The sequence below is a fragment of the Trichomycterus rosablanca genome, chromosome 4, assembly GCF_030014385.1.
Source record: "Trichomycterus rosablanca isolate fTriRos1 chromosome 4, fTriRos1.hap1, whole genome shotgun sequence".
Lineage (NCBI taxonomy): Eukaryota > Metazoa > Chordata > Actinopteri > Siluriformes > Trichomycteridae > Trichomycterus > Trichomycterus rosablanca.
In genome coordinates, this window is record NC_085991.1 from 45,792,785 (window position 1) to 45,864,873 (window position 72,089).

General features: G+C 39.9%; 2 protein-coding genes across 2 annotated transcripts; both read left to right on the forward strand.

Moving 5' to 3' along the window:
* The first annotated feature begins 9,292 nt into the window (after positions 1 to 9,292).
* Positions 9,293 to 34,347, forward strand: dusp22b (dual specificity phosphatase 22b). Its single transcript, XM_062993391.1, has 7 exons — positions 9,293 to 9,408; positions 12,852 to 12,885; positions 12,967 to 13,049; positions 21,441 to 21,490; positions 29,182 to 29,256; positions 31,348 to 31,519; positions 33,960 to 34,347. Exons 1-7 carry the CDS (start codon positions 9,388 to 9,390, stop codon positions 34,083 to 34,085), a joined length of 561 nt encoding a protein of 186 aa, XP_062849461.1. The 5' UTR covers positions 9,293 to 9,387; the 3' UTR covers positions 34,086 to 34,347.
* Positions 34,348 to 45,426: 11,079 nt separating this feature from the next.
* On the forward strand, positions 45,427 to 63,611 carry irf4a (interferon regulatory factor 4a). The gene is made up of 8 exons (XM_062993392.1): positions 45,427 to 45,630; positions 48,367 to 48,553; positions 52,643 to 52,731; positions 53,183 to 53,330; positions 55,311 to 55,412; positions 56,461 to 56,856; positions 60,243 to 60,355; positions 63,231 to 63,611. Exons 1-8 carry the CDS (start codon positions 45,433 to 45,435, stop codon positions 63,369 to 63,371), a joined length of 1,374 nt encoding a protein of 457 aa, XP_062849462.1. The 5' UTR covers positions 45,427 to 45,432; the 3' UTR covers positions 63,372 to 63,611.
* Positions 63,612 to 72,089: the final 8,478 nt, after the last annotated feature.

A 72,089-nucleotide genomic window follows, 5' to 3' on the forward strand; every position in this document is an offset into this window, starting at 1 on the left:
TAATGATCTTAGAGAAGTGCAGCTGTCTAGCCCTGCATAACTCCGAGTTAAAACTACAAAGGCTTTGCTTATAGAGATCATAGTGGATTTGAAGTTTATTATTCCTCCACTTACGTTCAGCTCTCCTGCATTCTCTTTTCAGAGCTATTACCATCATTGTGTTACGCCATGGTGCTTTCTGTTTGCTCAACGTTTTCATGACTTTTACAGGGGCGACCACATCCATGACAGTCAATATTTTCATGTTAAAGTTATCCAGGAGTTCATCAACTGACTCTGCAATTAAAGTTGGTGATATAGCTATGGCCTCCATAAACTGAGAACTAGTGCTTTCATTTATGCACCTTTTCTTAACAGAAACAGAGCTAGTTTGAGCATCTGGAGTGATCAGCATTTCAAAGAAGACACAAAAATGATCAGAGAGGGCCAAGTCCTTGACCATAACAGAAGAAATTTTAAGACCATTAGAAATAACTAGATCCAGAGTGTGCCCTCGAGTATGTGTAGGCCCTTTTACATGTTGCAATAGACCAAATGTGTCAAAAAGTCCAAAAAGTTATTTGGTGTTATTGTCCTTGTTATTATCTAAGTGGATGTTAACATCCCCAGTTATGATGAAGAAGCTGTACTCAGTGGAGATAACTGACAGTAGTTCAGTAAATTCATCTATAAAATGTGCAGAGTATCTTGGAGGTTTATAAATGGTTAAAAATAAAATTTTGGGAGTACCCTTTAAAATAAAACAGAGGTATTCAAAAGACATAAAATTGCCAAGTACAGTCTCTTTGCACTGGAATACATCTTTAAATGAGGCAGCTACTCCTCCACCTTTCCTACCACTTCGACACACTTTCATAAAACTGAAGTTTGCTGGTGCTGTTTCATTAATAACAGTGGCACTGCTGCCTTCTGCTAACCATGTTTCAGTTAGAAACAGAAAATCTAAACTGTAGGATAGAATTATGTCATTCACTAAAAATGATTTATTGGCTAGAGATCTAATATTAAGCAGAGCTAGCTTTAAAGGAACCACAGGAGCCCCTGGGACAGCCCGAGGTTGTCGTGGTACAGGTACGAGGTTAGACTGGTTGACTTGATATGCTGAATGCGTTCTATTCTTTCTATTTCTAATCAACACAGGAATAGAAAACATTTCAGACATACTGGGTCCAAGCTTACTCTCCAAACTGTTGTCAGTATCATATCTGCTACAGCAAGGACCCTGAACACATCACAACGTGTTATCATTGTTTTGTATTCTGAAGCCGCTATCAGTAGCACTCGCTGAACATTCTGAACTCTGTACAGCCAGAGGAGATGAAGTACAAGGCTGCTGCTGACGGTGTTGAAGTGGCCTCAGAGTACGGGGAGGGGGCTGTGGACAGGGGGGAAGGGGTGCCCTGCGCTTTTTGGGTGAAACCTGTGGACTGGCTGAGATGGAGTGTGAGAATTTAGTCCCAGCACACACCAGCTTCTCCATTTTCTCTGTGAAATCCATATGTGGAGGTGATGTTGTTGAGAGAGAGAAGTTGGAGGATGACTGTGATGTCTCTGCTGTTGACTGCTGTGTCACTGCCTGATGATGAAGGTCGTAATAGCTTTCGTCAAGAGTCAGAAACTCAGCCTGAGCTGTGTTCTCCAGTGATGGGGATTTTATGTTTGATGGTCCTTCATGGTTGAAAGCAGGTGAGGGAGGTTGAGGATGCACGTATTGTGTCGAGTCAGTCCAAGAAGCAGATGGGTGGCGAAGAGCAAAATGGAGGTTGTCCTTTAGTGCCTTCACTCCAGTCTTGCTTAGGTGGGTGCCATCTGGGTAAAAAAATTCTCTGCGCCCCCAGAATAGATTAAAATTGTCAATATAACCCATACCTTTCAAACTGCAGGTTCTGCTTAGCCACGTGTTGAGGTTGAGTAGCCGTGAAAACATATTAGATCCTCGGGCTGGGAGAGGTCCACTGATGAACTTCTGAGCAGTCAGCTTCTCAAGTGTATTAAACAGTTCAGTGAAGTTGTTCTTTAAGATTTCTGACTCCTCTCTGCGAATGTCACTTCTGCCCACATGCAGAATAATTCGGTCGATCACTCCATGCTGGGAGAGAATGTTGGGAAGTTCCTCATTTAATTCCGAGACAGTCATGTTCGGGAGACAGCATGTTAGCATTGATCTGCTGCCTATATTCTTGATGGCAGAGTCACCGGCGATCAGAGTTTTCTGAGCGTTCTCTGTGTCAGGCGAGGGCCTCTGCTTGATCAGCCTCGTGTTTTTGCTAGCCCGCTTTGAGTCCCCTTTTATAGTCAGCTTCTCTGGTTTTGATTCGTTACCATTACCACTGGGGGTAACCTCGATCAGATTTCTGAGCGGTTCGAAACGATTCAGCAAAGGGATCGGTTTTTGTTGCGACCCTGCTATATTCCCACGGGGTGCAATTGTGCTAGCTTTTGGAATAGTTTTAGCTTTCCGAGCCCATGATGAACAGTCTGGCGTGGAAGACATTAAGACAGCCACCTGCTGCTTTTGTGGTTTTGGTTTGGCTCCAAGTTTGTGCCACCGACTTATTCTCTCACATGGTTCGTTTCTGTTCCCCTGTTTTGACTGACTTCTGTCAAGCTTCGGGAAGTCTGTTAAGCTGTCTAGCCTTAGCTTAGCTGGTTGTTCTGTGTTAGATTTTGACTCACCCTCGAGTGATCTGGAACCATTTCTCCTCTCCGTTCCAGGTAGGATCGTGAGCATTTTTGTCTCCAGCACAGCGATTTTCCGTAGAAGTCCGTAGCAGTTGGAGCAGCACGAAGAACCCGCTGTAGTGATAGGAGCCATGGTAGTCCTGATAACTGTGCCTGAGTTTAGTCTGACGGCTAGTGGAAAACTCCGTTAACTAAATGTCTAGTTTAATGTAGTTCTGTAATTCTGTGCCTTTCCAGCCGATCTATTGTCGGTGTCTACTGATTGAGCTCTATATTTTAGAAATAAAAGATAAAAAATAACTAAAATAACTAAAAACTAAAAGCAAGCGGAGAGCAGACAGAAAGCGTGCAGCCAGAGCGAGCGTCAAGGACATTTGTATCCATTTAAATGGATACAAAAAATGTGGGTTACACTTGATAAAATACAACTTGTTTTGGAGCAATTTGATGAATATTTTAAGAGCTATTGAAGTTATTAATATGCTGAATATTTTAAATGCTATTGAAGTTTTAATAAAAATCTGTTGTCATTGTATTTAAAAACCAGCTGCTGACTCACAATCAGAGCCATAACAGGTACGTTTATAGTGCCTCACATTAGAGTGTTTAAGCAATATGGCACAAGTGAGAGTGGTGATACATTCTTAATAATATGGGTGAGCAAGAACAACATCTGGTTATATGGACTGTACTCTGCTAGATGTGAACATGTAAATGGAACAGTACTTGGGCTGCGAATGATGACGTTTGTCAAGTCCATAAGAATGCAAGTACAGAGAAGAGAACAGATTGAGAAAGCAACCAATAGCTGATCTGTTGCTGCACAGTTTGTGTTAGTCATCCTCTAGTCCTTAATCAGTGTAAAAACAGATTTTTATTTATAACTTCAATAACATTTAAAGTATTCAGCATATTAATAACTTCAATAGCTTTTAAAATATTCATCAAATTGCTCCAAAACAAGTTGTATTTTATCAAGTGTAGCCCACATTACATACTACAACTCTTTTTTCATTTTTTGTTCATTAAATTAAATTTGATTGATGATGATAAAACATTTTTTTAAATAAATATGTTTGCATTGATTTTGCCTCCGTTTATGTCGTATTATCACATGAATTGTTTGAATTAGACCATCATAGCAAATGTTATCAGAGTGATTCAGATATTTTTTTTAATGAATGGTAATGTCTGAGGGGGTTGGGGGGTTCAAGACTGTAGTGTATTAGAATTGTACTTGGTGATATAGAACTGTAAGTTAGTTAATGGTTAGAAGGTGGCAGTAAATACTTAATGACTATATAAGATAATGACGGTAGAATTACTAAGTGAATGCACATGTAACGGGTTGGAAGCATGAATGTGTGTGTGTGTGTGTGTTGAGAATAAATGTGCAGAGTTAAACGGATTCTCTCTCTGCCTGCAATCTCCTTCATCCAATATATCACAGAGACAAAGGGATTAACATTGTCTTGGATTAACATTATCTGTACTTATGTTAAAAGTACGTTAAAGTAATATTTAAAACATTTAAAAATGTTTTTGGGTATGTTCTTTAACTTGTATTAAATGTCTTGAGAATATTAAGAAAACTGACAAAAAAACGTTGAAGGAACGTTCTAATAAAACATTCATACAACCAAAATGGAACGTTAAGGGAACGTTCAGAGGACCTTATTTAAAATGTTCTTAGAACATTCCAAGACAACGTTCCCAGAACGCTAAATTATGTTGTACAACAGTTACAGTGGGGCCAAAAAGTATTTAGTCAGTGATTGTGCAAGTTCTCCTACTTAGAAAGATGAGAGAGGTCTGTAATTTTCATCATAGGTACACTTCAACTACGAGAGACAAAATGAGAAAAAAAAATCCAGGAAATCACATTGTAGGATTTTTAAAGAATTTATTTGTAAATTATGGTGGAAAATAAGTATTTGGTCACCCACAAACAAGCAAGATTTCTGGCTCCCACAGACCTGTAACTTCTTCTTTAAGAAGCTCTTCTGTCCTCCACTCGTTACCTGTATTAATGGCACCTGTTTGACCTCGTTATCTGTATAAAAGACACCTGTCCACAGCCTCAAACAGTCAGACTCCAAACTCAACAATGGCCAAGACCAAAGAGCTGTCAAAGGACACCAGGAAGAAAATTGTAGACCTGCACCAGGCTGGGAAGAGTAAATCTACAATAGGCAAGCAGGTTGGTGTGAATAAATCAACAATTGTAAGAAAATGGAAGACATACAAGACCATTGATAATCTCCCTCGATCTGAGACCCAACGCAAGATCTCATCCCGTGGGGTCAAAATGATCATGAGAACGGTGAGCAAAAATCCCAGAACTACACGGAGGGACCTGATGAATGACCTGCAGAGAGCTGGGACCAAAGTAACAAAGGCTACCATCAGTAACACACTACGCCGAGAGGGACTCAAATCCTGCAGTGCCAGGCGTGTCCCCCTGCTTAAGCCAGTAAATGTCCAGGCCCGTCTGAAGTTTGCCAGAGAGCATATGGATGATCCAGAAGAGGATTGGGAGAATATCATGTGGTCAGATGAAACCAAAATGGAACTTTTTGGTAAAAACTCAACTCGTCGTGTTTGGAGGAAGAAGAATGCTGAGTTGCATCCCAAGAACACCATACCTACTGTGAAGCATGGGGGTGGAAACATCATGCTTTGGGGCTGTTTTTCTGCAAAGGGGACAGGACGACTGATCCGTGTTAAGGGAAGAATGAACGGGGCCATGTATCGTGAGATTTTAAGCCAAAACCTCCTTCCATCAGTGAGAGCATTGAAGATGGAACGTGGCTGGGTCTTCCAGCATGACAATGATCCCAAACACACCGCTCGAGCAACGAAGGAGTGGCTCCGTAAAAAGCATTTTAAGGTCCTGGAGTGGCCTAGCCAGTCTCCAGACCTCAATCCCATAGAAAATTTGTGGAGGGAGTTGAAAGTCCGTGTTGCCCAGCGACAACCCCAAAACATCACTGCTCTAGAGGAGATCTGCATGGAGGAATGGGCCAAAATACCAGCTACAGTGTGTGCAAACCTGGTGAAGACTTACAGGAAACGTTTCACCTCTGTCATTGCCAACAAAGGTTATGTTACAAAGTATTGAGTTGAACTTTTGTTATTGACCAAATACTTATTTTCCACCATAATTTACAAATAAATTCTTTAAAAATCCTACAATGTGATTTCCTGGATTTTTTTTTCTCATTTTGTCTCTCGTAGTTGAAGTGTACCTATGATGAAAATTACAGACCTCTCTCATCTTTCTAAGTAGGAGAACTTCCACAATCAGTGGCTGACTAAATACTTTTTGGCCCCACTGTAGTTCCGACCTTACAATCTGATTGGTTGAGAAGCGTTCTAAACGTGCTGATATTCGTGATAACAGCACGGCCTTTTCACACCACAACTGTATTACTCCGCTGACGCGTTGCCAGTAATGACAAGCACATGCACACAAACGCGCACGCAGGCGACACAGACTTTTTTCCCGATCGCGTTTTAAATCCGTTATCTGATATACAATCTAGCGCACTGTGTAGGGAACATAAATCAATTGTCTAATATATTGTCTAGTGCACTATGTAGTGAACATGAATGAGTTATCTCATATACAATCTAGCGCACTGTGTAGGGAACATAAATCAGTTGTCTAATATACTGTCTAGTGCACTGTGTAGGGAACATAAATCAATTGTCTAATATACTGTCTAGTGCACTGTGTAGGGAACATAAATCAATTGTTTAATATACTGTCTAGTGCACTATGTAGTGAACATGAATGCGTTATCTCATATACAATCTAGTGCACTGTGTAGGGAACATAACCAATTGTCTAATTCACTATCTAGTGCACTATGTAGGGAACATAAATCCGTGATCTGATACACAATCTAGTGCACTATGTAGGGAACATTAATGTGTTTTTAACGTGAACAGTTAGCTTAATAGACCAGTTAGCAGCTCCTAAAAGTTAAGGCAGGTTAGGGAATTTTTACCATTGCATAGCAGCAACTCATTCGTTATGGAACTACTTTTTGGCGGAAGGTATTGTCAATATTAAAGCATATTTAATATGAAATTCAGGGCTTCTTTGATTTATTTTCTTTCTTTATTTTGTAAAAACTGTTGTATGAAAGCAATAGAACACTTGAGGTCGTGTGTTATTGCTTACACACTCCCTCTCATGTTCTATTGCTTAAGTTGCACATGAGGTTTAGGTAACGTTCTATGAACGTTTTCATAACTTTAAAAAAACGTTCTGAGAGCATCAAGAAAACTAGACAAAATAACATTGAGGGAACGTTGCAACGTTCCCACAACCAAAATGGAACGTTTGGGGAACGTTCTCAGAACGTAATTTTGTTAGCTGGGCAGTCAGTAATTGTGGAACTACAGAGTGCTTCTATATGGTAAGGGGAGCTGATAAAATGGACAGTGAGTGTAGAAACAAGGAGGTGGTTTTAATGTTATGAGTGATCGGTAAACAATCACACATTCACTTACACTTAGTGGCGCTTGCCAATCATTCACACACACACACACACACACAAACACACACACACACACACAGGCACGTGCACAGACATTTTTGGGGGCAGGTGCTCAGGCCAAAAAAAGGGCACCCATCGCCAAAATTTTTAATAAAATAATAATAAAAAAAAACACGGTAGGATATTTAACTTATATATTTATTTTTGTTAACACAATCAATACACATCAAATCAAATAACTCAAATTGCATAAATAAATGAAAAACGGGCAAAAACAAGGCCATATTGTGCACACTTTTTAATAACCAAACAACTAATACTGATACATCTCCCTCATTTGCTTTACTGGTACATTGCCTAATCCAGGATAAAAGAGAGCTGCTACCCTGAGCTGCCTGCTGTAGTTCCTTTTCTTTCTGCTTTTCTTTTCTTGGCATTATGCTGCAAAATTTGTACATGAAAAATCAATGTTGTGCATAATAATGAAGAGTGACTTATTGAATCTCCATACACATACACAGTCTACATCATTTTACTATTTTACTACTGACAGAGTTGAAGCATTACACTAATAATATACCATTACTAGTATCAATTTACCTCATCAGACTGTCATGTAGCGCAACTTAAGACCTACTTTTGAGTTCAAATCAGAAACCCACTTTGGGTAGTTAATGTTAACAATGGGCCTATTATTATGCCAATAAAATAAAATAGACAGCTAAATAACATTTTCCTATTTATTCATAATTTTCTGTATGCTGTTCTATATCATAGAGCTTTATATTTAGCCTTCTACATATATTAGTTTGTAATGTTAATTACCTAGCAAAATTATTCCTCATTTGTAAACCTTGTAAAGCAGCGGTTTGGCCTGGCGCTCAGCACTGCATGAGTGCTAACCGGAGGAGGAGGATGGAGGGGCAAGACGGGAGCTTGTGCGCACCGTGGATCAGATCGAGACAGAATTCTCACAAGAACTCAAGTAAATGCCCATCAGATATCAAAACACTTTTGGGGGGAATTAAAGACAGAAAGGGTAATTTTTATTTGTAAATATTGATGAATGTAGAAAAAAAATTGGGCTCCAGCAGAAAGGGCACTTTTCTTATCTAGGGCAAAAGGGCAGGTGCTTGAGCACCACTAGGGGTCTATCTGTGCACGTGCCTGCGCACACACACACACACACACACACACACACACACACCTAGAGGAAATTTAAAGCAGCACCAACTTTGCATGTGTTTTTGTCCAATATGAACATTCCTAAATTTCATGCAGGGCACGTCTTGTAACCAGAGGTGGAAAGAGTACTAAAATATTGTACTCAAGTAAAAGTACTATTACTTTAATGAATTTTTACTTAAGTACGAGTAAAGTTAGTAGTCTAAAAATCTACTCAAGTAAAAAGTAACTCATTTAAAATGTACTCAGAGTAAACGTTACTTAGTTACTTTTTTAACAGGAGAGGGTGACAAGTGGATAGAAATCTCACAATAGTTGTTTTTTATTCAAATATAATAGAAAAAACATGTTGATACAACATTTAAAAGATTTAGTGATGTGTAATGTGTCATTAAAGTACAGACCATCCCATAAAACTTTTTCAAACTGTATAACCACTGGTGATGGCTCGTTCGTGAACGATCCGATTCTATTGAACGGCTCTTTAAAATGAACGAAAGGAACCGAGTCGCGCCTTTGGGAGTCGTTGCCTGAACAAAAGAATGAAGAGCCATTTTTTTGAACGGCTCTTTAAAAGGAACCGACCCAAAAGATCCGACTCCCCATCGCGGAATTCACTGCAGCAGTTTCCCAGACGCGATTTTTTTTAGCGTTTATTTTACTCAGTAACGGATCTTATTTAAAATGTAGCGAATTACAATTTCTAACACAAAACATACTTAAGTAAAAGTAAAATTACTGGTTGTAAAATCTACTTTAAAAAGTACAAGTACACAAAAAACTACTCAATTACAGTAACGCGAGTAAATGCAATTCGTTACTTTCCACCTCTGCTTGTAACAGACATTATGAGAACTACATTTCCCATCAGCCCGTGCGCGCGTAAGTATTTCCTACACAGTAGAGGAGCAGCGCGGCTCACTGCAGGCAGTTGTAGTTTAATCAGCTGCAGTACGGACTGTTCAAATGAGTTTTTATCCTCTGTCAGCACGCACAGTGAGAGTATTAGGACATGGGGAACGGAATTAATAAGGTAAACTTCATGCTTTTCATGCTATTTTACTGTTTAGTATATACAGATATCCAGTTAAAGAAAGTGAGATCAGAACTGGTCATGTTCGCACATTTCTCACACACCAGTCAATGTTCTTTCTAAGTAAATGTCAGCCTGGTTCATTAGTTTATAAGAATTTGTTTTGGTTGAATAGTGACATTTAATTTACTGTAAAGAATTAGTCATAAATATTTTGCCTGATAAAATACCCTGATTGTGGTTGATGGTGTTGTGTAGGAGAGTCTACTCCCACATACACTAGTGTGAGAAAGCAAAAGTTATTATAACGTTACATAACTTACTACAAGCACTCCACATTCATCCAGACATTGCTTACATGTGTAAAACTACACAAAAAACATTAAAATATACTTTTAAACGTTAGAAATGTTAAATATTTGATTCCTACTTTGGCTGTTTTATGGACTACACCTACCTTACATATGAAGTTTGTGGATATACAATTACTGACTGTATTATGTGTGTTGATTTGTTCATAATTATCATTATCATCCCATCCTAACCCCATTTACAGTTACATCTATTGCATTAAGCAGACGCTTTTATCCGGGTGGCACCGTCGCCTCACAGCAAGAAGGTCCTGGGTTTGATGTTCTCCCCGTGTCTGCGTGGGTTTACTCCGGGTGCTCCGTTTTCCTCCCACAGTCCAAAGACATGCAATTGGAGATACATTGTCCATGACTGTGTTTGATATAACCTTGTGTAAACTGATGAATCTTGTGTAAGGAGTAACTACCGTTCCTGTCATGAATGTAACCAAAGTGTAAAACATGACGGTAAAATCAAACTAATAAACAAACAAACAACAAATGATTTCATCCAAAGTGACTCACAATTATGACTGAATCAATTGAGTGTGAACCTCAAGCCTTGTTTAGGGCTCAACAGTGGCAACTTGGTGATGATGGCGCTCAAACCTATAACCTTCTGATTACTAGTCCTGTACCCTACTCGCTGAGCTACCACTGCCCATTTATAATTTGATGGCAGCATCAAATGACCCCCAACTGACAAGATATTGTTGAAGTGGTGGACAGTTATTAAAGCAGCCTTGATAATAACATGGTAATGACATGGCAGTGTGTGTTGAACTGGTATGAGTCTAGCAGATACAGCAGTGTTGTTGGCATTTTTAACACCTCAGTGTCAATGCCAATTCAAAACATGAAGCCAAATACATCCTATATCAGACACTTTTCAATAATAATTAATGCACCTTGTGTACTGAAAAAAGAAGTTCTAGTCTCTAACTGTACACCTACTAAGAGTGCATGATTTGGGTTCCTAATAAAGACACCAGTACGTGTAAACAGTAATAAAAATATCCAGCTCTGCTGTTGCTCCTTATTAACTAACACCAGTACAACATACTACCATGTTTTGACCATGTTAGTTCTTGCAGTATTGAGAGTTGTCCACTAGTCAAATGACATCTGGTCAGTGGGAGTCCTGTAGAATCGGCTTTCTTTTAATGGATTGGTTAAAGTGGGTGAGTTTACAATAGCCAGCAGACAAACTTGTTCCAGAAAATCCCATAGGTGCTCGATTGGACTGAGATCTGGAAATTTGAAGGCCAAGCCAAGTCATGTCCTTCAAACCATTTCTAAACAGTTTTTCAGGGTGGCAGGCCTTAGCCATGAAGGGGTGTACTGTTCACAACAATGTATATGTAGGTGGTATGTGGTCAGTAAAATCTGTGTGAATGTGAGGACCCAAGGTTTGCCATCAGAACACTCTCTAGAGCATCACATGTTCTCCACCGGCTTGCCTTCTTGCCACAGTGCATCCAGATGCCGTCTCTTTCCCAAAATAAAACCACGTCACTTCATTTCATTGCTTCATCAGCCAATTCTGATGCTCACATGCCCATTGTGGGTAATTTTGGCGATGGACAAGGGTCAGCAAAGGCACTCTGACCGGTCTGCAGCTGTTCAGCCCCATATGTAACAAGTTGCAATGCACTGTGTGTTCAGAGACCTTTCCGTCACAGCCAGCGTGAACTTTTCCAGCAATTTGTTTAGCCTTGGCTGCTCACGACCCTGTTGCTGGTTCACTAGTTGTCTTTTCTTGGACCACATTGGTTGGTACTAACACCCAAAATGACCTGACGTTTTGGAGATGCTCTGACCCGGTCATCCAGTATTTTAAGCGCTGAGCTACATTCGGGAAATAAATGAATAAAGTGAAATAAATTACAAAGCAAAACTAAGTGAAAAAATATAAAAACATCCAGCAACACCAAAGTAATTTTACTTTAAAAATAAAATTAAATTGACTTTACACGTAAAAGGTCCCCGGTTCAAAACCGGGCAGAAACAACGGTTGTTTTTTAGCCTAGTGGTTAAGGTGCTGGACTAGTAATCAAAACCTCTCTGGTTCAATCCCCACCACTGCCAAATTGCTGTTGTTGGGCCCTTGAGCAAGACTCTTAACCCTCAATTGTGTACAGTCAAAGTATACTGTGAGTCACTTTTGGTAAAGTCGTCTGCTAAATGCCGAAAATGTAAATGTAAATACAATGACAACAAAGGCATTCATTCATTCAAAGCCAAAATGTACCAAAATAAGTATGTCTTTTGTTCATAACATACATATTTATACATTTAACATACATGGAAAAATGCTGATGTCATATTATATTACACTATATTAAAATATAACACTGTGATTTGTACCTTGACTTACAAACCCCACTTCCGAAAAATGTGGGATATTTTGTAAAATGCAGTAAAAACAAGAATTTATGATTTGTTAATTCTCTTAAATTCTCATTTTACAAAAAAAAAGGCATTTTTTAACGTAATCATTAGTATTACAACCAACTTTGAATTTTGTCAATTTAAACAAATTTACAGCCTTGCCTTATTGCCTGATTTCTGGAATTTTCTTACAATATTGTGTGTAGTACATGTCAAAAGACCTAAATTATTTGCAATCTTGTGGTGAATTATGTTCTTTTCTGACACTTCTCTCATGAAGTTTGGAACAAAGTGGTAAGCCATGACCCATCTTTTCCTTATACTCAGTCAAAATACCCTCAATTATTACTAACTCACCTGCTTATTGTGGAACGTTTGAAGCTGTGTACTTTTTTAAGTTTGGCAGGCATCAGATTCATCATTTGTTTACATTTACAATACAGTTGAGCTGATCAGTGAAGCCATTAGAAATCTTTTAGTGCTTTCATCAACTACATAAAGATTTAAGTAAATTAACAAATCACATATTCTTGTATTCACTGTGTTTTACAAAATGTCCCGACTCTTTTGAAAAGGGTGCTCTGTAGAAGTTGACAAAAATGAAACAGGAACTGGTTTTTATATCGGTTATAAGAATATGTAAATGAAGCAGATAACAAACTTTGTTGGTGCAGTTAAAATACCCCTATATTTTTGCCCTAGGTGCTGCCTGATCTGTATTTGGGCAACTTTAAAGGTAAGAACGAACACAATTTTGGCTGAAACGTGTTGTTAGGGGTCGGTAACTGAAACTGGCATTTTTTCTTGTTTTATTTAGATGCCAGAGACAGAGAGCAGCTGGCAAGAAACAACATCACACACATTCTGTCTATTCATGATACGGCTGCCCCTATTTTACAGGTAACAGCACTTCATTCATTCACTGTTCTTTATTTCCCACCTCGAGTCACATTCACACTTTTAAAATTGATTTTTTTTAATGTGTCTGCTTAGCTGTTATTTATCAAATAATTTTCATTAACCACTTCATACACTCCACTTCATACACAGTTAGTCCAGCCGAAAGGGCACCAGTCCATCACAGAGCAACACACACTCTCACACATCAACTAACGAACTTAAGTCTAAGGGCAGTTTAAAGCAGCCAACATACCTCTTGCATGATTTTGGAAGGTGGAAGGAAACTGTAGAACCTGATGAAAACCTACACAGACACTGGAGCATGCCATACTCCTGACAGGTGCTAACAGTGTGTTAGTGCTTGATAGCTCTACCAGCTGAGCTGGCATGAATTTGTTTTCATTTTATTTTAATCCTGTTCAGGGTTGTCGTGTTCAGAGATCTCCATGCCAAAACCTTGTTATTTCTCTCAATGACTGTCAGATCAAACCATCCTATTATGTAAGCTGTCCTTCTTGGATCATGTTGGTTCTTCCTCTACAGCAGGGATGTCCAAACTACAGCCTGTGGGCCATTTGCAGCCTGTTACCATTTTTGAAATGCCTCACAAGGTATTTGAGAAATAAAAGCTAAAAACAGACTGGCCTGATCTACCTTAGAAAATGTATCAACCCCATTCTGTATCACATACAATTCGAGCCACGAGCCACCAATACACACTGCAGCTATGTGACAATCACTGATATAGCAAACAGTTTCGGAGGGGTCAGGTGGCAGCCACTGGTCATGCTGCAGCCAGAGCAGTTAGTGCAGAAAATTGGAAATGACTAGATTAGGGAGATAAAGAGTGGACAACAAGCATAACTCCAGAACCAGGCCACATGTTAGCTCTTATGTATGTGCTTACAGGACTTTTCATTTTTAGGTTTACCTATAACTTATTTATCCAGTGTTGGTCAAATATATATATATTATCCTGGGGCAGTTATCTCCGATAGCAGAACCACAAATGGATACTCAAAAAAGAAAAAAACTACTAAAAATAAGTTATATCTACAATGCATACTGATGGCATTAAAATATGCAGAAATCTAAAGTCATAATATGCATCACCTCAAAGCACTAGAGTCAAACACACCAGACCAACCCATTATCAGTAATGTAGATCAACTAGCCAGCCAGAGAAAAAACAAGACAAAATACAACAAACATCAAAATTCCCCCAACAGATAAAAAACCCCTAATAAATACCTACATCAAGGAAAAATGGCAAACTGAATGGAACAATCAGACCACCCACAAACTTTATGAAATACACTCAAACATGAACATTAAACCAAGGACACACCAAGGACGACGCGTAGACCAAGTCATACATACAAGATGCAGAATCACAGTAGGTCACAGTAGAATAACCCACCAACACCTGATAATAGGAGAAAAACCCCCAACCTGTGAAATCTGCCAAATTCCTGTTACAATAAATCACATCCTGATAGAACGTCCCAAATACACAAGAAAAGACGACAAGTACACATGCCTAGAACTATAAAATAAATTCCTACACAGGACAATACAAGAGCGGGTTTAACCTACCTCACAGCCATAAAAATAAAAAATGGACCCAAAATATAAAGACAACATGCAATAAGCAGACTTATACATAATACCGATTATGCCATAAAACAGGGGTGTTAAACTCAAGGCCCGCGGACCAAATCCGGCCCGCCACGTCATTTTATGTGGCCCGTGAGAGCTTAAAAGACGTACGATAGTTGTGATGGTTTGAGTAGTTGTTTGTGTAGCTTGGGTCAGGTAGGGTTGCTTGAACAAAAGTTGGAAAAACCTTGATTTCATACACATCACCACAGCACTTTTAAAGGTGAAGGGGGTTCAAATAACACCGATCAGGCATAACATTAAAACCACCTCCTTGTTTCTACACTCACTGTCCATTTTATCAGCTCCACTTACCATATAGAAGCACTTTGTAGTTCTACAATTACTGACTGTACTCCATCTGTTTCTCTACATGCTTTGTTAGCCCCCTTTTATGCTGTTCTTTAATGGTCAGGACCCCCACAGGACCACTACAGAGCAGGTATTATTTAGGTGGTGGATCATTCTCAGCCCTTCAGTGACACTGACATGGTGGTGGTGTGTTAGTGTGTGTTGTGCTGGTATGAGTGGATATGACACAGCAGCGCTGCTGGAGTTTTTAAACACCTCACTGTCACTGCTGGACTGAGAATAGTTCACCAACCAAAAATATCCAGCCAACAGTGCCCCGTGGGCAGCGACCTGTGACCACTGATGAAGATCGCAAAGATGACCAACTCAAACAGCAGCAAAAGATGAGCGATCTTCTCTGACTTTACATCTACAAGGTGGACCAACTAGGTAGGAGTGTCTAATAGAGTGGACAGTGAGTGGACACGGTATTTAAAAATTCCAGCAGCGCTGCTGTGTCTGATCCACTCATACCAGCACAACACACACTAACACACCACCACCATGTCAGTGTCACTGCAGTGCTGAGAATGATCCACCACCTAAATAATACCTGCTCTGTGGTGGTCCTGTGGGGGTCCTGACCATTGAAGAACAGCATGAAAGGGGGCTAAGGACTACAGTCAGTAATTGTAGAACTACAAAGTGCTTCTATATGGTAAGTGGAGCTGATAAAATGGACAGTGAGTGTAGAAACAAGGAGGTGGTTTAATGTTATGGCTGATTGGTATACATGTGTACTTAAACAAATATTAAAATTCTAATGAAACAGCTGCAGCAGCTGTGTATGTTTTAATCATGAGACACTTGAAGATGTATGAAATGATTTTTCTCTTCAGCTACTTGTATGACCGGTTCTTCTACAACGCCAGTAGTGGGTGTGTGGGTGGTGTGGGCAGTGTGTGTTTGTCTGAGATGCCATGTTTCATGATGCGAGTAGTTATCTCACATGACACAGTGGAATCTCAGGTTAGGCTGTAACTGCTGTCATAGAACAGTCGTATGCAAATGCTTCATTACAGATATAAAAGTGACCTTAAACTAATTCTACCAAATAAATCTTGCTCTCCAGAAAAATTACACTAAAACACCAACAATCATGTTGCCAATGACATTTTATTCATTAGGATTTTAAACTCATGTAGTTACAGGTTACACATGATTCATTAGTTCAAAGTTCAGTGTTAAACAGCATCACTTGCATGTCTTTGTACTGTGGGAGGAAACTCGAGCTCTCGGAGGAAACCCACGCAGACACGGGGAGAACATGCAAACACTACACAGAAAGGACCCGGACCGCTCCTACTGGGAATCAAACCCAGGCCCTTTTTGCTTTGAAGCTACAGTGCTACCCCTTAAGATACTGTGCCGCCCCAAATGGCATTGAAGTATGAAAATGTATATATATTAAAGATACACCAAAAATATGTGAACAACACTTTTACTTTAACTGAGCTGAGGTGTTTCAACTACATCTGTTGCTAACACGTTTCAAAATAATTAATTATGGCCTACATGATAGGTCTGTTTGGTGTATTTTGCATAATGAGATTTATTTCAGAGTTTCTTGGAGGGTGTGACGGGTCATATACACTATATTGCCAAAAGTATTCACTCACCCATCCAAATCATTGAAATCAGCTGTTCCAATCACTTCCATGGTCACAGGTGTATAAAACCAAGCACCTAGGCATGCAGACTGCTTCTAAAAACATTAGTGAAAGAATGGGTCGCTCTCAGAAGCTCAGTGAAGCTCAGAGCAGGGTCAGCGGATACTGAGGCGCATAGTGCGCAGAGGTCGCCAACTTTCTGCAGAGTCAATCGCTACAGACCTCCAAACTTCATGTGGCCTTCAGATCAGCTCAAGAACAGTGTGAACGCGTCGGATGCAGTGGTGTAAAGCACGCCGCCACTAGACTCTAGAGCAGTGGAGACGTGTTCTGTGGAGTGACAAATCACGCTTCTCCGTCTGGCGATCCGATGGACGAGTCTGTGTTTGGAGGTTGCAGGAGAACGGTACTTGTCTGACTGCAGTGTGCCAAGTGTAAAGTTTGGTGGAGGGGGGATTATGGTGTGGGGTTGTTTTTCAGGAGTTGGGCTCGGCCCCTTAGTTCCAGTGAAAGGAACTCTTAATGCTTCAGCATACCAAGAGATTTTGGGCAATTTCATGCTCCCAACTTTGTGAGAACAGTTTGGGGATGGCCCCTTCTTGTTCCAACATGACTGGGCACCAGTGCACAAAGCAAGGTCCATAAAGACATGGATGAGCACGTTTGGTGTGGAAGAACTTGACTGGCCTGCACAGAGTCCTGACCTCAACGCGATAGAACACCTTTGGGATGAATTAGAGCGGAGACTGCGAGCCAGACCTTCTCGTCCAACATCAGTGTCTGACCTCGCAAATGCGCTTCTTGAGGAATGGTCAAACATTCCCATAAACACACTCCTAAATCTTGTGGAAAGCCTTCCCAGAGGAGTTGAAGCTGTTATAGCTGCAAAGGGTGGGCCGACATCATATTAAACCCTATGGATTAAGAATGTGATGTCACTCAAGTTCATATGCGTGTGAAGGCAGATAAGCGAATACTTTTGGCAGTTTAGTGTATAGTGTACACTTGTATAAACATGTTTAGGGGTTAAATAAAAGAATCTCCCCTTTCCTCTTTAGTACCAGTAGGGGGCGCTAAATTTCTTACACTTAACCCAAAAGGTGTCCTGTAACTTCCCGGATTTGTATCTGAATTTGTGTCAGGTGTAACATGTACTCAGTAAATACAGTGAGAGGCAAACAAGTATTCAACCACTTATTTAATTGACTATATAGCCAAAAGTATTTGGACTTCTGACCATAATTATGTTGGACATTCCATTTCAGAAACAAATGCTATTGAAATAGAGTGCCCTGTATATGATCTTTTTAGCCAAGAAAGCTTCTCACAAGGCTTTGAACCATGTCTGTGGGAATTTGTGGCCATTCAGTTAAAAGACCTTTTGTATAACTGGGCACTGATGCTCCAGTTCATCTTAAAGCTGGTCAGTAGGGCTAAAGTCAGGGCTATGTGCAGGACACTGAAGTTTTCTTTCACCGGGTAACACTGGGCAGTAGGAGGAACAGCCTCAGCCATCCGCTCATCAGACATAGCCGATCATGTCTGTATGTAGACGCCCAAACGGTTGATAGTACCACTGAGATTGACACATGAGCTTAATAGAATGCTGCACTGCCTAAGTGTTTTCAAAGCACAATAATGTGTGTAACAGGTGTATAAAACAAATTATATAAGATAAATTACATGCTTTTGATTTTGTAGCAGCAGTTTAGGGAAGGCCCTTTCCAGTTCCAGCATGAGTGAGTCCCTGTGCACAAAGCAAGGTCTATACATTCATGGTTTGGTGTGGAGGGACTACAGTGGCCAGCAAAGAGCATTGATGTCCACCCCATTGATCACCTAAATGAATTGAAAGTTGACCATATAAATGCATTTTTGATGTAATGGGAACAGATCGGCTGAAAATACAAATTCAGTAATTAGAAGGGGTGTCTCATTACTTTTGTTCATATAGTGTATGTCCAAGGAATCCATAAAATGTTATACATGTAAAGGTCTTGAAACAAGAGCTTAGTCTGAAACCCCAAATCTGGTGAGTCCTTAATTCCAACACCCACTACTGAGAGGTGCAAAGCACACTGCTGTTGGACTTAAGAACATTGGTAACATGTTATTTTCACAAACAAAGGGAGCATGCAAACACACACACACACACTGCATTTTGCAGTGTTATTATCAGATAAGATAACACTTATCTTTACATGCATCTTTACATCTTTACACTTATCTTTACATGCATCATGCATCAGGTGCTACAGAGCTTCAGTGTCCTGAATGGGGTTTGAACGAGCATTTGTATATGCCAGTATTATTGTAGACAAAATTAACGTTTTATGCTTCAGTAAAATGTAAAAACAATATATACAATAATCGTTTGGTAACATTCATTCACACACACACACACACACACACAAACACACACATACACACATACACATACATACATTAACACACATATCATTGCAATGCTCTCGGCTTGTTAATTTTAGCCACGTAAGACCAGGGTGTTGCTGTTTATCACAGTGCACTAAAAAATTCAGTGGGTATCACTTGTCTAACAGCATGAAAGCCCCGGGTTCGTTTCCCAGGGTAAGCGGTCTGGGTCCTTTCTGTATGGAGTTTGCATGTTCTCCCTGTGTCTGCATGGGTTTCTTTTGGAAGCTCTGATTTTTTCTCACAGTACAAAAACATTTACATTTTCGGCATTTAGCAGACGCTTTATCCAAAGCGACTTACAATTATGACTGAACACGATTTTGAGCAGTTGAGGGTTAAGGGCCTTGCTCAGGGGCCCAACAGTGGCAATTTGGCAGTGGTGGAGCTTGAACCGGCAACCTTCTGATTACTAGTCCAGTACCTTAACCACTGAGCTATCACTAAGTTAGGTGAATTTGAGATACAGTATTGGCCGTGACAGTGTTGTAACATTGGTTACATTCATGACAATCATGTCAGGACACGATTCAAGTTCAGTTCAGTTGTTCAGCTGAAGTGTAAAACTTCCTAAAAATCAAAAATCCTAATAAATAAAGTAGTGAAAAGTAATCACCCCCTTTCCAAATGCATCTGATGCTGTGTATTGATGTTATGCAAAGGAATGATTGGCCACCATTAAAGGTTGCACCAACTTCATCAGCAGCTTAACACCTTCTGTAATACGATGTCACTCATTCATTATCCCCACAATAACTGCAGGTTAGGATGCAGCAAAACACCACCATACACCATCACACCATCAAACCACCACTGCCATGTTTGACCGGTGATCACCTTTTTTAAAGTGTAATAGTTTTTTTTGTCAGACATAAAGAAACAAATACGTTTTTTTAATGTGTTTTCCCCACATATTTCACCCAATCCAAACATAGCCAATTGGAATTTATCTCTCTCGCTGCTGCTGCAACCTCCATCCCGCCGATCAAAGAGAGCAAAGGCTGTCTGTCACACACCCATTCTGACACATTCGTAGATTGCTTTCTTTTTACCTGCTAGTGACTGGTGCTCACGAGTGCAGTATCACGTGCGGAGAGCCACGCACTGCCATTCAAGATCATCTACTCCATTGCAGGCGCCTTGATCAATCAGCAGAGGACGTAATTCCTCCAGGAACCCAGTTCAGTCATTGTCCCGCCCCCTACAGACACACAATTCTCTAGGCCACACAAGGAGGATGCTGCTGAGTCTGGTTCCTCTCAAGGTTTCTTCCTGTAAATTTAGGGGAGTTTTTCCTTGCCCCTGTCACCCTTGGCTTGCTCAACATGGATTTTTGGTCTGTCGGTCCTGGATTCTGTAAAGTTGCTTTGAGACAATGCCCATAATTTTGACTTGACACAGCCAATTGTGTGTGTCTGTGTAGGCATCTGGCTGGCTGATAGCAGAGTCATAGTTTTTTTTACTATTTTTTCTTGCAAATATCAGGTAGCACTGATGTTTTTTCCTTGGTTAGCACTGGTTTCCTTGTTGCAACCCTCCTGTGAATCCTATTTTGCCTAGTTTCAGTTTTTCAGTTATATTCTAGTCATGAACACCAACCTCAGCTGAGGCTTAAATTCTGTTTTCCTGGGACTGCTCCAAGTTTCCAAAAAATGATACGTTATGTAGTTATTTTCTGTCATGTAAGACCAGGGTCCTGTTGTTCAAGGGCCTACATGGCAACCTGTGTGTGGTGAGGGTTGAACAAATGACCTTCTGGTTACTAGTCTAGAGGATTAAACGTTGAGCAACTACTTCATCCTACACACTCTACACTCCTGCACATGCAAACGTACACACATGCAGCATTAGTGCACATGTGTAGTGAATGGTGGGTAGGCTACATGGATGAAACATTGACCGTAGTCCATTATGTAACCAAGCAGAAGCAGTACTGGTATTGTTGGTATTGCTTTTTTATTTTGGATGCTACTGCCTAACACAATCCGAACATCTTTTCATGCATAAATAAAGTGCAAAACAGAACACTTCACACTGATTTTATTAATTGCTGAATAAACCACTTGTTTTTGAGTCACAGAAGAGACCGATCCGAAAGTGTGATGGGAATTCGGCGAGTAGGCGACTGAGCGGAATGCTAATTAGGATCAGGTGTTCAGTGATTTAGCTCACTGTGTCAATGTTCCCATCTCCAAAATGACACGGTAACATGAATAACCTGAGATACACCCTTCAAAAGAGCACCTTACCAGATCCTATGATGGAATTAATGAAACAATTAAATGAAATAAATGAAACAACCCTCTCTCTCTCTCTCTCTCTCTCTCCCTGCCTTTAGGAGATGACCTATCTCTGCATCCCGGCTGCTGATCTTCCCACGCAGGACCTGTGAGTAGTGAACGCAGCACTTCTCATCCAAAAGTATTCTTACAATGCAAAATAAAAGCTGAACATGCTTCCAGTTACTTTGGCAACCAAGGAAAAAAGAAAAGTGGTCAACAAGTATTTCAAAATACACAATATGGCCAAAAGTATCTGGACATCTGACCATGAGCTTGTTGGATATACCACTTCAAAAACAAATATATTAAAATTAGGGCTGTCGTTAATTGTGGTAATTAACGTGTAAAATTTTTAATCACGATTAAAAAAAAATTAATTGAGATAACATTTTTTAATCAAACTATGTGTTATTGGGCTATGTTTGTGCCACTTTAAACATACGTCACTGTTGTAATTTGTGCTGCTTTAACACAGCAACATTGTGTTTATACTGTATAGCGATAACACAACTCTTTTTCCAGTTTGCGGTCGTGAGTAGGGCTCTAACGACTATTTTTCTATCGATTAATCTATAGACTATTTTTATCGTTTAGCTGATTAATCTAACGATTAATTTTCCTTCAAAAATGTAATTTAGAATCTAATTTAATCTTCATTTATTTTAACAACAATCTGTATGGCATAATAATATGGCACAAAACTAAATGTACACAGGGTTTATGTCCATATTATCAAATTCTCAAGTGCACCACATTAAACAAAGTGCAGCATGTGTTCATGGTGTTCCGTACATAAAGCAAAGTGTTTAAACTTATAGCAGAAACAAAATAGTTAGATGTTGGTGTGTCTCTTTAAGTTCAACGTACAGTTACGACAGAATGAGCCCAGATTCTAACCTACACATTCACTCAAAACTTACTTCACATTCTAAGCGATGTAAACAAAGTGGTTTTTCACATAAGAAACTTTTCGTGCTTTAATCTCTTCAGCAACCGCAAAAATTGCGAGCCCAATGGAGCACAGTGTGCGGCGGCCTAACTGAACTCACTAAGAAATATGGTATTCCAAGAACTCCGCGATTAAGAAGCTTAATGAAACAATATAGAAGTAAAAATGCGCCTAACTGAACTCGCTAAGAAATACGGTAATCTAGGATCTCAGCGATGAAGAAGTTTGATTCCCAAACTTTTGATGATTTGGGTCTTGTAAAACTTTGAGCTTTTCTTTGAAAGCTCTATAATCAGCCTCTGACTGCTGCAGATGGCATTTTTTAAGACTGTGCTTAATGCCGCCAACCAGTGACTGGACCAAATACGACTTGGGTCATGCACGGAGCAAGTAGTGCTGAGGGAATCATATGAACGGTTCTAAAAATGGAGACATTGTAGAAATTAAAAAGGATAATTTATAAACGTAGTTTTAAAAACGATGCATCAAGCCGCTCAGGTGGCGCAGCGGTAAAGTACGCTAGCGCACCAGAGTTGGGGTTTTTAATACATCGCATCGAATCTCAGCTCTGCCTTTCCGACTCGGCTGGGCGGCAACATGAACAACGATTGGCTGTTGTTCAGGGTTAGAGGGTAAGAAAGTCGGATCATAGGTCCTCATAACTGGTGCGACTGCGGCCCCTGCTGGCTGACTGATGGCGCCTGCACAGGGCTGAGGAATAATGCTGATGGGGGTGTGGCCCTCCGTACACAGTGCCCGTCGGTGTATGAACTCGACTCGTGCAGGTGAAAAATGCAGTCTGTACTGATTATCGATTCATCTTAAATGAATAACCGATTCGAATCGTGGCTCATGTGCACTGATTTTTAACTGTCTTGTGGTGCATCGTTACATCCCTAGTACTGTTATAGATGTAAAGGTCTAGAAACAACAGCTTGATTCCAACACCCACTACTGAGAGGTGCAAAGCACACTGCGGTTGGACTTTAGAGCAGAAGAGTTATGAATTACACTTCACTAAGTTACTAAGTGACAAATGAATCTGGATAAAATCATGCCTGAATGCATGGTGCCAACTGTAATGTATAATGAAAGGTAGATGTTTAGGGAAACATTTTGAGGAACACCCTGCCTCGGTTCAGCATGATAATGACCTGTACAAAATGGGTCTGTCTGTAAACCTAGTGATCTCTCTACATAGATGAATTTTACATCATCCTTGAGAAGAAGGCTGGTCGAATTCTTAGATACCTTACAATGCTGCCTACTGAGGTGCCTTATTTCGAAGCGATAAACTGACTGAATAAGGAGGGAGCATCCGATTCTTCCTTAGCGGTGAAGGCAATCTCAGCATTGACGGATGTGGAGCAACAAACAAGTTCTTTTTAAATGTAAATAAATGTAAATTCTTAATTTGTATGAAGGTATAATTATACAAGTGTCATTGATTTGCAAATTCGGGCTTGTCTGTGACAAATTAACCGTTTTCGGTACACAGAGGGAGATGGTAGCTGGCATGCTAGCGGGTTGTGCCGCCTTTAGCCCATTGGTTTAAATGGCCTGAGGCTAACCATATTAGCTTAGTAAGCTAAAACTGCAGTGACGTAATCGTCGTAAGTGGTGTGTCTAAATATTCTGCCTTATTCCAAGTTCACACTACACGATTTTCCAAGTCGTCAGGTCGATGTACAGTTCACACTACACAACTGGGTCTCTTGTAATCGGGAGTCTTTCAAGTCGGTGTGGCTTTCACACTACACGACTGATTGGCGATAAGGGGTTTCACACTACACCATCTATCACCAACTGGAATCGCAGGCGAGCTTCTCTGGTCTCTAAAATCACGAAGTTATGAGGGGTTTAGTGATACTACGTTTAAAAATGCACGTCAACAAGGAGCGATCAAAGTTTGTGCGCTGATGTGCAGCGTAAACGCAAGGAGGAAAAATAAATGAATCTGAGTGGATTTGGCTACATGAGCAGCATGTTTTGTGGAGAACGAGGTCAGAAATACTGTAAAACTTGTGTGTGTGCTGATGTATTCTGATATAAACTATATTACACCCCTGTCCCACATTTTTACACTCCTCCCCTGCGTTTTCCCTCACCCCGTATCTTGCGTTCTCATTGGCTGTTCGACATAGCACTCATTGCCAGTTGGGCGACTCAGATCCAGATATTTGACAAGCTAGATATATTTCTTCAGCCGCTCGGATCGAGTTGTTGAGTAGTTCACACATAGCGATTGAGAGCCGAGTTTCGATCGCCGAGCGAACGGCGAGTTGCTCCCCAGCCGACAAATCTAGCGCCGACCAGTCGGTGAGCGAAAATCAGGTCAAAAATCGTGTAGTGTGAACTAGGCATTATGAGTTTGATGTGTAATTACAATCCTCTCTACTTAGGCAGCTGATCAGGTAGGCAGTAGGCAGCAAGGCAGCTTACTAGGTTTTCAAACATACCCAAAGTAATATCTTTATTTACATTTAATTTCATGTTTTTATCTCCGCTTTATCCTGGTCAGGATCCACTTGGGTCCGGCGTCCCCAAAATGCACAATTTGCTGATCCCGTCCTCAATCTCAATCAACACCTTAAATACGTATATTGGAATGACGACTGCAAGCCAGGACCTGCTACACATGGTCAATTCATAACCTCAATAATGTCTTTGCTCCTAAATAAGTAAATCCCTGCAGTCATGTTTTAAAATCTAGTGCTAGCTTTCTAAAGCAATGCATGATGCATATGCCTAGGAGCAAAGTGGCAAAAACCCCATAGTAAAGCCCCTGGTTTTGAATAAGCAGATATGAGCATGAAGTTTGGGTGTCCACATAATTTGGCTACGTAGTGTACACAATACAAGGAACGCAGTAAACCTCACGACTAAACAAAAAAAACAAATACATGCACACATGCACACCCCACTTCCTCTTGTGGCCCTCGGTGTTCAGGAAGGAAGTTGTGAGCATGTGCTGCTGTTCTGCCTGGTCCTCGCTGTGGCTCTATTTTTAAAGTATGAACCCTGCGGCAACCGGTGAGGCGATGTGAAGTCCTCAACACGCCCAGTCTGAAACTCACTCTGTCTAACAAGAGTGGACACGCTGTACTTTCTTATCCTGGACCTGTCAGGAGGATATACACACACTAGACACACCTGGATCATAAATAATAACAATTATTAATAAATAATAATAAAAAATTTGGGTCGTGATGAGTTCTGCTTCTCTGAAATCACAGGGCACAATGCACCAACACACCGAGACAGGACACCAATCCATAATAATAATAATAATAATAATAATAATAATAATAATACAGGGCTGGACCAAAATACTTTTAACAGCTAGCATACTGACAAGTACAAACCCCTATTTCCAAAAAACTTGGGACATTGTGTAAATTCATCCATCCAGCCATCCATCCATCCACCTATTTTTACATCCGTTCATCTTTACATCCATCCGTCCATCCATCCATCTATGCATCCATTTTTACATCTATTTTTACATCATCCATCTATACATCCATCCATACATCTATACAGGCATTCATCCATCTATACATCCATCTATCTATACATTCATCCATCCATACATACATACATCAATCCCTCTTTACATTCATCTATTTATCTATACATCCATTTTTACATCTATTTTTTACATCCATCCATCTATACATCCATATATCTATAGTCATCCAGCTATACATCCATCTATCTATACATTCATCCATCCATACATCCATCTATACATCCATCTAACTATACATTCATCTATCCATCTATACATTCATCTATACATCTATACATCCATCTAACTATACATTCATCTATCCATCTATACATTCATCTATACATCTATACATCCATCTAACTATACATTCATCTATCCATCTATACATTCATCTATACATCTATACATCCATCTATCTATACATTCATCTATCCATCTATACATTCATCTATACATCTATACATCCATCTATCTATACATTCATCTATCCATCTATACATCCATCTATCTATACATTCATCTATCCATCTATACATTCATCTATCTTTACATTCATCTATCTATACATTTATCCAGCCATCTATACATTCATTTATCTATCCATCTATCTATCTTTACATTCATCTATCAATCTATACATCCATCTATCTATGCATTCACCCATCCATCTATACATTCATTTATCCATACATTTATTCCTCCATCTATACATCCATCTATATATACATTCATCCATTTATACATCCATCTATCTATACATTCATCTATACATCCATTTATCTATACATTCATCTATACATCCATCCATCTTTACATGCATCCATCCATCCATAAATCCATTCATCTATCCATCTCTAAGTTCATCCATCCATCTCTACATCCATGTGGAAGGTTTATTTGAATGCAGTAACTTTTAAGAAGATATACTTTATTTGTCATCTATACATATGCAGATGTACAGTACAATGAAATTCCTTTTTTTGCATATCCCAGCTTGTTTGGAAGCTGGGGTCAGAGCACAGGGTCAGCCATCGTACGGCGCCCCGGAGCAGACAGGGTTAAGGGCCTCGCTCAAGGACCCAACAGTGGCTGCATAGCAGAGCCGGGATTTGAACCGCCAATCCTCCGGTTAATAGCCCAAAGCTCTACTCACTAGGCTACCACTGTCACCCAAGTGTTTTTTAAGTAGTGTTATTTTGAATAATGTTTAGCTTCCAACACCATTGGCTCTATAGTTATATAGGGTCAATTTAAATGGCCACAACAGTGTGCAGCTATTTACCTCAAGTCTAACTCACTTCATATTAAGAACCAAAACCACATGTTTTAACTTTTTTTTTTTTTTGTGCTAATTGTGGTTATATTGGTTGTTTTTTGGGGTTAAATTAGTCATCACAGCCCAGAAGTCAAATATTTTCCATGTAAATGAGGAGTAAGAACCTCAGACAGAAAACAGTTTATTGGTGTTTCTGATAGTGTCTACATTTAGGCTTCACAAGTTTAAGCCAATGACTTGTGTTATGTAAACTTTAGCAAATACAAGATCCCTGAAAACCTGAGTTTCTTGTTGGTGGTGTGTTTTTATTTTTCATTTTTTGGTTATTGTTGAATATTATCAATAAAATTGATAATATATTACTCAAATGTAAATAAAGAATCCTGATTTCACATGTACAGTAGTTTCCTGAGAACAAGGCAATGTTGTAGTACACTCATTTACATTTACATTTTCGGCATTTAGTGGATGCATTTATCCAAAGCGACTAACAGTACTGTGACATTATACAATCCAAGCAATTGAGGGTTAAGGGCCTTGCTCAAGGGCCCAACAGTTGCAACCTGGCAGAGGTGGGGCTTTAACCGGCAACCTTCTGATAGTCCAGTACCTTTGACATACTAATTATTATGTAGTTTGGGATGCAGCGAAAATACTGTGTTGATCAAATTGAGTCAATTGATGCCAGTCCATGGAGGCCCTGTGATGGATTGGTGTCCTGACCAAGGTGTGTTACTGCATTGAGCCCAGTGATTCCAAGGAGACAAGACCCTGACTAGGATACAGTGGTGGTAAAACATGAAAGTGAAACAAAATGAGGAATGGATTAGGAGTAGGAGTGTTAAAATCATGTTATATAGTCATATTATATCATTTAACAAATTCTAGAACATTTTATGTGTGTTTTTACAGTTTAATGCTATATAATGCGAAACATCAACAGGACAATTTATGAATATTACTGGTCTACAATCTGTCTATATTTTAAAGTTGGGACAGTATGGAAAATGCAAATAAAATAAAAACACAGAGTTTCTTACATTTACTTTGGCTTTTATTTGATTGCAGACAGTTTGAACCTGAAATATTTCATGTTTTATCTGCTCAGGTTCATTTCATTTATTAATAAACATCCATTCCTGCATTTCAGGCCTGCAACACATTCCAAAAAAAGTTGGGACGGGGCAATTTAGGGCTAGTAATGAGGTGAAAAAACTAAATAATGATGCGATTCCAAACAGGTGATGTCAACAGGTGATTGTAATCATGGTTTGGTACAAAAGCAGCATCCAGGAAAGGTTGAGTCTTTGATGAGCAAAGATGATCAGAGGATCCAGTTTATCAACAAATGTGTGAAAAAATGATTAAAATGTTTAAAAACAATGAACCTCAAAGAAAGATTGGAAGGGATTTGCATATTGAATCGCATAACATCATTATACGATTCAAGGAATCAGGAGGAATTTCAGTGCGTAAAGGCCAAGAGCGCAAACTTAATCACAACGCCCATGATCTTCGGTCCCTCAGACTGAATAATGCATAATGCTTTACTGTCCCAACTTTTTTGGAATGTGTTGCAGGCCTGAAATGCTGCAGGAATGGATGTTTATTAATAAATGAAATATAGTGGAGCAGATAAAACATGAAATATTTCAGGTTCATCCTGTCTGCAATCAAATAAAAGTCAAAGTAAATGTAAGAAACTGTGTTTTTTTTATTATTTGCATTTTCCATGCTGTCCCAACTTTTTCTGATTTAGGGTTGTATAATAAATAATAAAACTTTTAAATTTTGAGATTGCTAATGGGCAACACAGCTTCAGTGACCCAGGTTTACAGTCTATGTTCTCACCACTTATTTGTGAGTTTCCTTAAGGCACTTCAGTTTTCTATGCCAGTAGGTAGATTAAGTAGTAAACGTTACCACAGGTGTGAACAGTCATTTGATTTTCAGTAGTGCACTGACGTCTTGTCGAGGGTTAATTTTTCCCTTGTGCCCAGTGTGATAACTCTCTCTCTCTCTCTCTCTCTCTCTCTCTCCCTCTCCCTCTCCCTGCAGGAAGCAACATTTTAAACAGAGCATCATGTTCATGCATGAGTGCAGACTTAAAGGAGAGGGCTGTCTGGTCCACTGGTGAGATTTCTAAACACCATCACTCACACACTAATGCACGTACTGGTAGTATAAAAAGTCAAATACATCAAATGCCAGAATCTGTTTGATTTGAGCAGCGGGGGTGGGGAAACTGTTCACCACCGACGCCTCCCAAATCGAGTTTGGGTGTTTCTCAGAAACTCATTTTCTTTCACTGACACCCCAATAATATAAAATCAAATGTGACATTTACACTATCACACCAAAGCATGTGATGTGTAATCGTGTGTAATTACGGGAAGGGTTGCCAGATTTAGAAGAGTTTACCAGTAAAGGAGCAGGTTTTGAAACATAGACTTTGTAGGTGGATAGCCAAAAAACATTACTTAGCGTTGGCACATCGAGTTTCCAAAGCAATTTCTTATGTTATAAGGTAATTTTGTACAATTACTGCTCAAATAATAATAATAATAGTAATAATAACAATAATAATAATAACAACATCTACAACAATAATAATACTAACAACTACAACAATTATAATAACATCTACAACAATAGTAATAATAACAATAATAACAATAATAATGACAACATCTACAACAATAATAATAATAATAATAATAATAACAACAATAATAATAACAACAATAATAATACATTTTCAGCATTTAGCAGATGCTCTTATCCAGAGCGACTTACAAAAGTGCTTCCATAGTTATAGTAGTAATAACAACAACGCAATAATATAAGTAAGAACAACAAAAACAAAAATAATAATAACAATAACAACAAAAACAATAATAATAACAAAACAAAAATAATAATAACAAACACAATAATAATAATAACAAAAATAATAATTATAATAATAATGTTATTAATAATATAATAATAATAACAAAACAACAATAATAACAACAACAACAACAACAATAATAATAATAACAAAACAACAATAATAATAACAAAAACAATAATAATTGTAATAATATTATTAATATAATAATAAGAATAATAACAAAACAACAACAATAATAACAACAAAAACAATAATAATAATAACAAAACAATAATAATAATATAATAATAATAGTTATAATAACAACAAAAACAATAATTATGATAATACTAGTAATAATAACAACAATAATAGACAACAACAACAAAGCAATAATAATAATAACAAAAACAATTATGATAATAATACTAGTAATAATAACAACAATAATAGTAACAGCAATTACAAAACAACAATAATGATAATAATAATAATAATAAATATTTTAAATAATATCCACATACTATATTTAAACTTAAATATTTAATTTATTTGTAAATCACATAAAAGTAAATCAACTTCTAAATATTAAAACTGCAAATATAAATGTTCTTGAACTGGTTTGACACAATAAGAAGCAATAATGGTGAACGAGAACGAGCCTCACAGGACTTACAAATGAAACTGTTTAACAACACTTTTATTGTTCAACAAAAAAACACACCACTGTATTTTCACTTGTATGGCTGAAACACATGAATTTAAAAATTAGAAGGGTATTAGAAGGGGTGTCCCGATACTTTTGTCCATGTACTGTATGTAGACACCCCTTCTAATGACTGAGTTTTGGTGTTTTAGCCACAAGTTGCTGTAACATTTAATTATAAAATAATAAATTATATGTTTCCACCTTTGTAGAAACAGTTTGGGGAAGGCTCTTTGTTGTTTTAACATTACTCTTCTCATGTGTACAAAGCGAAGGCCATAAAAACATGGCTTTATAATGAAGTGTCAAACAACCTGACTTTTACTCTACCTAACTTAACCTAAAAATTGGGACATCACTTGCGAGTCAGGGCCTGACCTCACAAATGCTTGTTTGACTGTCACAAATCTCCACAGACACACTCCTAAATCTTTTATAAAGCATTCCCTGCATAGTGTAGCCCCTTGGTTTTGAAACAAGTGTAAAACAAGCTTATGATCAGGTAAACCCGTGTCCACATACTTTTGGCCACATCTTTTGTTCTCATGACTGTATGAGAAAGGAAACTGCCGTGTTTAGAACCTGTTAAGTGAAAGTGGTTCTGCTAGGAAGCCTGAAGTTTTCTTTTCCTCCTCTGGTACAGTCTGGCGGGTGTATCGCGCAGTGTTACGCTGGTCGTGGCTTACATCATGACAGTGACGGGTCTGGGCTGGCAGGAGGCTCTGGCAGCGGTCAGGGTGGCACGGCCCTGTGCCACACCCAACCCCGGCTTTCAGAAACAGCTGCAGGAGTTTCAGAGCACACAGGCGGAAGAGGTGAGCAAGGAAACACACTTTCTCACAGCGTTAATTTTAGGTGCACATGTGACCCCAGACACAGGACTTTCTGCACCCATTTTCAGGCACAGTTTGTATCAGTACTCAGTTCTTACTCTGAAATGCTGTGCAGTAAGTCCTCTACTTATGAGCTTTTAAAGATGCCTTTTGTTTAAAATTTGTTTAAATAAATGCAAAATTCAGCTGCTCACGTGGCGCAGCGGTAAAACACGCTAGCACACCAGAGCTGACATTTCGAACTCGTCGGTTTGAAACTCGGCTCTGCCATCCGGCTGGGCTGGGCGGCTACATAAACAATGATTGGCTTGTTGTTCATACGGAGGGGAGCCGGATGGGAACCTCATAACTGATGCAATTATTACCGCTGCTGGCTGATTTATGGTGTCTGCACAGAGTTGAGGAATAATGCAATCAGGGTGTGTCTCTCCGTACACAAAGCTGATCCGCATATGAACTCGCCTCGTGCAGGTGAAAATATGCAGTCGGCTACTGCACACATGTCGGAGGGGGCGTGTGTCAGTTCGCTCTCCTCAGTCTAACTGACTGAGGACTAATTGTATTTACTTTTTTAGACATGCTTATTATCCCAAAAATTCCAATTTTAATGTGTCTGTAAGTAGAACATTATTTTTTATTTACATTTTATTGTATCCTGGTCAGAGTCGAATCACTGGATGCGATACAGTAACGGCCCAACCAGGACACCAATCCATTGTGGGGTCTCGGCCATCCCCACTTCTTAGACACTTAGACATACACTGATCAGCCATAACATTAAAACCACCTCCTTGTTTCTACACACACTGTCCATTTTATCAGCTCCACTTACCATATAGAAGCACTTTGTAGTTCTACAATTACTGACTGTAGTCTATCTGTTTCTCTGCATGCTTTGTTAGCCCCCTGTCATGCTGTTCTTCAATGGTCAGGACCCCCACAGGACCACCACAGAGCAGGTATTATTTAGGTGGTGGATGATTCTCAGCACTGCAGTGACTGACATGGTGGTGGTGTGTTAGTGTGTGTTGTGCTGGTATGAGTGGATCAGACACAACAGCGCTGCTGTAGTTTTAAATACCGTGTCCACTCACTGTCCACTCTATTAGACACTCCTACCTAGTTGGTCCACCTTGTAGATGTAAAGTCAGAAACGGTCGCTCATCTATTGCTGCTGTTTGAGTTGGTCATCTTCTAGACCTTCATCTGTGGCCACAGGACGCAGCCCACGGGGCGCTGTTGGCTGAATATTTTTGGTTGGTGGACTATTCTCAGTCCAGCAGTGACAGTGAGGTGTTTAAAAACTCCACCAGCATTGCTGTGTCTGATCCACTCATACCAGCACAACACACACTAACACACCACCACCATGTCAGTGTCACTGCAGTGCTGAGAATGATCCACCACCTAAATAATACCTACTCTGTAGGTGTCCTGTGGGGGTCCTGACCTTCGAAGCATGCAGAGAAACAGATGGACTACAGTCAGTAATTGTAGAACTACAAAGTGCTTCTATATGGTAAGTGGAGCTAAAATGGACAGTGAGTGTAGAAACAAGGAGGTGGCTTTAATGTTACAGCTGATCGGTGTAGATGTCTGTATGTAGAGGCCTGACCGGCCAATAGCACCACTGAGGATCAAACCCTAGATCCCAGCAGTAGTGGGCTATCCTAATTTACCACTGCATCACCTGTTTTTGACCTGTTTTCTGGTGACTGATTTGATTGTTTGCTGTTCATTGCTGTTTAAGGTTTTCTCAATATGGAGAGAATAACTCTCACTGTGGTTTAGTGGAGTCCTAGAGTCTTGTTTCCGTTCTATAATAGGCCAATTTCTTTGTTTCAAAGTTTAAAAAATTTATCCGTCTAAATGCAATATTTTTGCATTGTGATTTATAAAATGTGTTGTTTATATGTTGTTAAGTTCCATTTTTGTAATATACACAATATGGCCAAAAGTATTTGGACACCTGACCATTAGCTTCTTGGACACCCCATTTAAAACACAAAATGCTATTAAAATAAAGTGACCTCTATGGGATCTTTTTAGCTATAACCACAGACAAAAGGCTTCTTACAAGCCTTTGAAGTATGTGTGTGGGAATTTGTGCCAAAAGAGCATTTGTATATCAGTCAAGAAAGCCTCAGTCGAGGTTCCAGTTCATTCCAGAGCCGTCCAGTGGGGCTGTGCAGGTCACTGGAGTTTCTTCAAACTGAGCTTTTTTGCCCCCATGTCTTTATAGAGCTTGCTTTGTGCACAGGGCCACAGTCATGCTGGAACAGGAAGGAACCTTCCCTAAGCTGTTGCTGCATATAATTTCCTGTATCACACCTGTTAGCAATGTTTGTGACTGAAACACATGAATTCAGTAATTAAAAATGATATATCATGGTACTTTCCACCTGTTTTAATGCTCTTACAGTTTCGGGAGTGGTTACTGAGGGAGTACAAGGAATGTCCTTTTAACGATGAGGAGCACATACGCAACCTGCTGGCTCAGGCTCCAACCAACACAGAACAAACCGAGGAGAAAGACACGGACATGTAAAGAGATCAGAGCGATCCATCGATGCATTCCTCCTTTTTACAAATGTGTGATGGCAAATCCCCCACCCCCGTTCCTGCCATTTATAACAGGGTTCTGGATTTGATTGGCGTGTGTACAATTTTGGCTATCGCTGTTTTGTAACTTTGTTGTATTTTGTAAAAATTTGATAATTTTTACTCCAGCAGTGCTCAAGACTACTTTGTATTCTGCTGTATTCTACTCAGGAATGAAAGTTTGTAAAGTCTGTGTAATAAACATGATTCACTGGAGTATATGTGGGTCTAAATTTCATGAATACATACAGTTCCGTACCTCTTTAACACTACATGTCTACAAGTATGTAGATAGCTGACTATGAGCTTGTTAGACAACCCATTTCAACATCATAGGCATTTATTTAGCGCTACTACTCCCTCTTTTTATTTTATTACATTCATAACTCTTCTAAAATGTTTTCTATGATGTTTCTGAGTGTGTCTGTGAGAGTTTTTGCTCATCCAGTCAAAAGAGCTTTTAAAAGATCAGACACTGCTTTTGGACCAGAAGGTCTGATCAGTAATCTAAATTTATCCCAAGCGTGAGCAGTGGGGTTGAGGTCAGGACTCTGTGCAGTCCAGTGGAGTTATTCCATACCAAGCCTTTGCTCCCCACGTGCATCAGTGAGCCTTGGCTGCCCATGACCCTGTCACCGGTTTACCACTATTCCTTTCTTGGACCACTTTTGACTGATACTGACCACTGCAGACCAGGAAGACCCCACAAGAGCTGCAGTTTTGGAGATGCTCTGACCCAGTCGTCTAGCCATCACAATTTGGCCCTCATCAAACTCACTCAAATCCTCACGCTTGTCCATTTTTCCTGCTTCTAACATCAACTTTGAGGATAAAACTGTGGTTCACTTGCTGCCTAATATATCCCACCCACTAACAGGTGCCGTGATGAAGAGATAATCAGTGTAATTCACCTCACCTGTCAGTGGTCATAATGTTATGTCTGGTTGGTGTATATACAGTATATATATATATACACAGTATATACACAAGTCACCATGCTGCCCAGAAATGGCTTTATTATTAATATAAATATAAATGCCTTTCTGCCAGCTGGCAGCCGTGTGAAACAACTGACATTCAATTATTATTCATTACACACTAGAGCAGGTCAGTGGTAGGTCAGTGGTTAGGGTACTGAACCTCACAATCAAGCCTCAGCCTTACCTAGTTACCACAGTTGGGCCTTTGAGTGACACCCTTAACTTTCAATTTCTTGCTTTTAGCTGCAGTTGTAAGTCTTGATGATGACATTTCCGGCATTTAAGACACTTATCCAAAATCTCCCCTTCACTTAGGCTGAGGGCGATATCACATTTATTTTTATTGAATGGTGGAAAAAACAAAATATGTAGGAAACCCATTTGTCAGTATTTGGTTGTCATGGTTGTGGCGAGTCCACATCCCCAGAATACACTGGGTGCGAGGCAGGAATGCCCTGTACAGGGAGTCGGATCTGCAGGGCTTCAGGGCTGGGTGATAGCACTGCTAAGGTTCAAACCCCGATCTCAGCAGTTATTATTATTATTATTACTGTTATTATAAATGAAAGGATGTAAAGATGTAAAGTTCAGCTTGTACATAACTTTACCTTGGGTTGGTACTATGAGATTAGATTAGATTAGATTAGATTAGATAGATAGGTAGGTAGGTAGGTAGGTAGGTAGGTAGGTAGGTAGGTAGGTAGACACTTTATTGATCCCGAAGGAAATTAGAGTCCCAGTAGCATAATACATCAAATACACACTATAAAAATTCAACAATATAAATTCGGGGGAAAAAAATATATAGCCATATCTATATATACATTAACATATATATGCATGTGTATGAATATACTTAAGTACACATACATACAGTGTATCACAAAAGTGAGTACACCCCTCACATTTCTGCTAATATTTCATTATATCTTTTCATGGGACAACACTATAGACATGAAACTTGGATATAACTTAGAGTAGTCAGTGTACAGCTTGTATAGCAGTGTAGATTTACTGTCTTCTGAAAATAACTCAACACACAGCCATTAATGTCTAAATAGCTGGCAACATAAGTGAGTACACCCCACAGTGAACATGTCCAAATTGTGCCCAAATGTGTCGTTGTCCCTCCCTGGTGTCATGTGTCAAGGTCCCAGGTGTAAATGGGGAGCAGGGCTGTTAAATTTGGTGTTTTGGGTACAATTCTCTCATACTGGCCACTGGATATTCAACATGGCACCTCATGGCAAAGAACTCTCTGAGGATGTGAGAAATAGAATTGTTGCTCTCCACAAAGATGGCCTGGGCTATAAGAAGATTGCTAACACCCTGAAACTGAGCTACAGCATGGTGGCCAAGGTCATACAGCGGTTTTCCAGGACAGGTTCTACTCGGAACAGGCTTCGCCAGGGTCGACCAAAGAAGTTGAGTCCACGTGTTCGGCGTCATATCCAGAGGTTGGCTTTAAAAAATAGACACATGAGTGCTGCCAGCATTGCTGCAGAGGTTGAAAACGTGGGAGGTCAGCCTGTCAGTGCTCAGACCATACGCCGCACACTGCATCAACTCGGTCTGCATGGTCGTCATCCCAGAAGGAAGCTGACGCACAAGAAAGGCAGCAAACAGTTTGCTGAAGACAAGCAGTCCAAGAACATGGATTACTGGAATGCCCTGTGGTCTGACGAGACCAAGATAAACTTGTTTGGCTCAGATGGTGTCCAGCATGTGTGGCGGTGCCCTGGTGAGAAGGACCAAGACAACTGTATCTTGCCTACAGTCAAGCATGGTGATGGTAGCATCATGGTCTTGGGCTGCATGAGTGTTGCTGGCACTGGGGAGCTGCAGTTCATTGAGGGAAACATGAATTCCAACATGTACTGTGACATTCTGAAACAGAGCATGATCCCCTCCCTTCGAAAACTGGGCCTCATGGCAGTTTTCCAACAGGATAACGACCCCAAACACAACCTCCAAGATGACAACTGCCTTGCTGAGGAAGCTGAAGGTAAAGGTGATGGACTAAACCCAATTGAGCACCTGTGGCGCATCCTCAAGTGGAAGGTGGAGGAGTTCAAGGTGTCTAACATCCACCAGCTCCGTGATGTCATCATGGAGGAGTGGAAGAGGATTCCAGTAGCAACCTGTGCAGCTCTGGTGTATTCCATGCCCAGGAGGGTTAAGGCAGTGCTGGATAATAATGGTGGTCACACAAAATATTGACACTTTGGGCACAATTTGGACATGTTCACTGTGGGGTGTACTCACTTATGTTGCCAGCTATTTAGACATTAATGGCTGTGTGTTGAGTTATTTTCAGAAGACAGTAAATCTACACTGCTATACAAGTTGTACACTGACTACTCTAAGTTATATCCAAGTTTTATTTCTATAGTGTTGTCCCATGAAAAGATATAATAAAATATTTGCAGAAATGTGAGGGGTGTACTCACTTTTGTGATACACTGTACATGGCTACATGTACGGCCCTCAGTCCTTAGCGATTACTCGTGGTCCTCGAATGCTAGAGTTATAGAGCCTAATGGCTCTGGGGACAAAGGACCTTTTTAATCTGTCCGTGGAGCAGCTCAGTTCTCACTTGTCATAACATAATACTGTATGACACAGTGTATTTTAGCTACCCTAAATTGTTCTTTAAGTCTTCTCAAAGTGGCTGTCCCCACAACCATGACCAAAATCAAGATGTTTCAGACACAAACAGTTCTTGCACTCCTCAATGTGAACAAAATTTTTGTTTCCCTTAATTTCCACAAAAATGATTCCATTGACTTCTTACCATCTGAGTCTATGCACAAATGTAATCTGTTTCTCATAAATCTGTACAAATATACTATTGTGTGTATATTTTAAGGTACAATTAATGGGTCTAATCTAAATTAAAACGTTGCTTCCAGGTAGTCCAGGTTGCCTTCCATCCTCCAAAAAACAAGTGTTTACGTAAATACTGTAAGTGGATGTGCCAGTGTGTAATGTCATGTGATAGATTAAGCCCTGTTCAGGGTGTATTCTAACCCTGTGTCAAACCCTCTGCGACCCTGAGTGGCGCTTTAGATTAGAATTAATCTAATTCTAATCTAAACCTACAATAACTCATGATCTCCCCCACCCTTTTCCCCATCACTGGACTCGACATTTCATTATACATACATATGTATATATCTACATATAGTTTTTATTATACTGTTGTAATTACCATACTGTTGTATAATAGTAATTGCATAGCATAGCTAATACTTTCTATAATTTCCTTTTTTATTTTTTTATTCTGCTCTATTTTATTTACTCTATTTACTGTACTTACACTGTACTGGAGCTGCTGTAACACTCGAATTTCCCCCAAAGGAATCTTATTTTATCTTATCTTAATCTTATCTCCCAGCGTGTGTTCACCTTTACCACCAGATGGCGCTGTTTCATGGCCGGTCAAAGGAGGATTAGTGTAATTAGTGTATTAAATTTTCTTTTTAACACACTTTGAGCGCCAGTGTTGTCAAATTGAAAAGAAAGAACCCCAAACAATATGATTTAGGTTATTAAAATGTGATCGGCCTTTTTGGAGTAGCATGTCCAGCAGTTTACATACAATGGATCTCATATCCATCACATTTTGGATCTGACTTTTGGATCAGTTTTAAGACACATATGGCTGCAACCCATATTAACAACATCTTACTAAATATTAGGTCAAAGAAGGATAATTCTCAAGGTCCTTATTTACAACAGGATGCTCTGTACTAGTATTTAGTCAGTAGGTTGGACCGCAGGTTTGGTAAAATTTACCTTTTACCGTAATTGACTCGCCAGAAAGTAAGTAGTAAACAAAACAAGCGGATATCGGAAAGGATTAGATCGATGACGAGTGCAGGGAGATTTTGTTGTTGTTTTCTGGCTCCTTATCCGCAGCTGATTTTGTTCCACGGCCGGTGCGTAAAGGCGCAGCACTCGCCGGGTTTTTCCCACACTGGATATGCGGCATCACTCGTGTTTCAGAGAACCACGTTTAATTCTAAGTGAACCGAGCTGAGTGATCTGATCCGGTGCTCTGTGTGCGGCTGAACACTTCCGTGTGCATTAGAGCTCCGCCTGCTACTGATAGTTTACTGCGTAAAGTCTATTTAAGGAGGATGCGCTTTCTCCCGAGTGCGCCAGTAAACGGCTGCAGGACAGAGCAGGTGCGGCCGGTTCGCAAAGGTAAGAGAACAAGTGCACACTGGGTATCAGCTGGGGGCTAGGGTCATTTTTAAACCCATTATGCACTTTGATTTGCATTTGATTTTACTCGTAAACTGTCCTGAGTGATGCTAAACGTTGAACTAAGTTTCCAGTGTTCACTTTAATGGTATTTGATTAAATGTAACAATCCTGCATACATTACTACAGTGAAATATTTATAGTGTTTAATTTGTGCAGTTTTTAACTCATACAGTGTTGAATTACCCAAAAAGCAATTACCATGAGTGTTAGTGTTGCATTTATTTATCTAAGGAATTACAGTCAAGTTAAATAAATACCAAAAGTGATTAATGTATTGTTAATACAATTTAGTGATTGATTAACACGTGTTGTTAATTGTTAAACACTAAGAATAAATGTTGTGTATGAATTTTATAAATACCATACAGTGATTAATCAAGTCTTACAGTGTTACATTCATGCCAAACAGTGATTAGTTTACTCTTACAATGAACTACTTTTTGAACTACAGTAACAGTGTTAAATAAACCCCATTCATGTTTTAATATGTTAATAAGTGAGTTAACTCTTGCCGGTCGGCTTTGGTGAACATGGTCTATTCTTTGAACTGAAATTTCAGTGTAGTTGGTTTGGTGTTTTGAATAACTAAATCTAGGATTAAGTCTAATCTTGGGCTGGGAACCTAGCCCCAAAATAGAAACTTCCACAAAACACAGAAATTGCAGACTACTATACAGGCACGTTTTTGTTTCCTCAGGTGCTATAAATATAAAGTCTTCAAAATAAAAATGGCTTTTTATAGGAGGTCGAGACATGACATAATAGTAGGGCAGCAGTTTCAGTCTAGTTTTTAATTGCTTAAACTGACTTAAAGTACTTACACAAGCAAAAGTTTAAAGCATTGAATACTTTTAGAGTGTGGAAAAGAATTACTACAACATTACAATATTTCTACAACAGCTGATGTAACAACTGTGTACATTCACTAAAGCCTAACTCATATATTGTTTATTTATCTAGCATAAAATGTACATAGCATTACTGTAAGGGTTAATTTGGGACATCAAGTGTTAACTGTCAAGTGTACTAAATGAGTTTGATGGCACCGCTGTACACTGCTGGCTTTTGCAATAGTACAGGGTTCCCAGAGGTCCTGTCAAAATGCACATTCTCTAAAATGTAAACCTTTTGAGAAGAGTGGTGGGTATAAACTGTTACCAGTCAGTATTTGGGTCAAGGCTTATTAATTAAAAGTTAACAGAAGTGATATTTTGCAGTCTTGACTGTAACACTGGTGCTATGCTTAACTAATGCTCCATTAACTCTCACTGTGTTTAATAAATTCATATCATATTTATGTATAGTATTGTTAGATTATTATTTCCACACTGCAAGAGTTTGTTGTCTGTTTGAATGATCACTGTGTTATGTTTACGTTTTTGGCATTTAGCAGACGCTTTTATCCAAAGTGACTTACATTACTGTGACAGTTTATTCTCTAAGCAATTGAGGATTAAGAGCCTTGCTCAAGGGCCCAACAGTGGCAACCTGGCAGTAGTGGGGCATGAACCAGCAACTTTTTGATTACTAGTCCAGTACCTTGACCACTAGGCTACAACTGAATGATCACTGTGTATTGGCTTCTCTAAAGGTAGATGTTTGTTTCTTGAGGTAATATTAAGGTAAATGTAAAACAGTTGTTTGGGTGTAGACTATATTGTTATTAGGATTTTAAGAAGAGTTTGATGAGTATAATTAATGAGCTATTTCAGTTCAGTCCCTAAATTCTTCACAGTGCTAGTAAACTAAGAAATTACCACAGTAATGGTGTCTTTTTTATTTAACAAATCTGCAGTGCTTAACTGTTGTACATACTGTTGCGTCAAATTGTGACAGATGAATTCATGCAGTGATTATTTGCATGAATGCTACGCTTGCATGAACACTGTAACAGTAAGAGTTAAATACTGGGAGGTTTATTAGGTGAATGAGCCTGGAGCTCAAACACTGGAAACATACAAATATTTAGTAGGTATGTGTGGTACCCAACATACTTTGTGACAAAGGTGCCATCAGTGTATAGACTTAATGTACAGCACTGGTATATTTACAATTATGTTATGAAGAGGTTTTAAGAAAGAAAAAAATTTATTTTAATCATTTATGTCATAAAGCCACTGTAAAAAGGTAAACAAAGACATTTTCAGTCTTGTATTTAACAGGGAAGCAGGGCATCACTAGAATATAGTGATAAATAAACACATATAGCATTTAATTGCCTCCTAATGTACTAAAATAAATTATCCTGGTTTGAATGAACTTGTGCTTGACATTTCTAGTCTTTTATATTCTTATCTGCACTTGCATTAAAGATTGTGGATAGTTAGAGTTTCATTAGCAGTACAAATGTGTATATTCAGTTCTAAAAAAATGTGTTAATTTGATAGCCTGTTAAAAATGTAGTATTAATTAATGGGTACTTGTCCTTATGTACTAGTACACATTTGTTTCTAGAAAAGCAATTAGTATAAAAGTACCCTCAAATGTACAACATGTGTCAGGACTCTCACTGCAGTGACACTGACATGGTGGTGGTGTGTTAGTGTGTGTTGTGTTGGTATGAGTGGATCAGACACAGCAGCGCTGCTGGAGTTTTTAAACACCGTGTCCACTCACTGTCCACTCTATTAGACACTCCTACCTAGTAGGTACACCTTGTAGATATAAAGTCAGAGACGATCGCTCATCTATTGCTGCTGTTTGAGTTGGTCATCTTCTAGACCTTCATCAGTGGTCATAGGACGGTGCCCACAGGGTGCTGTTGGCTGGATGTTTTTGGTTGGTGGACTATTCTCAGTCCAGCAGTGACAGTGAGGTGTTTAAAAACTCCAGCAGTGCTGCTGTGTCTGATCCACTCATACCAGCACAACACACACTAACACACCACCACCATGTCATTGTCACTGCAGTGCTGAGAATGATCCACCACCTAAATAATACCTGCTCTGTGGTGGTCCTGGGAGAGTCCTGACCATTGAAGGCTAACAAAGCATGCAGAGAAACAGTTGGACTTCTGTCAGTAGTTGTAGAACTACAAAATGCTTTTATATGGTAAGTGGAGCTGATAAAATGGACCGTGAGTTTAGAAACAAGGAGGTGGTTTTAATGTTATGGTTGATCAGTGTACATTGATAATGTTTGGGATAAATTGGTACATCAACTGTGAGCCAGGCCTTTTCACCCAACACCAGTGCCCAAGCTCAAATCTTGTGGCATACCTTTTCCAAATCTATAATAATGCTTATGGTTTTCAAACAAATGGTTTGAAACAGGTGTCTACATACTTTTGAACATATAGTGTATATAAAGATCTAAACTGAACACTTACACAGTGCTTTATTACTTCACTGTATGTAAGGTTACAGTAGCTGTCCTACAGTGCTGCATTATTTTATAGTGTTGAATTAACTGCATGGTGTGTAGATGCACTTTCATAAACACTAACACTGTAAGGGTTAATTCAGCACTGCGTGCGTGTTAGTTCAGCACCGTGGAGTGTGTTGGGTTGATGGCCTGAATACAGTTTTAATAAAGTGGGTTAGTATAAAGGCAGTGTTTTTCTGAGCTACCATCAAGTTCAAGTTCAAATGTACCACAGGGCTCGATACAGACATTCGACATTTATGTTATAAAGTGATCTTATGGGGGCACTGATACTGAAATTGTCCAAAGTAAGAGTCAGTTAATAAGCATTAATAAGAAAATTAACTCTTACATTAACAAAATTACCTGTCGCAATAATTTATGCAGAGTTAAATGCATCATTTTTCCAATCAGGGCAGGTATTAGGGACAGTGGTGACAACAGTGCTGCATTAGGGACAGTTGTAGCCTAGTAGGTAGAACTTTGGGCTATCAATTGAAAGGTTGAGAGTTCGAATTCTAGCTCTGCCATGCAGCCACTGTTGGGCCCTTGAGCAAGGCCCTTAACCCTCTAAGCTCCAGGGGCGCCATACAATGGCTGACCCTGGGCTCTGACCCCAGCTTCCAAACAAGCTGGGATATGTGAAGAATGACTTTCATTGTACTGTACTTGTGTATATGTCTATATGACAAACAAATGAATGTAGCCTAGTGGTTAAGGTACTGGACTAGTAATTAGAAGGTCAGATGGTTGCCGGTTCAAGCCCCACCTCTGCCAGGTTGCAACTGTTTAACCCTCAATTGCTTAGATTGTACACTGTCACAGTACTATAAGTCACTTTGGATAAAAGCATCTGCTAAATACTGAAAATGTAAATGTAAAATGAATTAAAATGAGGGTTTGGTGCTTAGGTGGTGAAACAGTTGTTCATGCTAGCTTACAACTGCTGAGACCCAGGTCACAACATTAAGCATATTGAAGTATTCCTCACTTGTGGCAGAGGAATACTTAAAATGTAGTGTGTTCATCTGTGTATGTTACAGCTCTAAGTAGAAGTCCAACGCTGGCTCAATGGTTTCACATGTGTTAGAGGGGGCATGTGCCAGTCTCCTCCTAGTCCTTTCACCCAGCATGGCTGTGTGGATCATCACATGGTCTGTTTGTACTAAGAAAATGGGCATTAGCAGCAGCTGGTTTTGCACCTAATTTCTTCAGCCACCTAAAACCAAAGCAGTTTTTTTAAGAATGGTTGCCAGGTCTCGGATTTTCCACTTTTGGTCCTTATTTGTATGAAAGAAATCTATAAATTATCAAACAAATCTATTTGTTTCTAAGGTCTGGATTTATTCTTGTCAGTACCATTGTTGACTATTTTACCATTCCACAACATTCCATACATTCCATAACTCTGTGCCTAAGCAAACTGTGCACAATTTGTTAGATGAGCTACAGTCAAATGTTAGCTGTCAGAATTTAGAAATGTATGTGGCAGATTAGCAATGTGTGGTAATTAATCATGATTTAAATGGTTCAATTAAAACTCAGGTGGCGCTGCGATACAAACACATGCTAGTGCACCACAGCTGGGATTTCGAATACATCGCATTGAATCTCAGCTCTGCCATCCGGCTGGGCTGAGTGGCCACATGAACAACGATTGAACAACTGTTGTTCATATAGGGGTGGGGTATTAAGCCAGACAGGGACTCCTCCTAACTGATGCGCCATAAACTCTGCTGGCTGATTGATGCCGCCTGCACAGAGGTGAGGAAAGCGTGTGGATCAGGGTGTGTCTTTCTGTACACAAGGCTGATTCGCAAATAAGGACTCGCCTAGTGTGGGTGACAAAATGCATACAGCTGCTGCCCACGTGTTGAGGAGGTGTGGGTTAGTTGGTTAGTTTCATTCCCCTCAAATCAGAGCGGGATCGGCATGAGTGGAGAGGAAGCGTGACACAATCGGGCAATTGGACGTGCTAAAAAGTCAGGAGAAAAGGGGGGAGAAAATGCATAAAAAAAAATGCAAAAAAAACCAAAAACCAGAACTCAATGAGATGTCACAATCTGTTGTCATTCCAGCTTCTCTTTTAAGACTACAAGTCTGTAGCCTAGGGTGTGTTTGTTATTGGACATATAGACTGATAAAAGCAGTTTATCAGTTTGATATTGTTCCAAGTACCTGAAATGAGAGGTTATACAAAAACACCTTTTTTGTATTGAATTAAACACGTGTGTTGCTTTAATTCCAACAGTAATTAAAGCTGCAGTCTGTAACTTATCAGGATATAAAGATTTGGAGAAAAATGTTGCTGCCTCAGTATTGCTTAATCCCTTAGATTTGTTGGTTTCATTTGGCAAGTCAACACAAATCTGATCCCACAAATTGAGATTTTTGGCCTTTCTGAGCACCACAAGAGCATTTTTAAATTAGGGGTTTCTTAACTGAATCAATAATTCTATCGTTTTTTGGACATAAACTTAAAATGTTTCATACTGCTGCTTCAGCTAGGTTTTACAGTGTTGACTGTACTCAAACCAACAATTTCAGCTGAACTCTCAGCAGATGTAAAGCTGGACTGTGGACTGACTTTATGGTCAGTGTTCAGATCAAAACCAGTGGTTGCGCAAACCTAACCAGTGTTGGTGTCTCACAGCTGCTGCCGTTTGTCTATGTGCAGGGATGAATGTAGATGGGGACTGCAGTATGTCAGTCAACTGTGGCAATGGCAAGCTCAGGCAGTGGCTCATTGATCAGATCGACAGTGGTGAGTACCCAGGCTTGGTGTGGGAGAATGATGAGAAAACCATCTTTAGGATCCCCTGGAAACATGCGGGCAAGCAGGACTACAACCGTGACGAGGACGCCGCACTGTTCAAGGTAATGGCAGAGATCATACATTTCAGTTTTTAGATTACAGGTACTTTTAATGTAAATGGACCCATCAAACCCACAAAAGGTACCGCTGTTATCTTTAGGATTCAGTTATGTGCCTTAGAAAGATTTAAAGGATACAATATAATGTGGGTCCAGGATCCACAACAACTTCTAATTGTCCTGTTTCACATCATCTACTAAACCTAGTGATTAATTGAGTTGATTAACTGAATTAGATGTTTTTTAAATCAGGGAAATCATCAAAATGTCCCAAACTGATCCTCTAGAGTCAGAGTTGTGCAACCATCACTAGCTCCTCTAAAAAAGCAGAACAGACCATACCAGGACAATACATTTAAATACCTGGTTAAATCCAACCCCAAAACTGAGTTTACCCTTCTCACATGTCAGCCACCAACCTGAAAGGCTCAGGCTATAGCAATGTGCTTCCTCTCAGACACATTAAGCCAGCCACTGCAATTTAAGAGCCTCACGTAAGTGTAACGGTCTCCGCTTGTTTTGATGGACCGAATCAATGCAATGGTCTGCACTGTTCTAACGCGATCAGGGGATGAACACAATGAAAAGGGGCAACTCTTGATTCCTTCTCTCTCTCTCTTTATTGTGCTTGCCTGCATACACACATATACAATCCTTTATTCAGATGTTCTGCAACTGCACAAGCTCTCCAGCAATGTACAACACACCACTGGAGTAAGGAAAGCGATAAGGGGCAATTTTAGAAGCTTTGCAGATGCGCGTGTGTAAAGCAGGGAATTGTAGTCCATTAGAACACATTGAACGTATATAACATATGTAAATAATACAACCCGTAATTTTTACGTTGTTTTTAACTACATAATAATGTCATTTTAAACAGGTGATATAAGCAGGTGATTGTTATCATAATGCAGCACAAAAGCAGTACCCATAAAATACATTTTTATGGAGTTTTTAGGAAGCAAAGATGGCCAGAGGATCAACAAATGCATGAGAAATTTATTAAACTGTTTAAGAACAATGTTTGTTAAAAAAAAAGTTTGGATGGAAATGGCATATGGCTTCCTTTTACAGTGCACAATATCAGTCAATGATTCAAAGAATCTGAAGGAATTTTAGTGCGTAAAGGGCAACACTACAAGCCTAAGATCAACACCCATGATCTTAGAGTGAACAATAGCTGATATACCCTCATGGGTGAGGGATTACCTTGGCAAACCTTTATCAAGCACAACAATACTGAGTTCCATTCATAAATGGCATTTAAAACTTTACTGTGCAAAAAAGAAAGCTTATGTTAACCATGTACAAAAGCGGCATCAAGTTTTCTGGGCTCTGAGGCGTCTGGGATGGACCATCACACAGTACAAACATGTACGGAATCGGTATTCCAGATCTTTTTTGGAGGAAATGTACCATCCAGACTGTTATCAGCAACAAGTCCAAAAGCCAGGGTCATGAATAAATTTGTCATGGTGTGGGGTGTCAGTGCCCTTGGCAAAGGTAACTTACGCTTCTGGGATGGCAGCATCAATGCAGAAAAGCACATTTTCTGCATTAATGCACACAAGAAAAGTAACAAATAGTAATAGTATAGTATAATAGTATAGTAATGAATTAACTCTTAACAAAAAAATGACACAACATGAGTTCTTGTAGCAAATAATTTGGATAGAATTCACCAAAATAAGGGTACTAATATTATTACTTTTTAACTCCATTACACATCCATACTTACAGTACTGAAAGTAAAAACTCGTCCCACCCAGAGAGCACTGCCAATTTAATTCCAGCTCTTCGGCCACCTCCAACCTCCAGACACAATTCTTCTGCTTCTTTTGTGCCACTAAGGAGCCTAGAGTACTGGAATTTATTTGCCTGTTGAAATATGTTGTTCCTTGGTCTGTGTGCATATGTAAAGCCAGCCCAAAGTTTTTATACTAACGCTTTAGTCAATGCAGTTTCAAGCCATGTAGATATCACTATGATCTTTATTTTTGGGGCATAATAGAGAGACATGTAAAGTTTTTCAATTCCATGATTTCAGTTTAACACTGTGGGCACAATGAGTGCCAAATTAGAAGTATCAGGATGTGCAAAAGTATGCGACACAATGCTGTTTGGGGTAATTCTAGGCACTCAAACCCTAGAGCCAAAAATAATGCATAGAGTATTAAAACCCTAGCCTAAATGATTAACTCCTGCATTACTTGCTGATCTTTTAAAGCAGTATAGCCCATATTTAGCACAACCATTAGCACAACACCAGCTGAACTGTACAGTAGATGATTCCAGGCAATATTAGTAACACCAGATCTATTTTTTGTTAAATGCTTGGGCGGCACGGCGGCTAAGTGAGTAGCACTGTCGCCTCACAGCAAGCAGGTTCGATCCCCAGGTGGTCTTTCTGTGCGGAGTTTGCATGTTCACTCCATGTCTGCATGGGTTTCCTCCCACAGTCCAAAAACATGCAGCCAGGCTAATTGGAGACACTGAATAGTCCTATAGGTACCTAGCCACTAGGATGCATAAACCAGTGCATTGTAGTGCCGGTCCCAAGCCCAGATAAATAGGGAGGGTTGTGTCAGGAGGGGCATCTGACGTAAAAACTGTGCCAAATCAATAATGCGGATCACGATCCGCCGGCGACCCCTAACGAGAGCAGCCGAGGAAATAGATAGATGTTTGTTAAATGCTTGTAGGTTGTTGCATTATGAGTATAATTTTTTTTCTTGATAGGCATGGGCTCTGTTTAAGGGCAAATACAGGGAAGGAGTGGACAAGCCAGACCCCCCAACGTGGAAGACCAGACTGCGCTGTGCTCTCAACAAGAGCAATGATTTTGACGAACTTGTGGACAGAAGCCAGCTGGACATATCAGACCCATACAAAGTCTACCGGATCATTCCTGAAGGAGCAAAACGAGGTAAAGGGCGTAAAATCTCTTATACAACATACTATACTATACTCTAAGATGTCATCCCAGAGACTATGCTATACACTATATGGCCAAAATATGTAGACACCTGAGTGTCCTGAGCAATAAATGTTCACCAACAGCCTCCATTCTTTGTGTGACTGTGGGAATTTGCACCCATTTGGTCATTGACCATTTGTAAGGACAGATGATGACGAAAAGACCGGCCTTGCAGTCATCATCTCGGTTAATCTCGTTGTTGTTTAATAACCGCTGGAGTTAGGGCTGCTCAGGTGGCGCAGCGGTAAAAACACACGCTGAAACCATATCTGGGATCTTGAATACAGCTGGGCTGAGCAGTCACACGAACAACGATTGGCCTGTTGTTCAGATAGGGGTGGGTAATAGAGTGCCAGATAGGGACGCTCTCATAACTAATGCAATTACGACCTCTGCTGGATGATTGATGGCGCCTGCACAGAGACAGGAAAAGAGTGCTGTCAGGGTGTGTCTCTCCGTACACAGTGCTGATCCGCATTGCATTTGTCAAAGTGTAGGTGACAAAATGCATACGGCTGCTGCCTACGTGTCGGAGGGGGCGTGGGTTGGCTTCGTTCTCCTCAATCAGAGCGGAGATCAGCATTGGTGGAGAGGAAGCGTGACACAATCGGGCAATTGGACTCGCTAAAAGGGAATAAAAGGGAGAAAATGCATATACAGTGTATCACAAAAGTGAGTACACACCTCACATTTCTGCAGATATTTAAGTATATCTTTTCATGGGACAACACTGACAACATTACACTTTGACACAATGAAAAGTAGTCTGTGTGCAGCTTATATAACAGTGTAAATTTATTCTTCCCTCAAAATAACTCAATATACAGCCATTAATGTCTAAACCACCGGCAACAAAAGTGAGTACACCCCTAAGAGACTACACCCCTAAATGTCCAAATTGAACACTGCTTGTCATTTTCCCTCCAAAATGTCATGTGTCTCGTTAGTGTTACTAGGTCTCAGGTGTGCATAGGGAGCAGGTGTGTTCAATTTAGTAGTACAGCTCTCACACTCTCTCATACTGGTCACTGAAAGTTCCAACATGGCACCTCATGGCAAAGAACTCTCTGAGGATCTTAAAAGACGAATTGTTGCGCTACATGAAGATGGCCAAGGCTACAAGAAGATTGCCAACACCCTGAAACTGAGCTGCAGCACAGTGGCCAAGATCATCCAGTGTTTTAAAAGAGCAGGGTCCACTCAGAACAGACCTCGCGTTGGTCGTCCAAAGAAGCTGAGTGCACATGCTCAGCGTCACAACCAACTGCTGTCTTTGAAAGATAGGCGCAGGAGTGCTGTCAGCATTGCTGCAGAGATTGAAAAGGTGGGGGGTCAGCCTGTCAGTGCTCAGACCATACGCCGCACACTACATCAAATTGGTCTGCATGGCTGTCACCCCAGAAGGAAGCCTCTTCTGAAGTCTCTACACAAGAAAGCCCGCAAACAGTTTGCTGAAGACATGTCAACAAAGGACATGGATTACTGGAACCATGTCCTATGGTCTGATGAGACCAAGATTAATTTGTTTGGTTCAGATGGTCTCAAGCATGTGTGGCGGCAATCAGGTGAGGAGTACAAAGATAAGTGTGTCATGCCTACAGTCAAGCATGGTGGTGGGAATGCCATGGTCTGGGGCTGCATGAGTGCAGCAGGTGTTGGGGAGTTACATTTCATTGAGGGACACATGAACTCCAATATGTACTGTGAAATACTGAAGCAGAGCATGATCCCCTCCCTCCGGAAACTGGGTTGCAGGGCAGTGTTTCAGCATGATAATGACCCCAAACACACCTCTAAGACGACCACTGCTTTATTGAAGAGGCTGAGGGTAAAGGTGATGGACTGGCCAAGCATGTCTCCAGACCTAAACCCAATAGAACATCTTTGGGGCATCCTCAAGCGGAAGGTGGAGGAGCGCAAAGTCTCGAATATCCGCCAGCTCCGTGATGTCATCATGGAGGAGTGGAAAAGCATTCCAGTGGCAACCTGTGAAGCTCTGGTAAACTCCATGCCCAGGAGAGTTAAGGCAGTTCTGGGAAATAATGGTGGCCACACAAAATATTGACACTTCAGGAACTTTCACTAAGGGGTGTACTCACTTTTGTTGCCGGTGGTTTAGACATTAATGGCTGTATATTGAGTTATTTTGAGGGAAGAATAAATTTACACTGTTATATAAGCTGCACACAGACTACTTTTCATTGTGTGAAAGTGTCATTTTGTCAGTGTTGTCCCATGAAAAGATATACTTAAATATTTGCAGAAATGTGAGGGGTGTACTCACTTTTGTGATACACTGTATATATATTCCATCTACATTACATTTATGGCATTTAGCAGACGCTTTTATCCAAAGTGACTTACAGTATTGTGACAGTATATTGTCTAATCAATTAAAGGTTAAAGGCCTTGCTCAAGATCCCAACAGAGGCGACCTTGCAGTAGTGGGGCTGGAACCGGCAACCTTTCGATAACAAATCCAGTACTTTAACCTTAATCCTCCACACTAAACTTACCTTGTAAACAGGGGCACAAACATCAAGAAATTACAAGAGATTTTTCTTTGGTTCAGAAAACCAGCATGTTCGTCAAGTCTTTTGCACTGGATCATAAAAAAGGAAATACTCCTGGTGCATCTGGCATGCTTCAGCAAGCTGCACACCCCGAGCACACATGAACACTTGTTGTGCACTTACTTTGCGCACTGTGACTTGCTCTTTGGCTCAGTAGGGCAGGAAGCTCAGAGGAAGCCACCACATGTGCTAAACACCCTCAATGCTTTTTATAGAGGGCTTCGGTTACCAAGTGCACAAAATTAAGCAGCGTGATAGTCCATCGGACCCTGCACAACTTAGTCTCTGTGATAAGGGGTCAAGATTGTTTGATTATTGCAGATCCACTTAGGTAAAAAGATGCTGAATCGTGGTCCATGATTTTTTGTTGATGAGGCTACAAATGTTTACTATTGGGTGGATGCACAAATGCATAAACTTAGTTAAATAAAGAATCAAATCTAGCGGCCAGTTTTGTGTTAAACGTAGCTTTAGCTAGCATTGTGTCCATTTATAGAGCTATGAATACAACATGTGGCCATTTAACACCTATTAATACAGCATACACAAGCAATATCACCAGAATGCTAATTAGCTTTTGTATGAGGCTGTAAGTCAAGCAAGGTGCTTAAAATAGAGAAAGCAAAGATGAAAAATAAATGTTTTATTATGAAATTAACAATATATATATATATATATATATCTTTGTTTCTACACTAACTGTCCATTTTATCAGCTCCACTTACCATATAGAAGCACTTTGTAGTTCTACAATTACTGACTGTAGTCTATCTGTTACTCTGCATGCTTTTTTAGGCTGCTTTCACCCTGTTCTTCAATGGTCAGGACCACCACAGACCAGGTATTATTTGGGTGGTGGATCATTCTCAGCACTGCAGTAACACTGACATGGTGGTGGTGTGTTAGTGTGTGTTGTGCTGGTATGAGTGGATAAGACACAGCAGTGCTGCTGAAGTTTTTAAATACCCTGTCCACTCACTGTTCACTCTATTAGACACTCCTACCTACTTGGTCTGCCTTGTAGATGTAAAGGCAGAGACGATCGCTCATCTTTTGATGCGGTTTGAGTTGGACATCTTATAGACCTTTATCAGTGGACACTGGACAGGACACAGGACACTGCCCACGGGGCGCTGTTGGCTGGATATTTTTGGTTGGTGGACTATTCTCAGTCCAGCAGTGACAATGAGGTGTTTAAAAACTCCAGCAGCGCTGCTGTGTCTTATCCTGTGGGGGTCCTGACCATTGAAGAACAGGGTGAAAGTAGGCTAAAAAAGTATGTAGAGAAACAGATGGACTACAGTCAGTAATTGTAGAACTACAAAGTGCTTCTATATGGTAAGTGGAGCTGATAAAATGGACAGTGAGTGTAGAAACCAGGAGGTGGTTTTAATGTTGTGCCTGATCGGTGTATATATAAGAGTCATTCATCATCTGATTCTGTTGTACGATGTCATTTTTTTAGGCTCAAAGTCCAACAGTATGGACGACAGCTCAGCACACGTGACACCTCTTTTTCAAATGCATAACACCTACCCATCACTCCAGTCACAGGTGAGCTCATATTTATAACTGTTTTACCACCATTTTAACCTGGTCAGGGTCATGAAGGGTCTGGGTCATTGGGCGAAAGTCAGGAAACACCCCAGTCAAGTTGCCAATCCATCACAGGACAATTTTTGGTAGCTCCAATTGACCTGACTGTACGTCTTTGGACTTTGGACTTGTGTCAACACTGAACCTTCACCGGGAGCACATTGGGGGGCTGAATCCGTGACAACTGCTGCTGAGACAAATAGTTGTCATGGTAACCAATATTTTGATGTTGTGTCTAACAGTATAAGAAGTTCATCAACATGCATAAACGCATAAACACACACACACACACACACACACACATATATATATATATATACAGATAGATAGACAGATAGCACACACGTGTAAATAAGACTTAGTTTAAGTACTTTAATGTTTAAATGTTCACAACTTGTGTGTTCTGCAGATGACCAGCTACATGCTGCCACAGGACAGAAGAGACTGGAGAGAATTCGGACCTGACCAGCCACATCATCAACCCCCACATGCCGAGTTACAATACCCGTACCCATCTACCCGTCCTCTGCAGTGGCACGCACCACCATGTGACAACGGTATGCATTTCCTAAACCTTCACTTTGATTATAATGTTGGATTTAAATCACTTTAATGATAGTAAGACAGGACAACCGGACTGGGGTGTAATAGGTGAACTTTCAAATACACAAAATGCTAAGACAGTCCAGTTGGCTTTGCTTTTTTATACAATACATGCATTGCTGGTAAGTCTACAGTTCAGCTGCTATGTCGATGACTTTAGGCAAATGATCTGAGTAACACTTGTATGAGGAAATCTGAATGTGAGGCACGCTCATTAATGGCTGCGACTTAAGGCCAATTCTCACCTCATATATAATTAGAAAGGAAACAGAACTTCACACAACACACACAGCATAGCTCTTTAGAGGTGAAAAAAATGTCTTGTAAAAACAATTAATAACTGCATGCCTGGAAATCAAGATGGTGAGTTTCATTTAAATGCAATGCAGTACAGCAAAACATATCAATAATAAGGCACCATGTAATTAAAATGCCCTTTGCATTGATAGATAATCCTATTTTAAGAATATTTAAACATAAAGTCATTCTACAAACTGAGAAGAGCTTTCTGTCACAAATAAAGGTGCGGCCGACCTTTCTGTGCAAGACCTGTGTGGCCTGCAAGACTGGCATATTGATTTTGGCCACTGTTGCTGCCTGCTGATACACTGATCAGCCATAACATTAAAACCACCTCCTTGTTTCTACACTCTATTTTATCAGCTCCACTTATCATTTAAAAGCACTTTGTAGTTCTACAATTACTGACTGTAGTCCATCTGTTTCTTTACATACTTTTTTAACCTGCTTTCACCCTGTTCTTCAATGGTCAGGACCACTACAAAGCAGGTATTATTAAGGTTGTGGATCATTATTAAGGTTGTGGATCATTCTCACTTACTGTCCACTCTAGTAGACACTCCACCTTGTAGATGTAAAGTCAGAGACGATCGCTCATCTATTACTGCTGTTTGAGTTGGTCATCTTCTAGACCTTCATCAGTGGTCACAGGATGCTGCCCATGGGGCGCTGTTGGCTGGATATTTTTGGTTGGTGAACTATTCTCAGTCCAGCAGAGACAGTGAGGTGTTAAAAAACTTCATCAGCATTGTTGTGTCTTATCCACTCATACAAGCACAACACACACTAACACACCACCACCATGTCAGTGTCACTGCAGTGCTGAGAATGATCCACCACCTAAATAATACCTAATCTGTGGTGGTCCTGTGGGGGTCCTGACCATTAAAGAACAGGGTTTAAGCAGGTTTAAAAAGCATGTAGAGAAACAGATGGACTTCAGTCAGTGATTGTAGAACTACAAAGTGCTTCTATATGGTAAGTGGAGCTGATAAAATGGACAGTGAGTGTAGAAACAAGGAGGTGGTTTTAATGTTATGGTTAATCGGTGTATTAAATGAAGTTAATAGCTCCTTCCTTATAATTTCCTCTCAAATAACAGAGGGTTGAGAGTAAGGGGTCTCAAATGGTTAATTTCAGGTGTAAAGGTTTAACTTTCACCCCCCCCCCCCCCCCCCATCTATATATATATATATATATATATATATATATATGTATATATATATATATATATATATATATGTATATATATATATATATATATATATATGTATATATATATATATTTACAGTATATGTGATGCTTACACTAACCTCCACTAGAGAGATTTCTCATTATGGGACATAGATGTGCATTTACAGGGCAGGCTTTAAAAAGCAAAACCAAAATTATACAGTGACAAAAGCTAGCAGCACCAGCCTGTAACAGACTGTGAATGTTGACTGCATTAACACTTCAGTTGTGGCTTTATCAAGTGATGTCATTTCTCTACAAATAAAAGCAGCCATATATCACATTTGCATTCCTTCAGTTTTCTGATTACTGGAAGCAGATAAATAAATGCCAAACAACTGTGGTAATAAACGAAGTTCATCAGTTACATTAAATGCTGTTTTACCTCTACATCTTACAGGGTACCAGATTTCCGGATCTTTCTATACGTACACTCCTACAGAGTCCCATCCAATAGCAGTGGATCCCAGTATGAGATCAGCTGAGGCAATGGCCATCTCTGGTACACACACACACACACACACACACCCACACACACACACACACACACACACAAACCAGTGTCAAGAATCAAGCAATGCAATAACTAAGATCCCAAATATTAAATTCATATTAATATTAAATACATACACCGATAAGGCATAACATTATGACCTCCTAATATTGTGTTGGTCCCCCTTTTGCTGCCCCATATGCAACAAACTGCGACACACTGTGTATTCTGACACCTTTCTATCAGAACCAGCATTAACTTCTTCAGCAATTCAGTAGCTCGTCTGTTGGATCGGACCACACGGGCCAGCATTCGCTTCCCACGTGCATGAATGAGCCTTGGCCGCCCATGACCCTGTCGCCGGTCTACCTCTGTTCCTTCCTTGGACCACTTTTGATAGATACTGACCACTGCAGACCACCCACAAGAGCTGCAGTTTTGGAGATGCTCTGACCCAGTCATCTAGCCATCACACTTTGGCCCTTGTCAAACTCGCTCAAATCCTCACGCTTGTCCATTTTTCCTGCTTCTAACACCAACTCTGATCATCTGTTCATCACGGCACCTGTTAGTGGGTGGGATATATTAGGCAACAAGTGAACATTTTATCCTCAGTGTTATTCACTTCACCTGTCAGTGGTCATAATGTTATGCCTAGTCGATCAAAATTTGACACGTAAAAGCTTAAATAAAGTATTGCCTTTTGGAAAAGAGTTCCATGATCAGTGCTCTAGGGGCTCTAATAATAATAATAATAATAAGTTATACTTATATAGCGCCTTTATCCATGCTATAAAAAATAAATAAAAAACTATGAAAAGTGCTCAGTAAAGAGATATGAACTCGCCTCGTAAAAAGATGCAGTCGGCTACTGCACACGTGCCAGAGGGGGCATGTGTCAGTATGGCTCTCCTCAGTAGAGAGAAAGTATAATGCAATTGGGTAATTGGATATGCTGAAAGTATGCATAATGCATAAACAACAAAAAAAATGCTAAAATTTTTACCTCATCTTCACCTTTCTTTTATTAATCCCTTAAATCTTGCTCTGTTTTTAGACTTCCGCCTGCACGTGTCACTCTACTACCGCGAGTCCCTCGTAAAGGAGGTAACCACCACCAGTCTCGAGGGTTGTCGGATCACCTCGTCTCCCTCTCCCTCCTCTCCTTCCTCTCCATCCTCTCCGGGCACGGAGGAAAGGCATTTCGGTGGGCCGGAGGCCGTGCTCTTCCCCTTCCCATACCCACAATCACAACGGCGCGGTGCTGAAAAGCTGCCCAACGTGCTGGAGCGAGGTGTCTTGCTCTGGCTGACACCTGACGGACTCTATGCAAAGCGTCTGTGCCAGAGCAGGGTGTACTGGGAAGGTCCACTAGCACCATACTCAGACAAACCCAACAAGCTGGAGAAGGAGCAGACCTGCAAGCTCCTGGATACACAGCAGTTTCTCTCAGGTGAGAATCCCACTGTTTTTTTTATTTGCACTAAAAGACCAGGAGGTATTTTAAAGTAAAAGGGCCAAATTTCAAGATGGTCAATCAGCTGGTAGTAGCTTTATGGTAATTAGCAAAAATGTGCTAGTGTGAAGTAAAAAATAAGAAGTATGACATTTATTAGTGTCACTCTTTAGACTTTTAAAGTTTTAAAAGTATTTATATACACATGTGGGATACACTGTTAGTCCCAATTGAAATTGCCTTCAGGGTTCAAAATGGGACTAGAAGGGGACGCTTGGTTGGCGCAGTGGTAAAGCACGATCTCACCAGCGCTGACATCTCTGGGTAGCTACACAGAAAATGTTTTGCTCATCTGAGGGAAGGAGGGACACACATGTAGGGATTCCTCACAACTGCTGAATCAGTGTGAGACTCGTACGTGATGCTGATCTCCATATAAACCTGCTATGTGCAGGTAAAAAGAAGCAGTTGGCTACTGCACACGTTGGAGAGGGTCGGCGGAGGTATGCAGCATGAGAAAAGATGGGCAATGAATGCATTATCGTTGACTAACGAATGTTGAATGTCTGTTGTAGCCATGTCATTTTCATGTTTCCCTGTTAATTTTGTGACAGCCTAGAATTAGCATACTTTTGCCTAGTATTTGACACTGAAAATATTTGGCCCTTTATAAAATACGTTTTTAGACTTGAAGATTAAACGAATAGAGCAAAATACATGGTTACTAAATAATGATGATGATGATATGAATGAGTGACAAAAGCAGAACTCATTCTCACTCAGTTCATCTCAAAGCTTTTAACTGTTCTAATGTATAAATCTACAGTATATAGAATACAGTATTAAGGCACTTGGATGAAATGTAAAAATGTAAATTATAAAATAATAAATACATAATTAAAAATTAGGATTGCAATTACATTAACAATAGCACCTTATTTGCTTTATATTTTAGAATTGTTTTGAGCTACAAATTGAACTACAAAAAAATCTAAAAAACTAGTTCTAATATAATAGCATATCACTTGCTTTATATTTAATTAAGATTTTAAGAATCTTGACATTTAAAAATGTCTTGATTTCATTTGCTAGATCATACTTTTCATCAAGTTTAATTATGATGCAATGATGGTGCCTCATTTATTCCCTATTCTGACAATGTTATCATATTTACACCTAGTTATGATGTAACAAAAGCATCTTTTTCGCCATACATTCTAAAACTTTAGTATTATGAATATATTAAACGTACTTGCACCTTTCCTTAATGCATTAAGTATAAACCTAGTTATTATATAACATATAACAATGGCAGTCATACAAATACTCTCTTGACTGAATGGGCACAAATTCCCACAGAATACTTCAAAGTCTTGTAAGAAGCCTTCACAAGAGTGGCTAATGTTATAGCTGAAAAAATTACATAGAGGTCAGTTTATTTGTTTTTGAAATGAGCTGTCCAACAAGCTTGTGGTCAGGTGTTCAAATACTTTTGGCCATATATTGTACTTGTGGTAATACAATGGCACCTAATTTGCCTTACATTAGAGAAGTGATATATACATGATAAAACTAATATTTTTATGATCTAACAATAAGCTCATTTGTTTTACATCCTAGACCTGTTTTGCAATTAACTATAATAACACATGAATTTCCCTAAACATTCATTTAACCAAAAGTCTTTTTGGCAGTTTGTGGCTTTGTGATGTTTGTGTTTTCATTGGCCTGTGGATAAACTGGTGGAAATGGCTGTCATTTAGCACGTGTATTCTCCTCGTATTAAACCTGCCTGTGGTTTATTATGTGGCCACCCTTAGTTGGGTGTCAATTAGTCACATCAGAAATACAAACTACTGAGCCGTAGGACTTTCCAAAAATGCTCAGCCAAATGTTATCTATATAGGACCTTATAGGACACCTGCAGCACTGATTAAACACACCACAGTTTGTAAATGTCATCCCATCTGCCTGAACTAGTCACTGGTGCTTTTGGTGTGGAGTGAGAAAGGGGTCATGTGGTTGCCAAATTGCTCATCAGGTGTTTTTATATATGATACATGGAGGAAACAGAATGACTTGAGGAGAAAACCTAAAACTCATTACTACACAATTGAGTGGTCTCTATGCTCCTAACTGTACTTCTAAGCAACACAATCCAGTAAATGTGTGTTAAACATACAGGATTTAAAATCATAGCAGCTTTTGTAGCTTGGCTAATAAAATTGTAGGGCAGGCATGAGTACTGTGTACATTTCATGAATAAAGCATTGATAATTTGCAGGGGTGCACAATACATTTGTGTTAATCATTATTGCAGTATTAACTTGGACATCATTGGTATTTAAGAATGCATCATTTGGTAAGATTATTTGTTTTCGTAATATATATATACACACACACTGATCAGCTATAACATTAAAACCACCTCCTTGTTTCTACACTCACTGTCCATTTTATCAACTCCACTTACCATATAGAAGCACTTTGTAGTTCTACAGTTACTGACTGTAGTCCATCTGTTTCTCTACATACCTTTTTAGCCTGCTTTCACCCTTTTCTTCAATGGTCAAGACCCCCACAGAACCACCACAGAGCAGGTATTATTTGGGTGTTGGATCATTCTCAGCACTGCAGTGACACTGACATGGTGGTGGTGTGTTAGTGTGTGTTGTGCTGGTATGAGTGGATCAGACACAGCAATGCTGCTGGAGTTTTTAAATGCCATGTCCACTCACTGCCCACTCTATTAGACACTCCTACCTAGTTGGTCCACCTTGTAGATGTAAAGTCAGAGACGATCGCTCATCTATTGCTGCCGTTTGAGTTGGTCGTCTTCTAGACCTTCATCAGTGGTCACAGGATGCTGCTGACGGGGCGCTGTTGGCTGGATATTTTTGCTTGGTGGACTATTTTCAGTCCAGCAGAGACAGTGAGGTGTTTAAAAACTCCAGCAGCGCTGCTGTGTCTGATCCACTCATACCAGCACAACACACACTAACACACCACACCACCATGTCATTGTCCCTGCAGTGCTGAGAATGATCCACCACCTAAATAATACCTGCTCTGTAGTGGTCATGTGGAGGTCCTGATCATTGAAGAACAGGGTGAAAAAAGTATATAGAGAAACAGATGGCCCACAGTCAGTCATTGTACATAGAACTACAAAGTGCTTCTATATGGTAAGTGGAGCTGATAAAATGGACAGTGAGTGTAGAAACAAGGATGTGGTCATAATGTTATGCCTGATCGCTGTATATTCCCATATCATAAAGCCCTAGACAGCAGGTCCACTTTCTCTTCAGAACATTGGAACTCCAGGTTACATGACAGTTACTTTGCAACACATTTTACAATAATTTTTTCCTCTTTGTTTACAGAGTTGCAGGGTTACATCCATCATGGACGCCCTATGCCAAGGTACCAGGTGGTGCTGTGCTTTGGGGACGAGTACCCAGATCCTCAGCGACACAGCAAGATGATCACAGCTCAGGTACTTTTTACTATTCATAGTGTAAGAATGGTGTCATAAATATTTCAGCTTTAAAATATCATGGTATTATTTAGCTTTAGGTCCAAGCTTTACAGCAATATTAAATAGAGACAGTGGCAGGGACAGTGTTAGCCTAGTGGGTAGAGCTTTGGGCTATCAACCGGAAGATTGGCGGTTCAAATCCAGACTCTGCTATGCAGCCACTGTTGGGTGCTTGAGCAAGGCCTTTAGCCCTGTCTGCTCCAGGGGCGCCGTACGATGGCTGAACAAGCTGGGATATGCGAAGAAAGAATTTCATTGTACTGTAAACCTGTATATGTTTATATGACAAATGAAGTATATCTATATCATATCTCAATATGTATTTACACTTATTAAACACAAATAAATGTAACTGCTCCAGATGCGTTTACAAAAATAAGAGAGATGCTTTTTATCACATTTAGGGGTCATCAGCATGAATTACTTCAACTAGATATGATGATTTAACATCGTAATATGCAGAGCAATACTGGACTCTTATCATGAGGATTTCAGCACAAAACTAAAGAACAGTACAATATACTTGGCTGACGTACATGTGTGTTAGATGGAAAATGGATTTAAATTTCATTCTTTGGCAAAACTATAGATGCTTCTGTCACTGTTTGTCAATCTGAAGGATTTGTTTTCATCTAATATAACATGAAATGATCAAAGCTAGTTGACATTACATATATACATATCCAAAATGACAAGGAAAGCAATAACTGTTATTATCTGGAGTAGATTATTCCCATTGGCATTAATCAACTATGACAGCGGAATCTGTTGCTGGAATAGGCCTGAAGTTCATTCCAGTCCAAGCTAGGATTGAATTACAGTTTAGATTACAGTTCATCCAAACATTATACATGGACTGCATTTTATTTTGAAGCCACAATAAAGCTTGACTCTGGATTCTGCCTACCTTGGACACATACCTATGTAAAATGCAATTTTAGGCCCAATTCTACTTGTCCTGTTCATCTAGCTGGTACACCAGTCTTTTAGCTAAATGTACCAACAAGGCTATTCAAGCTTGTAGTTTTTTAACCATACAGGCAAGGGTGGAAGTTTGGAGCGAGCATGCATGTAACATATGTAGCCAGTTTTCAGTCAGCTTTAGGAGTGTGCCAGGGTACAAAGGGGATTACAGAAGCATTACATGAGGGAAATCTTCTCACAGAAGAACGATCAACATAATCTGAAATGGCATTGCAAATATAATTAGGAATTAGGTCAAGAAAAATATTTTGATTGAATTCATGCGTAAAGAATTACTTTGTTTACATGTCTGACTCTGTGTGTTCCATAGAACATTTCCAGACACTTTGGTTCAATTCTGTTTGGTTTCTATGCCAGAAAAGAGCTAGCAGCATTCATGTACATGTTGCTATATGAATCTAACCTAAAAATCATTTTTAAAAACAAGTGAAATGAAGTCCTAGACCACATCTTACACACCTAGAGATGTCATACATGTAGGGTTTTGTTAGATACTATTTAAAGTCATGTTTAGCTGGATGATACTTGCCAAATTTCATGTAAATCTGTATAGACCTCTTTGCCAGATAGTCTATTTGCACAGGCATGTAGTAAGTCATGATTAAACTCGATAAAGTAACCTTAATAATTGAATGAAAATCCATTTAGAGCAGTAATGTAATTACAAATAAAAACACAGATATACATTTCACAAAGCATTACAGAATTACATTTTATTTGATAGTCATTTAGAGGTCCATATTGATGAAAAACCACACTGATGAAAAACCACAAATATACGCTGATCAGCCATAACATTAAAACCACCTTCTTGTTTCTACACTCACTGTCCATTTTATCAGCTCCACGTACCATATAGGAGCACTTTGTAGTTCTACAATTACTGACTGTAGTCCATCTGTTTCTCTACATACTTTTTTAGCCTGCTTTCACCCTGTTCTTCAATGGTCAGAACCCTTACAGGACCACCACAGAGCAGGTATTATTTAGGTGGTGGATCATTCTCAGCACTGCAGTGACACTGACATGGTGGTGGTGTGTTAGTGTGTGTTGTGCTGGTATGAGTGGATCAGACACAGCAATATCGTGTCCACTCACTGTCTTAGTATTAGACACTCCTATCTAGTTGGTCCACCTTGTAGATGTAAAGTCAGAGATGATCGCTCATCTATTGCTGCTGTTTGAGTTGATCAACTTCTAGACCTTCATCAGTGGTCACAGGACGCTGCCCACGGAGCGCTGTTGGCTGGATATATTTTTGCTTGGTGGACTATTCTCAGTCCAGCAGTGACAGTGAGGTGTTTAAAAACTCCACCAGTGCTGCTGTGTCTGATCCACTCATACCAGCACAACACACACTAACACACCACCACCATGTCAGGGAGAGCCCTGACCATTGAAGAACAGCATGAAAGGGGGCTAACAAAGCATGCAGAGAAACAGATTGACTACAGTCAGTAATTGTAGAACTACAAAGTGCTTCTATATGGTAAGTGGAGCTGATAAAATGGACAGTGAGTGTAGAAACAAGGAGGTGGTTTTAATGTTATGGCTGATCGGTGTATATTTTTGTAAGAAAGGGAGGAAACCAGATTACTAGGGAACTACTCAATGAAAGTTACTGGAAATGAGAATTGAATCCAGACTGTTAGAGCCCTTATTGCTATGTGACATTCACTCTTCCAGCTGCTTTACCACTGTATGTGCACTGACTGTCTGTCTTGAAGTACCCAGTACCCTAGCATAGAATCCTAGCTACCAACAGACATAGTTTTTTTTTAATAAACATGATTTCATTTGGTATAACACTTAATTAACAGGACTTGATCATTTTTTGTTTGGCACACAGGTGGAACCCATGTTTGCGAGACAGCTCTTGTACTATGCTGGCCAGACCAATGGACATTACCTGCGAGGTTATGAGCTGGCCTCTCAGGGAACCCTGCCAGTCGAAGAGTACCCAAGGAGTCTGCAACACATGCAGGAATAAGGTCCGACCTAAAAAGACTGTTCCAGTATGTTCTTTCGCTTTTGACACTGACGTTTCTCATCAGACTGAAGACAGCAGGCACGAGGATACCGGACCAAAGGTCATTGTTTGCCAGTGCACATCTACCTTTACCAACATGCTAAAATGTTTAATCACTTGTTGCCTTGTGAATAGGACGCCTGAAATGTACATTTTAGATCTGTTTTTAGAATTGTTAACATTTTCTAAAGGGTAAATAAGATAAAAATCCTGGGCTAAGAATGTATATGCCAGGGCGTCCACAGGGCGTTCATAGAGTGGAAGGAAGATACTTCCAAATATGCAATTAACACAATGCTGTAAAGACGCCAGTGGAAAACATGCTATTTTTGAATTTTGTGTTGATTTTATAGTTCAGTATTATGGTTTTGTCTTGATTTTTTTACATGGGGTAAATAATAGAAACACGTTTCACTTCATTCATTTTAAGGCGTTAATAAGGAGTAGAGCTTTAGCACAGCTCTGATCCCTGCATGCTCTAATCTATTGTTTTTATTTTTATGCATTGCTGCCTGTTTTTCTAACAGTTTAGTCATTTCAAATTCCCTGAATTGGACTTTCACATGCATGATACCTATGCTGGTGTATGAGGGTGACGGGCTAGGATATTCCTCCTTTCTCCTGTCATTTCACCTGACAGCCACAGATTCTTACAGAAATATTTAAAACGTACAGATGATCACTCTATGCTCTGTGTTTTTTATTATTTTGTCCACCCGTGTTCTTTGTGTATGATGTTTTATAGAATTTTCATTTTATTTTTATTTTCATGATCAGCTTTGTCTGTATTACCTATCAAAATTAAGCTAGTATTCCGATGTACACTGTTACTGATCGAGTCTATTTATACTTTCAGTCGTTATGTTGGGACTTTAAACTCTGTCTTATCTGATACGAGTTTTCTAATCTTGAATGTATTATTTTTTCTCTCAATTATTTCTGTGTATAGGTTCTGTAATGCCGAATACTAAGAAAGAGTCCGTCTGAGACTTACTGTTACATATGAGTCAATATAATCAGATAGCCATCTTTTTCTGGTGCTCTGTGTGTGTATGTGTGTGTACACATGTGTCTGTGTGGTATACTGAGTGCTGATGGGAAACTTGTCACATGCAGGTTACTGCCCACATTTTGTGGTAATAGTGTAAAAAGGTTACAATGAAGAGGGGAAGGGAAAGACCTCCTTCTGGCCTGTTCTGCCTGTTTGAGATTTAAACTGTATTTTTCTATTTCAATTATTTTATGTATTTTTCCATGACTGTAATCATGCAACATAGAAGAATAAAGATTTTCTTGTTTTATATTAACTTTCTTTATTTATGTTCTTGTACACTCTGTTCATGATTTTAACATGATTACTATAACTCTAAATCTAATCTAATATAAAAGATCTAATATAAAAAATGCTGTACAATACATTTCCACTGAGAACCCATTAAATTCTAGAAAAAAAGGGATTGAAGGTCAACTGCTAGCCGCTCAGGTGGCACAGCGGTAAAACACACGCTAGAACACCAGAGCTGGGATCTCGAATACATCGTATAGAATCTCAGCTTTGCCTGCCGGCTGGGCTGAGCATCCACATGAACAACGATTGACCAGGGTGTGTTTCTCCGTTCACAGTGCTGATCCGCATTGCACTCATCAAAGTGTAGGTGACAAAAAATGCATACGGCTGCTGCCCACGTGTCGTGGGTTAGCTTCGTTCTCCTCAGTCAGAGCGGGGATCGACATTGGTGGAGAGGAAGCATGACGCAATCGGGCAATCGGACGTGCTAAAGTTGGGAGAAAAAGGGGAGAAAAGGCATAAACCAAATATAAAAAAGGTCAACTGCAATGTTTTAAAAATTATAAAAATGTTTGACAAAATGAACACTTTAAAAAATGTATTAGAAAATTTAGATGAAAATTTAGATTTAAATTTTAAAACTGGACAGTGTTAAATAGACATGTTGAAAAGCGTAGACCAGGGATGTCCAAACTATATTTGCAACCATTTGTAAATGGTCAAATTTGCAACCCGTTATCATTTTTTAAATGGCTTGTCAGGTATTTTTTTTTATGCATTTTTCTCCCTTTTTTCTCCTGATTTTTAGCGCGTCCAATTTTTACCCAATTGCGTTTTGCTTCCTCTCTACTGGTGCTGACCCCCGCCCCGATTAAGGAGAGCGAGACTGACACACGCCCCCTCCGACACGTGTGCAGTAGCCGACTGCATAATTTTACCTGCCTTGTGCACGGAGAGCCACACCCTGAATGGCAATTTTGATACGATGTATTTGAAATCCCAGCTCTGGTGTGCTAGCGTATTTTACCGCTGCGCCACCTGAACGGCCTTGTCAGGTATTTAAAAAATAAAATTAAAGTTCGCCCGCTATTAAGCAGGTTTAAAAAAAATCGCTTGAACTGTTTGATGTCCAGGAGTTGCAATCGCATAAAACAAATCTAAAATGCTCCCCATCTAACGTTCTTGATTTGGATAAACATGGCAGCTTCAAAGAAACAAAAACTAGACAGCGAATGCAGAAGATTTCAGGTGTGTCAGGAAAATGAATATTATGAATAATATACTCCTGACCAGAGCATGAAACACTGCATTTGAGAGGCATCAGCTCCTGGATTTATACTTCCCAGCACCTTGTCAACAAGGGAAAGATTTTTCTTCTTTGTGGAAAAGACAAACAAGTCCCTATGTCAATGAATAGACTAGTGGGAATAACATCACTGTTGAAAACTCTCACTTTACTCTCTTTATGCATTCAGCTTTTAAGTAATTGCAGCAGGCCTCAGTTTTTATTTAAACTGGACTTGCAGTGCCTGCAATCTGAGTGAGGCATAAGGATAAATAGAAGATGACTATGATTACCGGGTAATGCCCTTTGGGCTAATTAATGCCCCATTCAGTCTTCCAACAGCGTATTAACGGGGTTTTTTGAGAGGATCTGGGGTGTCTACACATGTGTCTATCTGGATGAAATCCTCAACTGTAGTAAAACCATAGAAAGAGCACATTAGACACATGCTTTTGGACGACCAACTTTACATGTAACTAAAGAACTCACAGTTTTACATGAATTTTCTAGGGTGTGTAGTGTCCAAGGGCAGTTAACAGATGGATCCAGTCAAGAACAAGGCAATCACTGAACATCTATGGTTCATGGTCTGGCAATTGGGTTTTCCATAATAGTTTTGGCTGTTCTTTTAGAACTTTAGCACCACTGTGTCTCCTCTGACTTAATGACCAGTCAGGAAAAAGCCTGGGTTGGATTCAGTGGCCATCCAAAGCCCAGAAACCTTTCAAGAACTTAAGAAGCATCCCCTGTCAGCTCCAGGCCTCTGAGTGCCAGATCCCAAGGTTTTGTTTATAGTCAAAGCAGATGACTCAGAATAAGAGTTGTCTGTGTGAGCCCAAACAACAAATTACACCACTGCGCCTATTTCTCTCATTGTCTGATATCCAGTCAGATAAAATAAAAAGGACAGTTGGCAGTCAAACTGGCACTGCCCCATGAGCGATTCTTCTAGGATATGCAGAGATATGTCAGAGCCTGTCCACTGTTACCCATTTTCCACCGACGTGGATCCGGATCCGTGTTTCCACTGGAAAAAAAAGGATCCAGACAGCGAACTAGCATTCTAATCTAATAACCATGACGTTGGGTGTGTTCGAAAAGCTAGGGAGCTCTCTACATAGACAGCATGTAACGTCATCCTACACGCGCTCCCGAGAAGAGGCTGTTCGAAATCCTAGATGCCTTAATAAGCTGTCTAAATAGGCATCTTAAAGTTTCAATGTTATTTTGACTCAAGAACGAGTGAGCATCGGAAGCGTCCTTAGTGATCAAGGCAATCCCAGCATTTAGTGCAGCATCTCTTTTCTCACAGAAAAATAAAAAAAAAACATGGCTGATGGTGAGTTATTTTCAAACCTAAATAAATTATTATTGATTTTTAACTTGTATAAACTTGCACAAATGTTTTTATTTGTAAGTTCGGGTTTGTCAGCGAATTTAACCATTTTTGGTACACGAAGGGAGATGTTAGTTGACATGCTAGCGCGCTGTGCCACCCCATCCCATTGGTTTGAATGGCAAGATGCTAAATGCGAAACCCGATGGAATCGTTGTCTAAGTAGCGCGTTCGAATAACCTGACTTATAAGTCATTGACTTATTAGAATCCTCTATACTGAGGCAGCTACCTATGTAGGCAGTAAGACAGCAAGGCAGCTCACTAGGTTTTCGAACACACCCGTCATCTGTGGGTGTGTCATAGTGTAGAAGTTTGGATGCTTTCACATAAGACATTATAAAATTATATCGAATTTAAACCACTTTCATCTTTTAAAGTTTATCTGATTAAATTTTGAGCCAATTTGCCGCTGATATTCACTGATATTTTCCAAGTGATGAACTGTGTGATATGATGTAATAAAAGTGACTTAGACAGTATAAACGATTAACGTGAAAAATAAAGCTTAATGTGGCTTGTTGTACTAAAACAATGAGCAATGAATTTGGGCAGTACAGAGCGCTTATAACCAGTAATAACGAAGAGAAATTGAGTGTTTCTTTGTCGTACTTTTAGTACATTAAGCCATGTTACGCTTTATTTAGGTGAAGCTTTTTTGCGGATTCAGAACCCTGAGCTGCATAAACACCACACGTGAAGTTAATACGGCTAAACACAGATACATGTGGAGCTTTTAGACTGGATTTAATGGTTATTTCACACAAATGTGTCATGAGGGGAGAGAAAGGACCCTTCAGGCGGAGATAACTAAATAGATTATTTTATTAACATAAAAGAAAATGATATTAATAACAAAAGACATACAACATAAACCAAAAACCCCCCGGTGAGTCGCGAACCCCTATCGCCAACTGCGAGGCCATCACGCTCCGTACTGCAGCTCCAGAGCCTATCTGTTGGAAAAGAGAGAAATGCCGAACGCGCGTGTGCGCAGTCTGAATTAAGAGACGGCTCTCTCGCCCACCGCACCTCCGCGTAGCCAGGGAGAAGCCGCTCTAAAGGAAATTAGAGAAATGCCGGACGCGCGTGTGCGCAGTCCGAATTAAGAGAGCCAGACGGCTTTCTCATCCGCCTTAGCGGGAATGGAGCCAATCTGTAGGGAACCAGAATAGAGGGATGGCTTGGTCATCAGCCGCAGCTGGAATGCAGCCAATCCCTGGGAAATGTGAGAGAAAACCGAGCTCGCCTTGATGCGAGAGAAAACCCAGCTCGCCTCGGCGCAGCTCGGGGAAGATCGGGAAGCCCGTCAGCTTCGTCATCAGCCGTAGCTGGAAAGGAACCGATCAGATTCAGAAAAAAGGAATAGCGAACTTGCCTGTGCAAAGGCTGACAGGTTGTCAGCCTTAATTGGATGGCTTCCAATTTAAGGGCTTTTGTTCTCGTGGCTGTGTAATTGCTCCAACGCCGGGAACCAACAGTGGTTGAACCAGCGCCGCAGCAAACCTTACAGTACGCCCTCCTCAAAGGGACCGCTCCTGAGGTCCCGAAACCCCATAGCCTGAGTCCCCTCGCATGGACTCCTGCTACCGGGGAGGGCCCCCCCAAAAAATTTTTTTGGAGGTAATGGGGGTTCTCCGCAGGGCCATTACTGGTCGTGCCTTTCTGTCATGAGGGGAGAGAAAGGACCCTTCAGGCGGAGATAACTAAATAGATTATTTTATTAACATAACAGAAAATTATATTAATAACAAAAGATATACAACATAAACCAAAAACCCCCCGGTGAGTCGCGAACCCCTATCGCCAACTGCGAGGCCGTCACGCTCCGTACTGCAGCTCCAGAGCCTATCTGTTGGAAAAGAGAGAAATGCCGAACGCGCGTGTGCGCAGTCCGAATTAAGAGAGCCAGACGGCTTTCTCATCCGCCGTAGCGGGAATGGAGCCAATCTGTAGGGAACCAGAATAGAGGGATGGCTTGGTCATCAGCCGCAGCTGGAATGCAGCCAATCCCTGAGAAATGCGAATGTGTTTTTGTAAAGCAATATGGTGCCAAATCAGAAAAATTTGGGACAGCATGGAAAATGCAAATAAAATAAAAATGAAGTGTTCCTTACATTTTCTTTGACTTTCATTTGATTGCAGAAAGGATGAGCCTGAGATATTTCATGTTTTATCTGCACAACTTTATTTAATTTATTAATAAACATCCATTCCTACATTTCAGGTCTGCAACACATTCCACAAAAAGTTGGGACGGGGCAATTTAGGGCTAGTAATGAGGTAAAAAAATAATTATGTGATTCCAAACAGGTGATGTCAACAGGTGATTGTAATCACAGTTTGGTACAAAAGTAGCACCTCTGATGAGCAAAGATGATCAGAAGATCTCCAGTTTGTCAACAAATGTGTGAGAAAATGATTGAAAAGTTTAAAAACAATGAACCTCAAAGAAAGATTGGAAGGGATTTACATATTTCTCCTCTACAGTGCACAATATCATTAAACCATTCAAGGAATCAGGAGAAATTTCAGTGCGTAAAGGCCAAGAGCGCAAACTTAATCTGAACGCCCATGATCTTTGATTTCTCAAACGGCACTGCATCAAGAACCGCCACTCAGCAATAGCTGATATAACCACATGGGTGAGGGATTACTTTGGCAAACATTTGTCAAGCACTACAATACAGAGTTACATGCACAAATGATACTTAAAACTTTACTGTGCAAAAAAGAAGCCTTATGTTAACCATGTCCACAAGTGGCGTCGACTTCTTTGGGTTCGGAGGCATCTAGGATGGACCATCACACAGTGGAAACGTGTATTGTGGTCAGATGAATCAGCATTCCAGGTTTTTTTTTGGAAAAAAATAAACGCCGTGTGCTCCGGACCAAAGACGAAAAGGACCATCCAGACTGTTATCAGCAACAAGTCCAAAAGCCAGGGTCTGTCATGGTATGGGGTCGTGTCAGTGCCCTTGGCAAAGGTCATTTACACTTCTGTGATGGCAGCATTAGTGCAGAAAAGTCTTAAGACGTGTTTGCAGGAGGAACGGGACAAAATAAAAGCTGAAACACTAAATCACTTGGTCTCCTCGGTGCCAAAACGTCTTTTAAGTGTGGTGGAGAGGAATGGCGACATTACAAAGTGGTAAATGCTTTACTGTCCCAACATTTTTTGGAATGTATTGCAGACCTGAAATGCAGGAATGGATGTTTATTAATAAATGAAATGAAGTTGAGCAGATAAAGCATGAAATCTCAGGTTCATCCTGTCTGCAATCAAATAAAAGTAAGGAAATGTAAGAAACACTGCATTTTAATTTTATTTGCATTTTCCATACTGTCCCAACTTCTTCTGATTTGGGGTTGTAAATAAAGAACACATTTACAGGGAAAATTTAAAAAAATTTAACTTAAGAAATAGTATAAATCTGTTAGGTTTAGCATCACTATTTGCCAAAATTGCATCCACATGTCTTACTTTGACGTACACTAAATTGGGGTACACTAAATTTGGGGAGAACTGTGTGAATAGTTACCTTGTGACTTGTGTGCCTTACTTTCTTTTAAATATGTACAAATGTCCATTACTTTATTTGAAAAAGTAAAAAAAAAAAGACTGGTTCATCGGACAGCATTAGCAGCTCTAGCTTTTGAATTTTTTATTACTGATTTTTACTGTCTCAAATGTAGTGGGGGCACCTGCCCCAGTAAATTGGATCCAATTATGCCTCTGGAGCTGGTGTTATGTAACAGGGTGGTAGGCTCTTTTTGGAATTTACTTGGGATCAAATTGCCCAGGGCACCTGATTGGCACAGTTAGTCAGTACCCCTTGATTAAGAGGGGTGTCAGATGGTCATATAGGGTGTGTTCGAAAACCTAGTGAGCTCTGTACATAGACAGCATTTTACGTCATTCTACGCACACTCCCAAGAAGGAGGCTGTTCGAATTCCTAGATGCCTTAATATGCTCACTAGTAAGTAGTGGTGGGCGGATCGATCCAAATATCGATATTATCGATACCAACGTTGGTACTGGAATCGGATCGATACTAGTGTGATGGGATCGATACTTCAGTTTTACTTTTTCTCCGCTACATTCAGCACGTTTCTCCCGTTTCGTCAGAAAGTAAAGATCATGTGTGTACAGACGGCGCTCCTCTCACATCTTACATGCTCACCTCGCTCCTCCCCTCCTGCTCTGCTGTGTTTTGTTGTCGTACCATCAATACTTTGCTTTGCAATTGCAGAAATAGGGGCAATTTTATGGAAATAATAGTGTAAACTACATGTACGTAAAGTATGGGCGCACCTTACGCACATGAATCGAAGCACGCGTAGTGAGGCTCTTATTCCATGTTTTGGTAAATGAGAGCTCTTTTCTTTTGACTTTGTGCTTATAAATGTAAACAGAATAGCATAGATTTTTTATTTTAAATTAACAAGGACACGTATTCGGTCACTATTAAAAATTTACAAATGTATTCACTCAGCAAACACAACTATGAGTTAGCCGCTTGGTGGTGATACACCATGATGGTAATGTTGTGAGAAAGTAAAGGCACCAGAAACGAGAAATTGGACCACTTTAAACAACTGAATTTATTTACAACCCTACTGAGAGCAGCTACTTTTTTACTTAATTTGAAGATGCATCTACCTTAATTCTTAAAAAATATCGGTATCGGTATCGAGATCGGCGATACT

Coding starts and splice junctions, on each gene's coding strand:
- irf4a (XM_062993392.1), top strand. CDS start 45,433: ATGAATGTAGATGGGGACTGCAGTATGTCAGTCAACTGTGGCAATGGC. Junction 53,331..55,310: donor CGCACCACCATGTGACAACG/GTATGCATTTCC, acceptor TACATCTTACAG/GGTACCAGATTTCCGGATCT. Junction 60,356..63,230: donor GCAAGATGATCACAGCTCAG/GTACTTTTTACT, acceptor TTTGGCACACAG/GTGGAACCCATGTTTGCGAG.
- dusp22b (XM_062993391.1), top strand. CDS start 9,388: ATGGGGAACGGAATTAATAAG. Junction 12,886..12,966: donor GTATTTGGGCAACTTTAAAG/GTAAGAACGAAC, acceptor TGTTTTATTTAG/ATGCCAGAGACAGAGAGCAG. Junction 13,050..21,440: donor CGGCTGCCCCTATTTTACAG/GTAACAGCACTT, acceptor CCCTGCCTTTAG/GAGATGACCTATCTCTGCAT.